Source organism: Protopterus annectens, chromosome 17.part0 (genome assembly GCF_019279795.1).
Source record: "Protopterus annectens isolate FY-2018-M chromosome 17.part0, PAN1.0, whole genome shotgun sequence".
NCBI classification, from domain to species: Eukaryota; Metazoa; Chordata; order Ceratodontiformes; family Protopteridae; genus Protopterus; species Protopterus annectens.
Window position 1 is genome coordinate 536592700 of NC_056751.1, and position 72089 is coordinate 536664788.

Consider the following 72089-nt stretch of genomic DNA (forward strand, 5'->3'; position numbering starts at 1 on the left):
TAATTGCATATATTTTGCGTCATCAGTTAGGGGCGGATCTCGCGATTTTTTAGTGCACTGATTTCCCATTGTAAAAAATGTTACGTAACCCTTTTTTTCACCACGTGGTATTTCAGTTCCTTACACAGTTTATCTAGAATAACTGCCTGCCTTATCCTGTTTCCCTGATCTCTGACAAAAATATACAGTAATTTCCTTATGTCCCTGATCTGTATAACAAATCTCTGACAATGACATTTACTGTAACCTAGTCCCTGATCTAAAACAGAAAAAAGGCAAATATTTCCTACCTGAGCCTCCTGGGTCGACCAGTTCGAGACCGCTCTTCGGCCGCAGATCAGAAAGTGGCCAGCCTCTCAAGACAACAATTCAGTCGGAGGTCTTTGTGTTTCAAGAAGAACCCTTTTGGTAACTTCTCCTGCGCAGTATTCAACCACCGATACACTCTGATCTGCAGCTTACCAAGGGAATTCCGGTTCAAGGAGGACCAAACTGTTAGATAAAAACAAATGATAACAACACAGGAGGCTCAGATGCAAAAGTTTACTAGTGTACACCAGGAGGCAAAAAACCATACAAGTACAGAGTTTTGTCTGACATGATGCAGGAAGTACACAATTTTATATAGTCTTACATTTGAGCTGTGCCCACCTTACTGACGTGATTAGTCACAGGGCACCTACATCACTATGGTCTACAATATTCTATTCATAAGAAAAAGCTGATGTTATACATTTTAAAAGTTTTCCCATGAGAATAATACAGCCTTGCAAAGCACCTGGTTCATTATAATGTCTTTCTGTAAATGTTGCTTCTTTCAAGGATTCAGGCAAGCTCGAATACAATGGTTGGTTCATTCTGGCAATACTCTTCTCTGTTCTTCTTGCAATTTTCCCTTGTAGCAGCTGTGTCTTATCTCTGATACATTCACAAGGTCAATTATCTCAGAGGAAGGAATAAGAATATTTAATGCTTTATACATTCAATTTTGCTGACCCAGCAGATAATCATTAGTGAGAAACATAAGCTTGCTGGGCTAGCTACTGCCAGGGTCAGAGTTCAAACACACTGCAGTTCCAAGCTTCAAGCAACTACATGTAAAATCATTCTTATTGCCATATTGTAAATAGAATAAAATGCATTATATACTACTTGCTTTTAAACTAGCACTTTATACATGTTTAAATACATATTTTTCTAACAGGACTCTTGTTCCTTTTCTGTCATGCTGTAATACCAATTTTGTAATCTGTACTTTATTTTAATTTCCTGGGCTAAATCTGTAAAATGGCTCAAAGAGACCAGTGTTCTACCTCAGTTAACAAACTTGAAATAAGTAAATAAATAAAATACAATACAATATGGGTAGATATCTTAATGTATAATATCATTTCCATTAGTGATACATACATACCACAAAACATTAAACATTCCAGACCAGAGCTGAGGACAGTCATCAACAGTCCCCCAAAGCACACAGACTACAGGAATCTGGCTGACCCTGCTAGTGTATTAAAAAAAGAAAATCAGCAGCCCCCCAAAACACATTGCCTCCCTAGTATCTGGTTAATCCTGCCAGGTTATAACCATGCAACTTGCAACCTATAAAAAGAAGAATTTATATGCTTGATATAAACTGCATTTTTAATAAATTTTGCAAGCCTTACTTTATCCATTTTTCCCTTTCAGACAAATGTCTAGTTAGGAACACTTCTGGAACATTGCCATTGGACCAAATGACTTGAAATGTTGAGGACAGCCAACTGTCTTACCTTCAGCTGTTATCTGGAATACCAAAGCTATAACAAGGAATGATATATTATTAAGTCTGGGGCAATGTTATGTTACTTGTAAGGCCCACTTGTACATATGCAAGATTAGAGCTTATACATTTGCTGCTATCTTAGTCACATTACAAGACGAAGCTGTGACAGACAAATCAGGAAATATACAAGTTACTCACTACATTATTTTGAGGAGAAGAACACAATATTAATGCATACATACAAATATTTCAAGCATGGGCATTAATCCCCTTCTAGCCTGCCAATATATCAAAACAGTTCTTTCTGTAACTGTTCAGGTTGTTCTTAAAAATATCTTCATTAATGATTGCTTTAATGTAAATTGGTGGTCTCTTCCATGTATCAGCTACTATCTCAGACAACCAAATAGTACACTTTTGATAATCTCAAAATTCCCACAGGTGGTTGCCTCTAAACGCCCTAAATATCTTAAATCTCTGTATGAGACACTGTACAAGTTCAAATATTTTAGTCTTTCATAAGTGAGAGTGTGAGAATCAAAACAGTTTGAAGCCATAGTCTAAACAATGTCTTAGGGTTACCCAGTTAGCACTGCAGACTACCACTTTAATCAGCTCTATGAGATTTCCACTAGCATCTCTTTAGCTGTGTATTACTCTGGTTCCTCATGGGAATTGCTTTTTGGACAGATTATTTTCATTAGAGAATAAATGCTTTCACAAAAATCATGCTGAGCCCAGCTCAGAGGTAAAAACAGTTGTACATGCGTCAGAGTTCATTTACTTAAAATTTATTGTTATTTCTGTTCTATGAACCATCCTGTAGACTAAAACGCAGACAGCCTCATCTGACTCCCCTCATCTCCACCCAAACATGGTAAGCTACATCAATACAGCTGTGCATTACACATGGCTGGATCAAGGGACTCTACACCGTAAAAAGGTGCTCTGTCCTGATAAGAAGGGGTTCAGAGTGCCGTACACCTTGCAAACCAGAGGTGCCGTGAATGTCATCTCTGCTAATGTTAGCTGGAAAGTTGCGTGTGGTGTTGTCAACATGCACCAAAATGCATCCTACGCAGCATGAATGGCACTTTCAGGTTCTGTCTTCCCCTTACTCATCAGTATTGACACTACCACCTTTAACATGACCCCTGCTCAGTGACAAACTCACTCTTCAATAAATGTAACACAATGGCCCTTAAACACACATAGTACTAGTATCTGGTTGACCCTGCCAGGAAAAAAATAAAGAAAGTACCTGGGTGGCCCTGCCAATCAACAGCCCCAAAAAACACACATACCACAGGAATCATCTGGTTCTGTTGAGCCTGCCAGTGTATTAAAAAAAGGAAATCAACAGTCCCCCCAAACACATTGCCACCTAGTATCTGGTTAAACCCCGCCAGGATTTACTTAATATATTTAAAAAAAAGTCAACACCACGGCTCTTAAAAGTTTCACACATAGCGTAGGTTGAGCCTTCCAGGCAAAAAATAAAGTATCTGGTTGGCCCTGCCTATCAACAGTCCCAAAAAACACACAGACAGACCACAGGAATCATCTGGACAGTGGTTCCATTGATGGTTCATTGACCCTGCCCTGTTGCCAGTCAGTGTTTTAAAAAAGGAAAGTCAACAGTCCCCCAAACACATTGCCTCCCTAATATCTGGTTAAACCCTGCCAGGTTATTCATAATAACATATTAAAAAAAAAGTCAACACCACGGCCCTTAAAAGTTTCACACTTAGAGTGGGTTGATCCTGCCAGGTGAAAAATAAAGTATCTGGTTGGCCCTGCCTATAAAGAGCCCCAAAAAACACACAGACAAAACCACAGGAATCATCTGGACAGTAGTTTCATTGACAGTTCATTGAACGTGCCCTGCTGCCTGTCAGCGTATTAAAAAAAGAAAATCAACAGTCCCACCCCCACCCCCACACCCCCCATACACACACACACACACACACACATACACTGCCTCCCTAGTATCTGATTAAACCCTGCCGGCTTATAACATATAAAAAAAGTCAAAGTCATGGCCCTTAATTTTCACAGAGTAGTATGCCAGGAAAAAATAAAGCTTCTGTTTGGCATTGGGCCTTGGCCCTCTCAACAGCTACAAAAAACACACAAATGTGATAACACACACACCATAGCCTGTTTCTCCTCTCTCTCTCTCTCTCTTTCTCCTCACAACTAAAGTGTGGGAAGAGAATGTGAGAGTAACATGACTAATCAGCAGCCCACGTCACAATTACATGACAGACCACTGATTGCGCAGTCCCATCAACCGCCGCAGCCCACAGTCCTATGACACACGTCATGATGTGACCTTTGGCTGAAAAGCTGGACATTCTTGTCTTTTTAGGCAATGCTTGCCAAACGTACCCCACACACACACACACACACACACACACACACACACACAGTGTCTCTCCTTATCTGGACGTATGTCGGGGGCAGCAAACTCTCCTGATAAGGCAGGTATGATGGTATCACACACTTAAATTTTGCACCCATTTATCAGGCAGGTTCAACGGTGAATGGAAGTTTAAATTCAGAGGGTAAGTGGACTCGCTGTATCCGGCACTTTTACAGCAGAGGTCACATTATGCTATACCGGCACGTACATTCTCAAAAAAAGCCCTGGGTTGGCCCCTTGTACATCCTACATGGTCCCACTAGCTGATAAGATGGTGTATTTACCAATCAAGAAATCATGACAGGAGCCTAACACATGTCAATCAGTCCCCAGGAAGATGGACAAGGTACTTCAACCTCACCAAGGATGAAGTCTTTTGAGTAAAGACATCCCCAGCTGACTCTATTATTATTGCGGCAGCCACCAAAACAGAGTTATCTGAAGACTTGTTTCCATCCTTCTGCCCATCAAGGAGTCCTGGGTTATGGATAGACTAAGGAAGTGGACATATAAGTTCTTTCATGATTTAAGATGTGAGCTACCACTCTAATTTTACCAGATTCCAGTGTGGTCTCACTCAGCAAGTGTTTTCCACTCTGAAGATTCTATTTACTCCAGAGTCACAGAAACAATTTCAGGCTATTCTGTCTACAATTTCAAACATTACCAGTCTGACCGTGTGCCTACTTCATAGTGAGGCAGATGGATCAGTGAGGGCAGACAGAGCTGACTTTTCCAGGAACCAAACAAGGGGCTCAAACTCTCTGGTTTCAGAGGTCTTGCTGTCTGTTTGATTCCTGCTCTGACAGAGGTGGCTGGGGAAGAGGCAGCCAGTTGAATGAATGCAGACCCAGAGGCTGAAGAGATATGAAAACCAGAGAATTAGAGGGTCCTTCTAGGACAGATCTCGTAAACCTTGAAGGATTGCCAGACTACTCCACTCTGGAGGCAGTCAGGGGACATATATCCCTCTAGCTTTACTCATGGTTTGCCATCAGATGAGACAGATGGATAAGAGGGATAGTATAAAGAGGCTATCAAACTTCATTTTTAGAGCACCCACCATCATCTCCCCATTTGCCTGATGTCCCACCCAAACAGAGAAAGGCAGTCATTCCAGAGGTTATCTCCTTCTTACCAAAAAGAGTTATCTATGACGCCCCACTAGACCAGCAATGGTCAGGATTGTATTTGTGCTAAAAAACAAAGGACCTCTGTCCCATTTTGGACCTATGTCTTCTTAAATGATTACATCAAAAATACCCGAGTACAGATAGTCACAGTGCAATTTATTCTTCTGTGTCTTCAGAAGAAAGAGTGTATGTGCTCAGTAGGTCTCCAGGACGTGTAACTTCACACTAAGAAAGAGAAGGAGGCCAGAAAATCCTTGCACTTCCATATGGAAGCCAGTCAATTTCAGTTCAGAGCCCTGCCATTTGGTCTCAGCACAGCCCCCAGAGTGTTCACCAAATGCGTGGCAGTCATAGCAGCTCATCTGTCTTTACAAGGATTCAAAATCTTCTCATACCTAAATAAATGACTCCTGGCCGCCATTTCTCAAGAGTCTCTCATTCAAGAACAAAATCCGTACTCAGTAGATAGTGTTTTGGGGCTATCTGTTGGACACAATGCTAACTCAAATCGTCCTTCCATAGAACAGAATTGCAGCATTGAAAATATCAGTTCAAGCTCTCTTGGATACAGATTGATATTTGGCGAGGCAGTACTGAGAGTCTTAGGATTAACAGCAGTGATGATTCTTATGGTACAGTTTGTGTACTACCACATGAGAATTTTACAGTAGTTAGTCCAATCACAGTGGTCTTAAAAACACAATCCTATGTTGTTTCTCATAAGAATAACTCAGTCCTTCAGGTGTCATCTAAATTGGTGGCTTTTTTCACCCTTGGTATCAACCAGAAGACCGTTTCAGATTCCTTCTAAAGCAACAGTGACTACAGATGCATCCCCGGGTTGGGGAGAGCATTACTAGGGCAGAATTGTCTAGGGTTCATAGTCAAACTCAAAAGCTTATCATTGAATAAACATCCTAGAATTGAGAGTGATCCACCTAGTGCCTCATGAACTACAAGACTGGCTGCCTGTAGGGGTGAACAATATCCAGACTGAAAACATGAAGGTAGTTTGGTACATAAACAAGCATGGGGAACTAGATCTTACCCACTCTGCCAAGGAGCCATGAGAGTTTGGCAATAGGAGATAGCCTCCCACCATTATCTGATTGTGCCACACATTCTCGGAAGGTAAAATGATCTTACAAACAGGTAAACCAAGAATCACCTACTTCCTTATGAGTGGTCCCTGAATCCAGTGATAGCAAAGAAAATATTTCATCACTGGGGCGTACCATACTGTAATCTGTTTGAAACCCCGCAGAACACCAAGTATATTCGATATGTCAACATTCTCCCTCACCAGAGACAGAACCCTAGGTATTCTTTTTCCAGTCTTTGGCCTCTTGGGTTACTTTACACCTGTTTGCCCACTCCACTTATCACCAAGTTCATACAGAAAACTATTTAGTACAAGTCAGTGATGATCCTTATTGCCCCACTGTGGCCTAGACAAATATGATTTCCCATGCTAAAACCTTACTTGAAGGAACCTCCCTGGCTCTTAGACCCAAGACCGGATCGTATTTCTCACCCATCTGAGAAGTTTGCCACAAATGTGTACAATCTGAAAATTAACCAGTTGGTTTCTCCAGTTCTAGTGATGACACAGGATCATTCCCTTTTCCCTAGCATTCTGTGCATTCTTTCAGCTTCTCAGAAATTGTCTATGTGGAAGATGTACTGTAGGAAATGGAGAGAGTCACCATATGGGCAGAATCTCATAACATAGACATATGTTCAGCGTCAGTGCCAGAGGTTTTACCTTTCTTGCCATCATTGTTTTCAGCTGGGTCCAGCTTCTCTTCTGTAAAAGTTCAACTGCCAGCCTTTTCATCCTTCCACATCTGGTTTCAAGACTCTTTCCAGGTTATGCATAAGTTATGTAAAACTTTCCTTAAAGGGGCATTCCATCTGAGACCTCCTGTTAAAGACCTCTCTCCTACTGGGGATCTAAATGTTGTTTTAGAAGCCTTGTCCAGACCTCTGTCTGAGCCTGGTGCAACTACAGATCTAATAGTCTTATCATGGAAAACTGCATTGTTAGTAGCTGTCACTTCAGCCAGGAATGTTTCTGAACTCCATGTCCTATCCTCCATTTGTCCTTTTACTATCCTGCACAAAAACAGCATTATCCTTAGGACCATCCATCATTTCTCCCAAAAGTGGCTAATGAGACAGATTACTCACAAACTTTGCTCTCCCAGTCTTTTTTCCCAAACTATCAGAACAAATGTGTATATTTCCTGCATATCCTAGATGGCCATAGACAGTTGCATTTCTCCCTTCACAGAACAGCACCTTCAGGATAGATAAGCATTTGTATTCCTATCCTTTGAGAATAATAACTGGGCAAAAACATCTCTAAGGTGTCTGTGTCTAGATGGTTATCAGACTATATCTTTATTTCCACTTCTCAAGTTACACCCTTACCAACAAACCAAAGTCTTACTCCACTAGAGTGGTTTCTACATCAGCAGCCTTTTTCAGGTCTTTATCGTTGGAGGAAATTTGTCAAGCAGCTACTCGGTCCTTAACCCATGCATTCATCAAACATTACAAGTTGGATCATATGCCCAGGGCCAGGGCTACCTTTGGGGCTTCTATCCTGAAGGGTTTCCTGTCTTAAGGCCCTCCAGGATTCTAGTAGCTGGGGATTCTGACCCATATGTCAGATAAGATGGCCTGAATGAAGAGGATAAAAAAGTTTTGTACTTACCATGATGACAAATCTTTTCATTTCATTGCAGTCCACCCGATACAACAAACTGCCCTCCTTCCATTGCCATTATGGTATCTAAGGATTTTCATCCTGAATCAAAGACAGTATAAATGCACATAACAAGAGGCATCAAACTCGATCTGAGTTTAGTCAGGGAGGAGTAATACGAGAAAAAGTTTTGGAAGGGTTTGAAGCTGGAGCACTAAATCAGCCACACTGTATCTAGACTGGGGCTTGATGACCCTTATGTCATACCGGACAGCCTGGAAAGAAAGGATCTCTCATTATGGTAAGTACATAGCTTTTGTTTATGTACTTACTATAACAATGTAGCCGGATGTGGAAATCTACCCTTGCTAAGAGCAGGACTAATGCCATCAGGGGTTATGCAACTCAGCATTTGGAACATTCTCATGTCACAAATACCTCACATTTTGTTCATGCAGCTCTGTGTGAAAACCTTCCTCTCCAGATCTTATCTATTCTATGAAAAGTGTAATACATAACAAAATTCATAATGTCAAGACCAACTCAATGGAATTGGGAAGAATGTGGGTGACTGTGTTGATGAGAGTAGGCCTGCTCATTCTGATCTTGCATTATATTATGGTAAATATATCATTTTTAAATCTGTTACACAGAAATCCATCTTTATCAACAACAGGACAAAATCTCAAGCTCATCTTCCTATAGTCTCTAGCACCTGATCACTGTGGCCACAGTCTTGCAACTGTATTTAATGAAGACGAGTATCTTTTTCAAACAATGTAAACCAAGACTACACTGTGAAAGAAGGCTGAAGAGATAATTTCTGTTTTAGTTGTGTGAGCCTCATTTTGGGTATGCAAGGTGTTATTTCTCATTTTTAAATTTTTATGCAGTCAGTCAACCAGCCAGGTATTAGAATTTTTTATTTTTTTTGTAATCGGACAAATGTGAACCCTTCTTATACAATATGGTTCTTTCCACATAAAATGCAAGCAGTCTATGGAGTGCATTATATATTTTTGTTGGAATAATTGAGAAAGCATACAGGCAGGTGAATTGACTGACTGAGGTTTGTTTCTGTGCCTTTCTTAATCATAAATGAAGGATTTGTATTCAACAAAAATCTAACATTCTGAAAAAACAGGTATAGCGAAAGTATAGGAAAGGCCTGAAATTGAGTCTTCTAGGAAAAGTAATGGCTGTAAGAAATACTTTTTTGAGACAGTTCTGCATATGAAGCAGGCTGTGAAGGATGTGATGCACATCATTATTAGGTACCAGGTATTGAGAGTGCCCTTGTCAGCATCAGTAGATAACAGTATCATTCAATAAATGTGCAAGTTATGTCCAAGCATGCACTACTCATGATTAGCACCCCGGAGGCAGCTATCATACCTGCATATGACATTCCTTCACCGTATACCATGCATTGCAAAGTTGTGAGATATTTAGTAGTCACTGTTTGGGTAGTGCAAACTGCACCTGAAGTGATGGCTCATTATACCACATATGCAGTAAGGCTTCCAGTACACCATGGCACTACCAACATCATGCATCATGTAGATGTCTGAACATGTAAATAAATGATGTGGTGTCTTTATAAACCAGACAGGTAACTACATTACAAACCCAGAGCAAGATGGGCAGCATATTTGTCACAGTTTGTACTTTCTGTGACCTAAATGGCCAAATAATAGAAACACCAGCATCACCAAAACTGCCTGCCTGTCAAAGGCTAAGTATATGAAGTGGCTACTCTACTATTCATAAACCCTGCCAACAACAGTGCCAGACATGCTCACAGCAAATGAGACATCATTATGTAACAAGGGTCTGCATGTAGTAGACAGAGATCTTAACCTTGCAGCATATAGGGCTGAATGATGTGGAGCTGTATGATGTGTGTATTAGATTATACAGTGGAATAAAATACAGCACAGAAGATCACAGATATGTACATTTGATGAGACTAGCTAGACCTTCATCATGTTACAAGCAAATGAATAAACACCAGGTTCAAAACTAACCACAACCAAATAAAAATGGCAGATGAAGCACCATGTGGTCCCCTTTCACAGAGTGTGACAGTACTCTATACAACATTTAATCTGTTGCTCACTGTACTTACTTCATCACCTTGAAGATAATCACAAGGTACACCCACTTATGAAAGAGAATATGCCACATTGTGAGCATACAGTGATTGCCAAGCAGGAGTAGCATTCCTAGATGCACGTGATAAGATACTTAACTTCAAATACAAATGTTTTTGAATGCCTTTGGGACCATGGCAGAGGTGTGTAACTGCTGAATGACATGTCACCACGTCAGGCCATGTTCATAGGTAAGTACTAGGCTAGCTACCCTTGTGGACCATTTGTAAGCCTAGCCAATTTCCCTTTTTGTGCTGGAAATAACCTGCCCCATGTAATTAAAAATTGGTCTTACCCATCCCATGCTTGATAATTATGTATTACCCCAATGTGAATAAATGGGATCAGACCATAAATATTTGAAGGGACCCATGCATGGGATAAAATATGCTGGAGCTGGCTCTGTTAGGAGCTGCTTCTGTCCATTACTGGTACAGGGAGCAGTCCTGAAATACTTTTTCTGCTTCCCATCCATAGATCGAAGTTAAACTTGACTATGTGGATGGGGATTCTCTTCCACAGCAGCGGTATCCTCTCCAAGATATAACTGACCCTCCAACCTGCAAAAGAGGTTTAGATCCCTAGACTAAGTATTTTTGATGTTATTTGACTTGATGATGTGCAGTAAATCCGTCGGTAGTGCGTCAGAGGATGCCTTGTATGTCAGACTTAGGTCACCTTCTAACAGTCTATAGGATACCGAGTATAGTGAAATAGCTTTGAGTCTGACCATGTAGGACATGTTGTTTAGGCCTTTTATCACTTTAGTAAGATATCTCTGTGGGCATTCCTGTTGTTGCACGTGTCTTGACAGACATATGCTAAACAGGGCATTATATTTAATGAGTGGCCTAATGAGAGCAGAGTAAATGGGTACAATGACACCCCCTAGATCTAGACACAATCCATTTGTTTATAAGCTGTGGAATGCATAATGCTTTCTTCTAACATAGACAATAACAATGTGATGCTGTTCTGTGGGTAGCACACTGTTGATTACAGAGCAAAGCTGTTGTATTGTGAACAGGGCTGCCTCCTTAATGAGCCATTTAGTGAACAGTATCACAGAGTGCACTCACCTCCAGGCAGAATTGTAAGATATTTGTGCTGTGCCTCCAAATTTTCTGGATAAGGACAGATTACATATACAATAGTGATGAGTCATTGCCCATCAAACACCATGTTGCAGCCTGTTCATTATGTAGCTAAAGCTCTGTGATGTCATAGTCAAATGGACTTGTGATGTTTTTTGGATTTTCAAGATTCCTGTGTTAGTCAGGGCATTTCCTGCAGCAGTGATTGCAGCAGCATCTGGTGTGGTAGCCACAGTGCCACAAGCCTGCTCTGATTAATCTGGTCCTGTACCTTACTGGAGCAGTGCAGGAAAAGTTTGTTAAACTCTCAACAATGAAAACAACAGCGACAGAATCAATAGAACAAGATCCCATCCCACTTATGTTACTGTGTGCCTTAACCTGTCCTGTAGTTTGCTTTCTGTGCTGCACATCCTGTTCACCATATGATGACATGCTCCACATGGCATAGGGGACTAAGGTTGTTCCCAGCATGTGACACAGCAGCAACAGTTAACATCTGATATTGCCCCCACAGACCCATTTTCCACACCATTGTTATCCATTGACCTCCCAGCTACTATGATATCATGCCATAAAGAAGTGAGAGACAGTGATTCTGTTATAGATTTAAAGTGATGTCATCAGCTCACTAAGCGGCAATTGTATGAAAACTACAGGTGTGGGCCTGTCTTACAGCCAGGAGTATCTCTCTCTGTAAGTGGAGTTACTAGGTATACAGAAGTCACTACTGTCTTAGGTATCCTAATATCTACAAGGAAGCAAAGATGCTGAGCTACAAGAGATTACCACAAGGCAGCAGACAGCATGCCATCTGTCTGTCATGATGATAACATGTTCCACCTACAAACCACCATCTGTGCTTCCTGAATGTGTCATCCCATTCGTAGTGGGTCTGTCCCATATGATGTTGACTGTCAAGGTGTGAAGGTGGCAGAGCAGGTGTTTGGAAATGATGTACGACAACCCAACACATGCAAAGACTGGCTTGTTGTATATATTCCTCACCTTTGTGAAGCATCAGCCTTAATTCTACCTAGAATGCCTTAGATTAGCTAACCTGCCAGTTAAAGAAGAGGAAGGATAGACAACTGGTGGAGTGATTACTATGGCATCCCAGAGAGATCAAAGAGGGAAGATTTTAGAGAAGAAAAGAGAATAGAATAAAGAAATAAGATACAAGGATGATAGGCAATAATTATAGGAATCTGAATTTACCAGACAAAGATTATGAAATTTTGAACTCCAGACTAGAGAGAGGGCAAGAGAAGACTGGGGTCTTGGATTGGTAACCCAGACAACTACTGCAGGACAAATTCCAGAAAAAAAAATAATTTTGAATGTGGATCTAAAATGGGCAAAGTGAGTAATGGATGACTAATTGAAGGTGCTCTCGCTCAAAAGTGATCATGCTGCCTTTGTGTTTTGTGCAAGGAAAGGAAAAGGGAAAGAATTCGGAGACAAATGCAGCATCATGGGACTTTTTCAAGGAGTGTCTTACGCTAATCTGAGGGAGGGACACTGGGAAGTCGGAGGAAACTTGATGGATTAAATGAGGGAGTAAACAATGGTAGCTGAAAGGATCGTGGATGGAATGCACAGGGTTCTAGACTAAAAGAGAAAGCCAATGTGGATGAAAAGGAATACAAATCAGAGCAAAAGACAGGGCATACAGGAAGTGGGAAAGAGGAATAGAGCGGTATAGTAAATAGAGTTCAAGGAGGCTAGATGTGCAAGTCAACTACAGCTTGTAGTCATCCAGATGTTGTAGTGGTTATTCTAGTGGAAGGAGGGTTAATGTGCAGTACTGGGGAAAATAAAACACCACTGGTTAGAGATTTATGTTTCTTTTAATTGATTATTTCATTTTCCCTGTTTAATTTATATTGGGAGGAACTGCACTTAGAGCATCAGTGCTGTAACATGCAAAGCACAGACACAGACACTTCCACTTTGTAACTTTACCTGATATAACCAAACTCACTCAAGCCCTATCAGTAAATAGGCTCCTGGTGCATACAAGTGCAGCAACTTGCTCATAGCTACATAACTTGCACAATCTGGCACATAATAGCATAAACATGGCTTGTAGCAACCCGTGAGGATGTTACTTTGAGCAAATTAGCCCACAGCAGGTATAAATAGCCCACGTATTGTTACAGTCAGATATAAACTCAAGTTTTGTGTTTACTTAAACGAACATACATTCATAACCACACTATAAACCCCTTGACAGATAAGTATTTCAGTAGACCATACATTTTTATTTTACTTAGGTTCTGCCACTCTGTAAATAAAATCAAGTTGTACTTCTCACTGGACAATATGGAATTTCAGTCTACTTGCTTCCCCTGTTTTGCCAGATACATAGCATTAGGCATCCTAAAGCAATATAGCAACTGATTTATGTTCACAGGTAATGAACTTTTGCTAAACACTATAAAGATTCAGTTCATGAGAGGTGTAAATATTTAAGAGATATGCAGGCCTCAGTCACAAAAAAAACACAGACTGTGATCTTTACTGTAACACACCACACACTGTGTACCCATCCCTGACACATAATGTGATATCATATGCTGACGTAAAGAAATACTTCTCTTAACTTCCTAGAGATGTAAGGATTAAACATTACCAAATTCAAACATTGTTTCACATATCTCACATTATCAGAGTCACACTGAAAGAGTTTTTACAGCAGACCACTCTACAAACAAAAATGTCTTGGGGATTGGTGACTACATAGTGAGACACGCGGACTCCTTACTCACAGGGCTGAACAAAGACAGGTTGACAGTGAGTTCTCTTTCAGGTATCAGGACCTCAGACATCTCAAGGGCCCTTAGGACATTTGCACTACACAAATATTGCTACAGCATTGTACTTGTGCATGTTGGGGTGAATCACTTAGGGAAAAAATCCCTCTTGGTAAAGTAGAAAGAGACATGTCTGCGCTCTCTGTATATGTCCCAAATATAGGCTAGACCCTGATACTGAGCAAAATCCTCCTTTCACCATGACTGAGGCCTAGATGCAGATAAAAGATGATTGGCTTCAACAATTGGCTAAATAATTGGGATGCTTCTTGGAGTATCCAGTATGTAGAAAAACTGACTAACACGGCTGATAAAAACATAAAAACATATGAACTTTATTGGGTTAGCACTTTCATGGACTTAGTCGCTTCATAAGACCATACAACAATAAAACAAAGCACAGCTATGATATACTCAAAACTCTTAAACATCAACCAATAAAAGTGTTAAAACAGTTAAACAATTAATCACCAAACCAACCTGCGAGCAGGTGTTAAAGGGTTACTCCCATAAAGACCTGGTATTGTATGTGCACGAATCACAATAATCCATTTTAATTCCATCTGTTCTAGTCGGTTCACTACATCACCACCTCAAATACCCTCAACAAATAACTGGAGAACCAAAAAGACAAAAGGCATGATCCTTATACAAACCTACATGTTATGCTAAAGCATTAGTTGGACAATGATTCCTTATGTCTCCTAAGTGCTCTAAAATCTGCTCCTTAAAAGAGCGGTTGGTTTTACCTACATAAAAACTCAAACACTGTTGACACTTTGCTAAATAAACCAGATTAGAGGATTTACAGTCAGCATAAAATCTAGGTGTGAAAACCTTTAGTCACATGATGTGCAAAAGTTTTATCCACAGAAATAAATTGACAAGCTTTACAAGATCAGCAGGGGTACATTACTAGCCTATCAGAACATGTATATTTACCCTGATTGCTGTTAAACATCCCATAGCAGAACAATCTTTTCAAAGACAGATTATTCTTAAATAAATAACTCGGTTTATCACCAAAAACTCGCTAATTTTACTATCAGTCATAAGTGCAGGCCAGTGTTTACTGATAACATCACATACTGTTTGAACATTACTAGAGAAAGTCAATGTAATCCTAGTGCACACCTTGAGAATTCTCAGATGTTTACATGACCTTCTATTCCTAGAAAAATAGGGTCGTGCAGCATCCTCTCTGTCAGTCATAGTAACTCTGTCCTGCACTTATGTTATATATGTCAATTTATTTCTGTGGACAAAACTTTTGTACATCCTGTGACTAACAGGGTTTTCACACCCAGATTTTATGCTGTCTGTAAATCCTCTAATCTGGTTTAGATTTGTAGGTCAGTTCCATCAAAACAGAGCCATTGAGAGGTCTGAAGTTCTAGCAGATGTGACCTTCCTGGGCTTCACCAAGTGGCTTGGCTCTGTCTCTTACAGATGACCAATGTGATATCCATGGTGTTGGGGACAGGCCCAATAATGATGGATGTCAACATAACTGAAGGATATTCTAGACAGGGTTGTTATGAAAGGGATGATATCAGGATAAGGAAAATGACTACTAGCGGACTGCAGAAAAGAACTATCCTTGATCCAGCACTCATCGTAATGCATCTGAGACATATCTGAAGACCAGGGAATAGAATTAACCTGTTTTCTATTGACATAAGAAAGGAATAGCAGTGGATGATGGGATAAGAGTCTAAGGAAGGATTTGGAAAGACTGACCATGTGGCTATGAAGATGGGTGATGTTGGGCTCAGACACCTGTACAGTGGAGGAGTGCAAGTGATGTCAAAAAGAACAAGAAACTGACCTAAGGATGCTGATCATACCCAGACTGGACAAACAGGAGCAGAATGAGAAGGCAGGGGCAGCCACAAACAGAATGATGGGGTGTATCCTCAGGAAAAAGACTCCAGGGGCAAAGTGGCAAATAATGCCATATTACTTTTCTGCTGTCAAACCGCACTTTGAGTTCTGTGTAAATTTCTGCAGGATATTTAATGGAAGGGATATCAGTGTGCTGGAGTGTATCTGGAGAAAAGTATCTAGACTTCGGTCACCTGAAACAGTTTGTGAAACAGACAACGGTCCAGATGGTCACAGTGCAGTCCATTCTACCTCTTCTATGGAAGGACAACTGGATATGCTTGATAGAGTTTCAGGACACCTACTGTCATACCAAGATAATGAGGCAGTCCAGGAAATTTCTCCATTTCTGTCTGGAAGCCAGTCTTTTGTATTTCAAAGCTCTGCCCTTTGGCCTCACCACATCCCCAGGGTATTCACCAAATGCATAGCATAGTGACGGCATATCTAAGGCTGCAATGGTTCTGGGTGTTCCCCTATTTAAATGACTGGGTCCTTACTGCACCCACCAAAGATCTGCTCATCCAGTGGAGGGACAATTTGCTCCAGCTAGCTTCCTACTTGGGCATCACAATAAATCTAAGCAAAACCCAGCTGATGCCAATGCAAACAAGAGAATTCATGAGGTGACACCTTGATACAACTTCCCAAGTTGTCTAGCTTCTGGAATCAAGAGCACTATCTCTCTGTCACCAAGCTTCTCAGGTCCTGTCTTCTTCAAACCCTCTGTTGAGACTAATTCACTGTCTTCTAGGTTCAGTGATTACTTCAATCACTCTGGTACCACTGGCATGGTTTTATATGAGAATTCAGCAGTGGGCCCTAACCATCCAGTGGTCAGTAATGCATCAGACCCTTCAATTTCCCATACCTCTCACATCAATATGCAAGAGTTACATTCATTGGTGGTTGACCTCTATGATTATCATTTGAGGCTGACTTTTCACCCTTCCATGTCCATTAGCCCCTGTGACCATGGATGGCTCCTTTCTGGGGTGGGAGGAATTTTGAAGGGAGCATGGTTCAAGACACATGGTCGACTATGGAAGCCAGACTTCACATCAACATTGTGGAGATGAGGGCAGTCCTCCTAGCATTATAGGCATTCCATGACTCCTCTCCCAGTGGTGAGATATCTATCCAGGCAGACAACATGGCAGTGATCTGGTATATTTGTATCTATTATGCAAGGAAGCCATGAAGCTGTGGCAGTAGGCAATAACATTTCAATGCTTTGTGGTGGTAGCACGCATCCCAAGGAGTTCCATTATCTTGGTGGACAAATGGAACAGGTCTATCTTTCAATCATTCAATGGCAACTATGGTTTTCAGTTACTGGGGCCAGCCATGCTGTGACCTTTTTGCCTCATACATGAGCACCAAGTGCAGCAGCAGTTACTTCACCCTGATCCATCCTGGAGAAGCAGTCAATGAGGGATGCTCTGGTCTACATTTGACCCCCCCCCCCCAGGTCTCCTGTACACATTTCCACCCATCCCTCTTATAACCAAATTTCTATAGGAAGCAAGGCAACAGTGTTTCTCACTGCACCCTTCTGGCCTTGGCAAGTCTGTTCTCCCTACCTCTGGCCTCATCTAAAACACCCTCCCTTGGTGGTGAACTCTCTTACAGACCTTCTTACCCATCCATCTGGACAGCCTCACTGAGATTTAAAACCCCTGAGATTAACTGGGTGGTTCCTCCAATTTCAATGATGGCCAGGGATGCCAGGCTTTCTTCATCAGTTCAGATTGTATCATCTTCACAGAAACCAAATATGAGGAAGGTATACAAAAACAAATGGAAAAAATGTATTATATGGGCTTCCTCCAAAGGCTTAGATCCCTTTTCAGCACCGTTCCGATATCTAGCTTAGATTTTTAGAAGGGTTATTTTAGAAAGGTGCTAGTTTGTCATCAATTAAGTACAGCTAGCAGTTATATTTCATTTTCACTTGGAAGAAACCAAACCTCTGTTGCATCTTCGAAAATTTCTAAGGCCCTTTTGAAAGCAGCCTTTCTTCTAAGACCTCATATCAGGGACCCAGTCCTTCCTTGGGACATTGCTGCAATGCTTCAGGCTCTAGATAGACCCTTCTTTGAACCAGCAGCCTTAGCAGAACTATATTTTCTGTCTTGGAAAACCATTTTCTTAGTGGCTGTCACTTCAGCTAGGATTTCTGAGTTACAAACTTGGTCTTGCAAACTTCCTACTTGATTTTTCATAAGGATAGGGTATCACTTCAGACCAATCTGAACTTTCTTCCTAAAGTAGAATTGGAAGCAAATCTGAACCAGACAATTAGCCTACCAGTTTTCTTCCCAATTTCTGAACAAAGTGGAATATTATTTACATTTGGTAGGTGTTTACCATCAGCTGAGGTTGTATCTGTATTGTATAAAGACATTAGAAAAACAGTCCAGCATTTTCTTTCCTAGTCAAGGAACAAATTGGGACAGAGAGTTTCTAAAGTTACTTTATCGAGGTGGTTCTCTAACTGTATTGCTTTTAACTATGAAGAAATGGGAATTCGTATTACCACACAAACGTAACACTCATTCGACTCGGAAGATGGCTATATCCAGTGTTTACTTTTCTAAAGTGCCAATAGATGAGATTTGTGCTTTAGTAACTTCATCTATTGTTCACACCTTTGTCTCACTTTATAAGCTAGATGTACAATCTAGATCCCAGGCATCCTTTGGCTCTGCCATCCTTTGGAATAACCTTCTATGAGACCACCACAGGTTAGTAGTAGCTGGAGATTCTGTCCAATCTGTTGTGTCAGATAGAAAAGACAACATTGGATATGAAAGTCATGTACATAACCATAAGACTAAATCCCTGTTATCTTCTTCCATCTGCCTCAACATTCCCTCCCTCCAACCCCCTTACCTAAATTGCCACATAGTGGCAAAGGGACATGACCAGGGCCTTGTTATGTGTCCAGCATCAAGTTGATTCCTCTATTTTTCTCTCATATAGCATGTTATCCAAAATCTTCTGGTATCTATTAAAAAGTGGTGGGTATATGTGGACAAACTTGATCTGATGTACTATAAGTACAGCTCAATCTGAGGTACTTTAAGGACAGGAGAGGACTATAGGTAGGGGAGGACCCTAAGCCCTGGATCCACGATCTTAAAGTACTGAAGTCAGATCCAGTCAGATCTGACAAGCCATCTGATGAGCCAGATGGAAGAAGAGGCGAATTCAAACCAAGAAATGAAAGGTTAATATTGGCAGCCCAAGATAGTGGGCTACATGCACGCTGGTTTACAAAGTCCATTGAACATGTGGGAGAAACAGACAAATGTAGGCTTTGTAAAACTAAATTGGAAACAGTCACACACCTTGTTGCTGGTTACAACACTCTAATGGCAGAAGGACTGTATATGAAAGGCATAATAATGTGGCAAGACTGTTGCACTGGGAATTGTGCAAACATTATAGTATCGAAGTGGCTGAAAAACACTGGAAACATAAGCTACAAAGTATCATAGAAAATGATGACGTTTATATCACATGGGATCACACATTACCAACAGTTCAAAAGACAGATGCTAGAAAACTTGATATAGTGGTCCAAGAAAAGAAGACAAAAGTAGCATTGATCATTGAAATCACCATACCTAGTGACTACAACGTCTTACAGAGACACAAACTCATAAAATACCAGGATTTGCAGGCAGAAACGAAAGCCATGTGGAAGAAAGATACCCAGACAGTTCCTATAGTAGTAAGAGTAACAGGTCATAAAAAATAATTTACAATCCTATTTAGATATGTTACCAATCCATGTAACCCCATACGAATTGCAGAAGGAGTCATTACTGGCACATTGCGGGTGCTGCGAAGAGCAATTTTGGCTGACATCAAAGAGTGAAACAATACTAATTTCATGAACTTTAATCGTACTTTCACTTAGGAATGGGGTCCATTCCCGTCATGGTATTAGAAACACAAAAGACTTGGAGAAATTAAAAAGAAGACAACATGGATCTAGCTTTATGGTAAATACATAACTTTATACCCACCTCAACAAGACAATTCCTGGAAAGGTCAAGTCTCATTCCATTAAAAACTTGGCTTTTTGTGTGTTTTTTGGAAAGGGTTGGATTCTAGAAGCTTTGTAGAAGCAGCAACTTATACCTTTGTACATACTTTTTCATAACACTATAAACTAGATTCCTTCTCTGGTTCTAGGACTGGCTTTGGTAGGACCATTCTTCAGTGACTCTTGGACCTTCATTCTTCCTCCTCCAGTCAGTATGAGTTATGGTAATCTACCCATATAGCTGAGGCTACTGCAGCAGTGATCATTTGAAAATCTAGTGGTTTGGCAAGTTTACTGAATTTGTGTACAGGAGGATGACCTGAGGATGACAGAGGTGTTTATGAGAAGTTGTCTGTAAGAGTTATTGCAGTGCTGTCGGTTCAGGAATACATAAATAAAAACATCAGTAAAGTAATAAGATGACTTATTCCCACATTAACAGACTGAGGGAGAAATGTACTCCTAGTATTGTTACCCCTGTAAACATACTTCTGTATACTACAAGTTTTACTGTTTCTAATTGTACTTCTTGTTTATCATATATAGTGTAAATGCAAATGTCATTTATTGGAGCTTTTGTCCCCATGCCTCCACTGAAAATGAGCCTTTCTCAGTTGGACTTTCCTAGTAAAAAAAAAATAAATATGTGGTTTCTTATGATAAACAGTATTAACTGTAGACTTTATTTAGTTTCTCTAAATATGACATTAAAAAGTATTTTCTTTTGAAACCTAATTATGTTTTATATTTTCTTTTCCATTTAGCAACGACTACAACTACGACCACAACTACAAGTAAGTATGAAGTTTTAGAAATTTCTGAAAAAAATTAAATTTTTTTATGGACTGTCTTGGGCACGTTGTGATCTTTAAAAGACATCTGTCAAGCATAGAAAAGATTGAGATGTCACGTTCTGAAAAACAGAATTTCAAAACTGGCCCAAGTCAGGTTTAAGTTAAGTCATGGCAAAACTACATTTTGTTCATACTTTTCCTTCATAATGATCTATATTTAAGAGAAAACATTACGTTTTTACAGCCTAGAAAAACTAAATCTGTATACACTTTGTACCACTGTTATTTCTATGGTAAATTAATTTTACCTTATAGAATTTGTTCTTTGAAAATGTAAGGTTGGCTATAAAACTGGAGGTTTAGATTAGTAATAAAAGTCATAGGCATTATAACAAACTGCTTTGTATTAACCGTGTCAAAACCAGGTTAAGGAGCAATTATCTTTCTCACTATATCCCATTATGTGGAACAGGATCCCATTATACATAAGAAATTTTGACATCTGTTTTCTCCCTTAAAGATAATGTGGACAGTTAGACTGGCTCTGGTATTTATAACCCAGTTCTTTAGTAGACTCTGAAATCACACAGAAGACCCCAAATCTGGAGAGATCCATGATTTTGTGAGAGAGAGGGTATCCTGGTCCATTGACTTCCATTTCCCCTGAAGAAGAAAATTTTCAGAAGTTTTTTCCTTCTATCCCATCTACATCTTGTGTGATCACTCCCACCAGTTGCATAATCAAAGTGGCTGTAGACAGGGCTTGGTGAGAGAGGGATGTGACAGGGGCTATGCCTAGGAAACCAGACAAGATTCCCCCAGCCCCACAAGTTTAAATAAGCTGGGAGTAAGGCTCCTGTTGCAGATTCCATTGTGGTGGTGGCACCTGCTACCAAGAGAGTCCACTTAGAAGAGAGCACTTTGTTCCATCTTCCAGATAAGGATTCTCAGACCCTAGATGACATGGGGTAGTACATAAATGCATCAGGTACTTTTGCCTTTAGGGCTCTGAACTACCCGATGCACATAAGCTTTGACCTATTTTCAGTGTCACCTTGCATTGAAGTTGTTGGACACAATGAAAATGCAGCCACATATTGCTCTGTGCTGTAAACTATACCTGCAGGTGGCACCAGAGTCAAAGATTACATCACTCACAATGAGAGTGAAGTTTGATGCAACAGTGAGGACAACTGGGAGAGGCATTACAATTATAAAGCAAGTCTGCCTTAGATTATCTGGATTTGAGAAGACCTTCAACAATGCCCCATTTGATGGGTCCTCCTTTTTGGGACTTTGTGTGAAGGAGAAATTGCTCAAGAGTGAGCAGGAAGGTTTTGTAAAGGGGAGGCAAATATTTGACAGCATTACTAGAGTAATGATGATCCACAAGAAAGCAGAATGTAAGAAAATATCACTGATGTTGCTGGGTCCTGATGCAGAGACACCAATCAAGAGAGTAAGCTAAGAGTTTATGAGTAGGACAATGAAATGATTTGCATTCCTTGATGCAATAATAGTGTTAATTAGGAGGATATATAAAGGTTTATAGGTGAAAAATCAAAATGGGGGTATTCCTCCTTGATAAGTTGTGTTTGAACACTGGTACCTCTTTCCTGTTTGCTACTTACTTTATATTTAGAGCCACTGCCTAATGAAATAAGGGACTCAGAAATTCAAGGATATAGTTTTTTTATGGCAATCACAAAAACTCCCAAGAAAGTGGAGTAGAACAAATAAACTAGAAACTCCAAAACAAATAAAGAATGATAGCACTTAATCTTTCTGACAGGTTACAAGTCTCCTTAGTGGGGTGCGATAGAACTGTTTTGGAGTTGTATGGTAGACAAAAAAAGTTGGCTTCATTTGCAGATGATATTTTTTACCTGATAAATCCAGAAAAGGACATCTCAGTGTAGCTGAACATTCTGAGATTATTTCAGGTCTTTTCAGGATATAAAATTAATGAAGATAATACAAAGGCTACAACCATAAATTATGTATTATGGATTAAAAAGGCTTCTGTTATGGCATTTAATGCTATATAGGAAGAGACTATGCAAAAGATAATACAAAAACTGATAAACTGGAAGATCTTGGTTATGGATAAGGATAGTAAGATAGAAGCAAGTGAAAATGTTTTAGTCCCTTTTATTTTTATCAACCAAAGGAAAAGTTGTGGAAAAATCATAGAGTTGAAGGAACTTATCTAAGAGGCAAAAAGGGCAAGAGTTAAGTGGGGTAAACTGATTCTCCCAATAGAACAAAGTGGTTTAGGATTATCTGATTGAAAAGATATTTTAGAACTACACAGCTAAGGCTCATATGCATACACAAGCAGAGGTTTAGAACTCAAAGTGGAAAGAGATGATGAAGCAGAGATGAGAGAACTTCAAAAAATAAGGAGAGAGTGGGGTTTTCAATGCAGATCCTTAAGGAAGAATACTAACCACCACACGGAATATAATATTTGTAAGGGTGCAGAGAGTATTCTGAGAACTAAGCCAACACATGAATGAAGAAAGGAGATTTTGCCAATATAGATGACTGTAATTAGGGGTTAGAAAATAGGCAACAGGGAGCTCTGATTTACTGGAGAAAACTGGCAAAGGAAACAAGGTTTTGCAAGCAAATAACCAGAAAGGGAAATATAATAAAGTGAATGAGGCCACAAAGAAGTTTGGACTGAGATTAGAGACTGCCTTCCCTATAGGAGATTTATGTCAGAGTACAGGTAAAGAGAAAGGAATAAGGGATTCCTAAGTGAAACACCTTGTAGAGTTTTTAGTTTAATTTTGAACAGAAGTTGCTGTTAAAAAGGGATTAATTAGTATGCCATATAAAGTATTGCATCATAACTATAAGACACAATCAGAGGAGGTTAGAAAAGATTCAGAAGAGAGAGACTGTCGAAGCAATTCACAAGGGGACAATGGGTCGGTATATGTATGGCTCCCAAGTAAAGTCCAGAAGGTTTAGGATTTTTGCTTGGAAGTGCTTACATACATATTTTTATACCCCAACCAGACTTCAAAGAAATTTTCCTCAGGTAGCTAACAAATATTGGAAATGTGATAGTGAAGAAAGAGATATGTCAAACCCAGAGCTGTTGGACATGCTACACTTAAAGAAATCCCAATCCCTTAGAGCCACACTCTCCAGGGGTCTAAACCTGGTCATCACAATGAACAAAACATGCTGGAGGGATAGGTTCCTGTCCCAGAGACTCACCATATTCTGGAATAGACTGCCCATACATGTCAAGCAGAGCACCTCTTTGGCCCTCTTCAAAAGGAACCTTGATTGGATGGGAGATAGGAAATTCATCCCGGGGATCACATCAGTCACCCTGCTAGACAGGAGACAAGGGAAGTAAATATTCTGGGAATAAATAGTTGGGGAATTGTTATGGCTAGGCTTGTATAGGCCATAGGGCCGATAGCCTAGTACCTATGAGACAACTGAAAACATGTTTTTTTGTGAGTGTAATGAGTTGGAAGATTTAAAAAAATTTCCTACATCATACATCTATCAGAAATATTGAGGTAGCAAATGGGTGTAACTAAGGAAATTATTCTTTTGAGCTGGCACACTAGATCTAAATTGATAAAAGATAGTATTGTCTTATTAAGCTTAATTTTGTTGGCTTTCGAAGAAAAGCAATTGCTAGAAAATGAAAACCAAAATCTAAACCAACTGTTTTTGAAGTATTGAATAATGTAAAAGGGATAAAAGAACTGAAAGAGGGATCTTTAGGAAAGGGAAGGAGCAAATCAGTTCAAAATAAATGGAATTTATGGAAACAATACATGCAGACTAATGTTCAGGTGGAGGAGTGAGGTTTAAGGGAAGGCAGGAACTGAGTGACTTATGTAATGTTGGATTGTAATGAAGAAAGAAAGAAAGAAAGAAAGAAAAGCATGTAATATATAATGCATGTAAATATAAAAAATATGTTAATATGTTTTGTTTTCTTTTTTGTTAATATATGTGTGCCCATGTCTTAAGTGATATTTTAGTAAAGATGTTTAGGGAAAAAAGTATGTCTAGAAGGAGGAAGATGTTTGTGATTGTTGGGTTAAAGATATCCAGTTCTCAAGGGACCTTTATTAGGAACCATAAGAATGCTGAGAAGTATGGTTTCACAAATCCCAGCAACCACCATTTGAGCAACATTCAGTAAGGATCTCCGAGCATTAAGCGGGTTTCCCAAATGTTCGGCCCTCCAGGCAGACATGGACTGCAAAACCAAGGATTCTAAAGCCCTTCCCTTGGGAGTCAGCCACAGCAGCCCTAAGGACCTGATCATCTGTCCACCTTGGGAAGTAGATGGAGGTTGGATATTACTCCATCTAATAGAGTGTCTGGGCATCACACAAGATAGATGCATCAGGGAAGTAATTTCTCGAGGCTGCACAATCCCATTCAAACTATTACATTACCAGCATCCTTTTTACTTTTAGATACCCTACACCTACCCCATCACAAGAATGCAGTCAAAATGAACATTACCAACTTCCTCACAGAATGAAACATCTGAGCGGTCCCACCAGACAAGAAAGGGTCTATAGTTTATTCCATGTTCTTTTTTGCCCATAATGAAAACCAGTTCCAGATGGTCACATTGTAATAAATCCTCCATGCTTTCTAGAGGGAGAATGAAAGTGTTTTTTAATCTACAAAACATCTGTCTGCATAGAAAGATAGCCAAGGCATTGACACAGTGTTGATACTTCAGGGTTGGTTATGGTCATTACCAGTTCTGAACTCTTTCACTTGGTTGCACCACAGCCACGGGTGTTCATGAAATGCATGGTAATGGTGTCAGCTCTCCTGAGACTGCATGAAATTAGAGTGAGTGCTTATCTGAATGGCTGGCTGCTAATTGCCACCACAAAGATGTCTCTAACTTCTACAAGAGATTACTTACTTCATCTTCTTCTGTCTTTGTGAATATCAGTGAATACCACAATGTCCCCGTTAACAATGTCACAAAAACAAGTATATAGTGAATGCCTTATGAGCACAATTCAGAACTTGCCTCCCACTGTACAGAATCCAGTCCAGTCCAGTCAGACACTGGTAATTCTCCTGCTCGCATACCACACCATCATCAGTCTTAGCCTTGAACATCTTAGCCTTATGACATCGATGCTTTAGGGTTGGGAAAGTGCCTTAATGGCTAAGATGTTTGCCTAACAAACACAAGGTGCAGGGTTTGAGTCTCACATGGGATAATTGGCTAGGCTTAAAATGGCTCGCAAGGGCAGTTAGCTTAGTACCAAACTATGAGCCTATGAACCTATACACTTGGTGCTTTTTGTGAGGTTCCACATGAAGGTTTTTCAGTGGACCCAGAGGGTACAAACATCTCAGTCATTAATTTCCAAGCATTGAGTTATCCAGTAGAAGTTATATTACAAGCATCTCTACTAGTGGCTCCATCTTCATGACCTAAAACAAAGGATGCACCTTCACTCCTCCACTCCCCAGAGTCACAATCACCAGATACATCTGCCCTGGAGGGCAAGTAATGTTTGGAACAGGTTGTCTAAAGGATGTAGACTTAACAAGAGGCATTCTTAAATATAAGCATTCTGGAGAGGAGGGTGGTCCTCCTGGCATTACAGGAATTTCAGGACCAGCTTCCACAAGGTGCAGTGCTATCCACACTGACAATATGTCTGTAATGTGGTATATCAGCAAACAAGGGGAACAAGGGGAACTAGGTACTGTCACCTGTGCTGGAAGGCCATGGTAATGAACAGTGAGTTCTCAGCACTTTCTGATATCAAGGCACATCCCTGGTCAAGCTACCTCAAGTGCGGACATGCTAAACAGATGCCTTCTAGTGCCACATGAGTAATCCCTGTGTCTGATTACACAGCTAATGGTCTTCTGTCACTGTGCAAAGTCTTGCTGTGATCAGTCTGCATCCCCAGCCAGCACCAAATGCAGCAACTTTGTTTTTGTCATCCTTCCCCTTCATGCTCTTGTTCACCAGCAGCTTCAAAGTTTATTGCTTTCCTTTCCCCTTTCCCTTTTTCCCTCTAGTAACAAAAATTTCTACAGAAAGCCAAAATGTGTTAAGCCAAGGTCATTCTCATACTCCTTTTTTGGCACTGATAAGTTCCCAAGAAGCTCTATAAAATTCTTGCTGCCCCCAAGGACTGACTGCATTGAAGTTAAGGTCCAGGTGTGGATGCAATTGTGGTGGTGGTCCTCAGTCCCTCCCCCAAACAGAGAATCATGTGCTTTGGACGATTTAGCGAAGTGCCAGTATGCTTCAGCCACATTCACTTTGAGAGCACTTAATTATTTATCTCACTGGACTAGACTCCATCACAATCTGGTGACCAAAGTGTCAAGAAATTTTAAGATGCAGCTGCCTCCATAGATTCAAAAGATGCTGGAGACTCAGTTGTCTACACTGCTGTCAATTACCAATGTTTCCATGTGGCTTCTTTCCAATGCAGCAGATGAGGCACCCCGAGTGGCTGGCTGTGGCATTGCCATGCATTTCCACGCTTGAATCCAGTTATGTAACTTTGCGGATTGCTTCAAGGCATCCTTTATTAGCTCCCCATTTGATGGCTCTACCTTGTTTGATCTGAAAATCAAAGATATTCTAACTAGGAGTCAGCAAGAAGGGAAAATACCATACCATTTTACTACCCCTCAGTGAACCTTTTCATGGAATTAAAATGAGGCAAACTGCTCTTATTTAGAAAGTTGTAGCAGTCTTTTCAGGAAGCTCCTTGAGAGGGTTCCTCCTGAGGCCAGGGGAGCAAAATGTATCTCACCTGTGGGGTAGGGGCAGTCAACAGAATTAGGGTTTCAATGGAGCCTTCTCTTGAGGGCTCTTTCAGCAGCCCTGAAGGGTTGCCCAACTGTCTTGCTATAGAGGCAGTCAGTAGTCAACTAGCTTCTCCCCCAGAAGCTTGGGAGGCTATCATTTTAGACATGTGAGTGTTAAGAGTTATATCTACAGACTGCACTGTCACCCTTTTAGAAATTACACAATTCCATTACAAACATCTCCCAGATGTTCCATCCCATCAGAGATTTCCAGCAGAGTTACAGATTCACAAACTTTTGGCAAACTGAACCATCCAAGGGGTCCCACCAGACCAGTGAGGATCTGAGGTCTACACAAGTTTTGTTTTGGTACCAAAGAAGAAAAATGGCCTCAAGCCTATTCTACATTTAAGCAAAATGAATCCCTTCATGAACCAGATCAAGTTCCAGATGGTCACAATGCAGTGCATTGTGCATCTGCTAAGGAAGGACAATTGGATGTGACTGACAGACCTCAAGGACACCTACCATCATATAAAGATAGAGAAGCACTCCGGGAGGTTTCTGCACTTCCAACTGGTGGCCGATCACTGCTAATACAGGGCACTGCCATTCGGTCTCACCACAGCACCCTGGGTGTTCACCAAATGCATGGCAGTGGTCGCAGCCTGACTCTGGCTGCAGGGTTTCTGTCTTCCCTTAACTGGATGATTGGCTCCTTACCACCCCCACAAGAGCATTACTGGTTATGGCCAGGGACACCTTGTTACAGTTATGTGACCTCTTATGCATAATGATCCATTATCCAAAGTTGTGTCTACAACCTGTTCAGAGATTAGAATTCATAGGTTGCCACTTGGATGCTGTCAGTCAAATTGCCAAGCTCCCAAGCTCCTGAGTGGTCAGCCTTCAATATCAAGCACTGTTGGTTCTTACACTTTTGAAGCCTCCAGCTCATGCAGTCTTGAAACTCCTAGTTCACATGGCAGCTTCTATACAGTTGGTCTCTCTAGCCAGGCATCATATGAGGGTTCTGCAATGGACCCTGGTGTTAGTGTTCATTCTTGACTCATCTAATTGACTTTCTGGTAAGATTGACAACAGTATGTCACAATCAGATTCGATGGTGGTTGCAGTCTTCTTTAGTGATCAGTGAAATACTGCTTGTCCTTCTCCTTCCCCTGGCCAGAGTCACCATGGATGCCTCCTTTTTGGGTGAGGGGACATTTCCAGGGGAGGATGGTTGAAGGTTCCTGATCTTCTGCTGAGGTCAACATCCACGTCAGTGCTCTGGAGATGAAGGCTGTCCTCCTCAAGGTGCAGTGTTTTCAGGTTGAGAACTTCCCAGAGGCGTAATTTCAATACAGACAGAAAACATGTCCATTGTCTGGTATTTCAACAAGCAGGGGAGAGCACATTTTCATCCTCTTTGTCAAGAGCCTATGAGAGTTTTTCAGTGAGCGATTTCATCTTACTGGTTTCTGGTTGCAAAGCACATCCTGGGGAAGTCCAACATTCTGGCCAACAGCCTCAACAGGAACATTCTGGTTCCTCATGAGTGTCTCTAAATCCAAGAGTTTTGGCTTGGATTTTCCAGCACAGGAACACTCCATGTTGTGATCTCTTGCCTCCCCATCCAACAGTAAGTGTAGCAGCTGTTATGCCTTAATCTTCCCCTCCAAGGCAATCACCCAGAGATGCGCTGCTATTTGTTTACTGCCTGGGATTCCTCTAGAAAGCCCACTGCAGAGGGACAGTGATCCTCATAGTACCTTTCTGACCTCATCAGGTGAGGTTCACCTTCATATGGCTTCATCTTTGGCACCCCCCATAGGTTCTGCATCCCATTTCAGGTCTCATTTTTCATCCAGTGGGTCTGGACCTTCCCAGTCTTAAATCCCTCAAGGTAACCATGTGGTTTCTCCAATTCCCTTGATGGCCATGAATCTCAAGCTTTCCCATGCTGTAGTACATATCTTGTCTTCATCTCAAAAGTGTTCTACTAGGAAACTGTACTCCAATAAGTGAAGATATTTTGAGTTGTGGTCAGAATCTCAAGGGCTTGACCCTTTTTCTGCCCCTTTAGAATATGTTCTAGATTTTTCTTGCTGAGTTGTTTTATTCAGGCTGCAGTTTTTCTATGATAAAGGTGCAGTTGGCAACTATTTCTAATTTTCATGTTGGCAGGGATAGTGTTTCCCTGGCTGATTTCAAGATTTTCATGGCTGTTCTCAAAGGTACCTTTTTACTGCATCCCCCAGTTTGGGATCCAGTCCCTTCCTGAAATTTACCATTTGTTTTGCAAGTCCTTGCAGGCCCTGCTTTTGAACCTTTAGCTGTTAGACTTGAAGTTATTGTCTTGGAAGACCTTATTTTTGGTGGTTGTTACTTTGGCAAGGAGTGTTTCAGAATTACAAGATCTTGACTCTTGTCCTCCTTATTTGATTTTCCACAAAGATAGGGTTTTTCCCCATACAAATCCCTCTTTTGCCTAATGTGGATTCAGAGAATAATGTCAATAATTCCATTCACCTTCATGTGTTTTTCCCAGTTTTACTCAAATCTAGGTTTAGCATACCTGTGTCTAAAGTACCATTATCCAACTGGCTATCAGACTATATCTCTTTTACATATACCTTGTAAGAAAAGACCCTGCCAAGTAAACCTAAGGGTCATTTTACCAGAGCTATGGCTACTACTATGGCTTTCTTTTTCAGACTCTCCCTGGATGAAATTTGCCCAGTGGCTATTTGGGCCACCAAACCTTTGCTTCCCATTACAAGCTGGATACTCAGTCAAGATCCAGGGCTTCTTTTGACTCCTCCATGTTGCAGAATATTCTTCCATAGTTCCTCCAAAGGATTTTTTCATGGCTGGGGACTCTGTCCCACAGGTTGAAACCAGATGGAGAAGACAACATTGAATATGAAAGTCATGTACTTGCCGTAACCTTAGATCCATATGATCTGTCTCAGTCTGGTTCAAACTCCCACCCCCTGCCCCCACCTTGACTATGTATGGAAAACTTCTTTATCTGAGATGACTAGGCAATGGAGGTTATCCTTTTTTTATTTCTGGAGTCCTTCATCCTTCCTTTGTTTGGGAAGCTTTGTAGCTTAGAGATTGCCTTAGATGGGACATATCATGTAGCACAGCAGTTCTTCATAAGATAATAAAATAAAATATAGAAGAATGATTATAATTTCCCAAATTTCTGATGAATTAAGCTAATTATTTTGTTCTTTCTTCCATTTAGCTACATCAACTCCAACCACAACAACAACTACAAGTAAGTATTGCTTTTTCTTAACCTTCTAAGACATCACTCTTAGAATTACAAATTTGTGAGACACACAAACATAAAAATCACAACTAATAATATACATGTGACATTGTTGTTCTGTGAGGACTTTCCCTATATCCAAATGCAGGCACAGTGCTCTCTTCTACACCTACTAAGTACATTCCAATGCAAGATTATTCAACCGCAGAAGAAAGGTGAAATCATTCTTTACAGTTTTGAAAATAAAACACTTTTGTGTCAAAAATAATCTCAAGTGATCAACCAGCTCACCATCTTTACCTGCTCTCAGTAACTAAAAATTAAGTATATGAAACTAAATTTAATATTGCCAATCATTTCCACCTCTGTAACTGAGACATTTTCCCATCATTTGAAATTCTGTGGCTTACAGAATCATAATGTACAGAAATAAAGAGGAAGCAAGTTCCAGATATGCTAAACTGTAAGACATGAAAATACTATTTTATAATGTGAGAAATAAAGGGGTTATTATAGCACCAAAGGCTCAACACTGTCCATACAAACAACACGTTTTGAAAAAGAAATAAAAAGATTAATAACAAAAAAAACCTAGAAAATAAAGATAACAGAAAAGACAACAAGCATCACATTGTGATTAAACTCAATTCTTTTAAAGGAAGGACTCTGTAAAACGTCCAAAAAATTTACAGTCACTAAGTTATGACAAATACATTAATTAAGAAAGCTCATATCCAATAAAAGCTTTTCAGTCTAACATCTGTATACAGAACAATACACCAGTATTACGCCAACATCTTTGAAAATGTGGAATTTGCCCATATGGTCATGAAAAAATACATTATTCAAATGTACCATGAAAAATCATATCTCCCTTTGTCAAGGCACAAAACATCACAACTATAATATCAGATATTTAGTTTATCAAAATCATAAACATAAGAAATATAAGTACAAGCAGCAAAAATATTTTTTGTGGGTGACACTCACACCAGCATCTCTTTCTATTCTATTTCTGAGGTTACACATTTGAAAAAAAAGACAGTTGTAAGACTGCCTATCTCTTTCCACTTCTTCAGACTACACATTCTCAGAACACAGTAGAGGACCTGTGGTACAAAAAAATCCATTTCGCTAAGATGTTAAGCAACATAATGCAAAATCGTTTTAACAGAAGTTATACACTGAGAGCCAACTATGGAGCACATAGTAAAGAATAATTATTCCAAAATATTCAGCCTGTGACTGCTGTTGTTTAAACCCTATGTCCTGAAGGCTTGGAGAAGAGTTTTATATGTTTTTTCAATAAATTTGCTAACTTAATCATTTAGACACATAAAAAGGACCTCCCCTGTAAACAGAACCATGCAAGTGCCAGATAATACTAGCTTAATAAAATAAAACATGGCAAAAAAGATAGAAACAAAGTAAAGAAAGTTTAGTGAGTGAGCATTCTACACTCTATAGAACTTGCAAATAATTAAAAGCAAAGTAATTGCATTTATTTGTTCATCTTTACTTCAATTCGTTAACTGGGTAGGCAGCCTGATCCAAATACTCTTTTCAGCCATGATCTGGGGAAGTTTCAGTAATTAGTGGTTTTCAGCGAAACATAGATTGCAGTACAGTATTAGAAGCTGTGGTTATATACAAATAAGTAAATGTGTAATGTACAACAGCTGAGCTATTAATAAATGAAAACTGTCAGTGACTAGCACATTAAAATATTGAAAACATATTTACATATATAATGTGCACTTTAGTGTTTTGAGATTTAGTAAGAACATAAGTGGAACATGGTTGCATGTTCATTTAAGGTTAAAATTAGAAGACTTAGATAAATTGTATACATGATATGCATTCAAAGAGTATTAGCAATAAACAAGATATTCAGCTGAGGTAGAAAGGTAAGTTTGGCTAGCCATTATCTCTGTTCATTTTCAACTGGCTTCATGATGACCATAGAAGGTCTTTTTGAACTCAACAAGAGATCTTGCACCCCTAATTTCAAGTGGAATTTTTTTCCATAAAGCTGAGCCTAGCATGATGAAACTCCATTTGTCAACCTAATACCCAGAATATCCTAAGAACACAGATAGTCATAGCTTCAAACAACTCCTAAAGGAATACCTTACTCAACAATGTCTATGCTCCTGTAATACTCCTGGCTAGATTATCATTGTCTTGCTTTTACCAAATTAAAATACCACAGCAATTTATTTTAGTTATGTTATGTACCTAACTGAGTTCATATTACTGTCTATAGTAAGGCTTAAGAATATAATGTTTTCTGTTTTACAGTCTCTTTTTTATAAATTGCGATTGTAGACAACTGTTAAACTTTTTTGTATATTCTTTGTAAATCTTTGTAATATTTTGTAATTTCTTATTGTACTATTGATGCAGTATCCTGAAGGCAAAAGCATATAAGATACCATGTTAAGTTGTCAATCTCGCCTTCATTCTTGCTGGATGGGTTCGGAGCCGATCCTTGGCTCCGACTCGGCACTTGCTAAGCTCGAGAGCTTATTTTTACCAGCTCGAGGCAACCCTATATCCCATGATGCAAGGCGGAGATTACTCAGATCTCGTTTGCCGCTTCGCTAACGAGGTGCCTTTTTACCAGCTCTAGGTAAGTGACTTTAATAGATTTCTCAACCCCTGTTTTAACTTCTTTTTTTTCACTAAATTTTTAATTTATAGTTAGTATCGAGTCACCTTAGCCCTATTCCCGTCTGTGTTCCCTCCTTGAGTGAGTTGTTCCTATACCCTTGTAGGCCCTAGGCCTTCCCCTCCCTAAATTTCCTGTCAGGATTTTTTGTGTGAGTGATTGTGTATCCTTGTGTGTGTTTGTTACATTAATTTAATTTAAATTAATTTAATTTGGACTGAGTGTTTGTGTGTTGGTGCTTGTTAAGTGTTTTCATCGACACAGTAATATGTCGAAGGACACTAAGGTCTCAGGTTTCAAGAAGTGTGATTCGTGCTGTCAGAAGATGTCTCTGACAGACGGTCACACTTCTTGTATTTATTGCCTGGGACCTTCTCACCTGCAGGACTCTTGTGCTATCTGTCATGCCTTCATCCCAAGAGTCCTGCAGGAGAGGAAAAATAAGCTCATTTTAAGGGGCTTATTGAAACCCGAGAGCTCCCTGACTAAGTCGGCGCCGAGGAAGCCCTCGAAACCTGCCAAGCCTTTGGCTCAGGCTTCCAAGCCCTCGGCTGCAGGTATATCTCCATCTGGGTCGAGATCGGCTCCGGCCGGAGCCGATCCTTCTGTACCAGGATCAGTATCGGCTCCACTCAGCGCCGATACTATTCAGTCCACACATTCAGAGTCGGCTCCGGCTGGGGCCGACGTCTTCGGCTCCGATGGCTCCATTGATCTCAAAAAAGAGGTCTCGATCCCCTTCAGTGGAATCAATCCATTCGGCTCCGAGATCACCCTTGCTCTCGGAGCGGAGCCATCGGAGCCGATCTTCTCGATCTTCTCGGTCATCCAGGCTATCGGATCACGACCTCGAGAGAGTGGTGAGTAGACTTTAAAGTCTCAGGCATTGGCACAAATTCTCCATAGCCCATCTCAACAGGCGGTAGCTATATCACACCCACTCAAAATTCCTCCTTCGACTCTCTTACAGAGCTCGGGCCGGAGCTCCTCGGAACCGGTACCGTTGTGACCTCGGAGCCGATACAACCCCTCTCGGCTCCGTCGTCCTCTGCTCCGATTTCCTCCTTGAGACCTTCATTGGAGGGATCCGGGCGTCTGCTCTCTCTCGTCAGCTCCGAGGGGCATCGGACCCTTGTCCGACCCGTTCTCCCTCTCGAGCTTGGCGTTGGTGAGCTCGGCCCCGACATCTGCCTCGGAGCCTTCCCTATCGGTGAGGCCTGGGGTTCCTATCTCTTCGGAGCGGGAGCCTTCTGGTCTCTCTGATGGGGGAGCCTTCGAGGTGATGAGGAGTGTACTAGCCCCTGGGCTTAGTCAACGGACTGTTCCATCAGCTCCTCCCACTACAGTGCCTGCAGACGTCTCTTCTCACTCTCTTGCTCCCGGACCCAGAGATCCAATGCCTCAGGTTTCCCCATTGGGAATATCTTCCTCTTCCAAGGCTTCTCCTGATCTGTCAGGAGAACCCCCTCGTAAGAGGACATGTAAGAGGAAACATGTAGACTCCCCTGAGTCTACCACATCAGATACTGACTTGGATGAGTCGGAGGGGTCCCCAAGGTCCTCCTCTGAGGATGTCTCATTTTCAGACATCCTTGAAATCCTTAAACAGAGGGGGAACTGGCCCTCCCTTAATCCCTCCGAGGACGAGTCAGTATACCTAGAGGCGTTCGGATCTCGACCCTCCACCTCCTGGGTGTCTCCGCCTTTCGACCCTCTCATGGAAGTAGTGGCTCGGAAGGCGTGGATGGCTCTGGATTCGGTGGAACCTATCCCTAGGAGACCTTCGAAATTTATTACAGCTCCTCAGGATAGGCAGTACTTAACGAAAGGTGTCCAAGTTGATGCCATGGTGGTGGCTGCTGCCACCAAGAAGGAATTAGCTGATCCTTCAGTACCTGTTCATCCTCCTAATAAGGATTCTAGGACTATGGACAGGTACGGTAAGCGGATTTTTTCTTCAGCGACTTTTGCAATGAGATCGCTGAACTATCTATGCCACTTCACCCGCCTCCAAAGAGATGTTCTTAAGGAGTTGGGGGAAGTTTTACAGGATCCGTCAGCTGCTGGGTCTCAGGACAAGATTACCTCACAGCTAGGAATCCTTAACTCTATTGCCAACTCCTCCATGCGGCTCATCTCTTATGCAGCCGATGGAGCGAGTAGAGCCGCAGGCACAGGAGTGGCTTTAAGGCGTCAGTCCTGGATGCGGCTTTGTAATTTTGCAGACCCTTCAAGGCGTCTTTCACAAACTCCTTTTGATGGCTCGACATTGTTCGGTCCTCAAGTGAAAGACACTTTGACTAGATGCGAACAAGATGGCAAGACTCTTTCTGCCGTAGGAGTCCGTTTCTCCGCCCCTTCTAGACCTTACCCCAAAGGACAGAAGGGAGGGAAAATATGGTTCCAAATCTCAAGGAGTCACGCCTGACGACGAGTCAGTTTACCCCCAGAGGCAGAGGGGTAATAACAATAGGCAGCCCTAGAGGCAGAGGGGGTCCGCAGAATCAGGTTAACAGAGAGCCTCTTTCTGAAAAACCCTTTCAGCATCCCTGAGATGTTGCCCGATTGTCCGCCTTCGGAGGCAGTCGGGGGAAGATTATCACTGTACCCAATAGCCTGGCTTTCCCTTTCTCAAGACAAATGGGTACAGTCAATTATATCCGAGGGTTACAAGATCCCCTTTATTCAAACCCCAATTCAACAAAAGGGAACCCTTCCAGATGTTCCACCCGGTCTAAGGGAACTAGCAGTACTAGAAATATCAAAACTGCTAGTAAAAAGAGCCATCCAGCCAGTCCCGGCAGACCAATTAGGATCCGGAATTTACTCAAGGTTCTTTTTAGTTCCAAAAAAGACAGGGGACTGGAGGCCAATATTAGATCTGAGCAAACTCAACAAGTTTGTGAAGAAATCAAAATTCCGGATGGTCACGCTACAGTCCATTCTACCCTTTCTGGTCAAGGACAATTGGATGTGCTCTATAGATCTTCAGGATGCGTACTATCACATAAAATTCACAGGCTCCAGAAGATTTCTCCGCTTCGGCTGGGGACCAGTCACTTCCAATTCAGGGCCCTGCCCTTTGGACTCACTACAGCCCCCAGAGTGTTTACCAAATGCATGGCAGTGGTTACGGCTCATCTGAGACGTCAAGGATTCCAGGTGTTTCCATATCTAGACGACTGGCTCCTCACTGCCACCACCAGGCATCAGCTTCTCCAAGCCAGAAATCACACCATTCACACCTGCAGAGGGTTAGGAATTTCTATAAACGTCGAAAAATCTGTCTTGTCGCCTTGTCAATATATTACCTTTATAGGCGCAAATTTGGACACCGTGCAGCTTTCGGCAAGGTTGACAGACCAGAGGATCCTGGACATTCAAAAGCACGTACAAGTGATCCTATTCAGCAAAAAAATTCAGGCCAGGTTTGCTCTAAAAGTGCTGGGTCTTATGGCTGCCGCCATAACACTTCTTCCTCTAGCTCGCTTTTACATGCGGCTACTTCAATGGATGTTATTCACTCAATGGTCCTTTCAACAACTTCCCATGCGCCACCGGATCATAGTGACCCCAATTTGCAAGAAACATCTGACTTGGTGGATATCGTCCCCTCAGATCCATCAAGGCAGACCGTTTGTTCCTCTTGCCCCAGTTGCCACGATTACATCGGACGCCTCCCTGATCGGGTGGGGGGGGCATTATCAGGGCAGAATGGTCCATGGCACTTGGCAACCTTACGAGTACCATCTGCACATAAATGTTCTGGAGATGAGAGCAGTGCTTTTAACGTTGCAAGCCCTCAACGACTCTCTTCCTCAGGGAACAATTGCAGTTCAAACGGACAATATGTCAGTAGTATGGTACATAAACAAACAGGGCGGAACCAAGTCCTATCCACTATGTCGAGAGGCTCTCAGACTTTGGCAATGGGCGATCTCCTCTCATCGGTTTCTGATAGCAACGCACATCCCCGGGAAATCCAACATCATAGCGGACAGATTGAGCAGAGCTATCCTCATGCCTCACGAGTGGTCTCTCAAACAGTCAGTGACGGAAGAGATTTTTCAGAACTGGGGAATTCCTTGCTGCGACCTTTTTGCTACACCCCAAAACAGCAAATGCCCAGACTTCTTCTCTCTCTTCCCCCTCCCAGGCCATCCCCCCAGAGACGCTCTAACCCAAGATTGGCCCCGGGGACTTCTTTATGCTTTTCCTCCCTTTCCGCTGATTCCTCAGCTAATTCAGAAAGCAACCGCCTTGAGAGCCAAATTGATTCTCATTGCCCCTTATTGGCCTCGACAGATATGGTTTCCGTTCCTACATCATTACCTATTGGTACAGCCATGGCATCTGGACCCGGTTCCAGATCTTCTGACCCACCAGTTGGGTCACCTGCACCAATCCATACCCTCTCTCAACCTCACTGCTTGGTTGCTCCACTTCCATCCTTAGCCAGGCTCCCTATGATTTCTAATCCCGTACGGGATATCATAGTAGCTTCCCTAAAATCTTCCACCAGAAAGATCTACACTAGTAAATGGCGACGTTTCTCTTTCTGGGCAAAAGCTAGGAACATAGATCCCTATACTGCTCCAATTCATTCGATATTGGACTTCCTAGCTGGCATTTTTCATTCAGGATCTTCTTCTTCCACAGTGAAAGTTCAACTGGCAGCTATTTCAAATTTTCACATAGGCTTTTTGGACCACAATATCATGTCACATAAACTTTGCAAGGCATTCCTTGAGGTATCTTTTATTGAAACCTCCAATCAGAGACCCCCCACCACAGTGGGATCTAAATTTAGTTTTAACATCTTTGATTCTTCCCCCGTTCGAACCTGCAGCTGCCTGTTCCTTGAAATTGCTTTCTTGGAAGACACTGTTTCTAGTTGCCATTACATCTGCCAGAAGAGTATCTGAGCTTCATGCTCTCTGTGTTCGTCCTCCCTATCTGATTTTTCACAAAGATAGGGTATCCCTAAGAACTAATCCATCTTTCTTACCGAAAGTGGCATCTCAGACTAACTTAAACCAGTCCATTGATCTTCCAGTATTTTTCCCAAATTATTCTGATAGAGCTGAACAAAAGCTACATTATCTCGATGTTCACCGCCAGCTGAGATATTATCTGGATAAGACAAAAATTTCTAGAAAGTCTGATCAACTTTTTCTATCCTATGCAGAGAACAGGAAAGGCCTTCCAGTTTCTAAGGTTACTTTATCTAGGTGGCTGTCTTCATTGATCACTTACATTTATCAGCTCAGGGGCAAAGAGTTGGTTTCTATCCCAAAAGCCCATTCTACCAGAGCTCTAGCTACATCTACAGCTTTTCAAGCTAGACTTCCAATAGACACTATTTGTGCAGCAGCCACATGGGCCTCTCCTCATACCTTTGTCTCACATTACAAACTAGATTTGGTCTCCAGAGACAGAGCAAATTTTGGTTCCACCGTTCTCAAGAGTCTGTTTCAATGAGCCGCCCAGGATAGAGGTGCTAGGGACGCGGTCCCATCCAGCAAGAATGAAGGCGAGATTGACAACTTAACATTTAGAAGTTATGTACCTACCATAACGTTCCATGTTAGTTGTCTTCTCTCGCCTTCTTTCTTGCGTCCCTCCCTCCTTCCCCCTAGCCTGGTCAGACCGAGAAGATTATTAATCCTCTATTAAGAGGTTTTTACCCTTCCATCTACTTGACTCCAAGTTTGCATGTTAGGTAGATATTTTCTACAGTTTTATGATGTCATTTAGTTTTTATTTCTTCCTCCTATGTTGGAAGGAAATTCTGCTATTTCTTTAGCTACCAAACGAGATCTGAGTAATCTCCGCCTTGCATCATGGGATATAGGGTTGCCTCGAGCTGGTAAAAATAAGCTCTCGAGCTTAGCAAGTGCCGAGTCGGAGCCGAGGATCGGCTCCGAACCCATCCAGCAAGAAAGAAGGCGAGAGAAGACAACTAACATGGAACGTTATGGTAGGTACATAACTTCTAATTACATGTCACCAGTCTGTCTGTGAAAGGGCTAGCCATTATCTCTGTAACATTTTCATCTGGCTTCATGATGACCATAGAAGGTCTTTTTGAACTCAACAAGAGATCTTACCCCTAATTTCAAGTGGAGTTTTATTCCATAAAGCTGGGCCTAGCATGATGAAATTCCATTCATCAATATCTGTTTTAAAAGTATTAGCATTATCTCGTGACTTTCTTAATGAGTAGACATGCTTTCCTATGGGGAGAATTATTCACATTGGTGGATAGTAGCCTTCATTTAGTATTTTGTAAGAAGAGTTCCAAAGAGATAAGGTGATTTTTGTGTAACTGGGAGCCATTTTAGGCTGTGAAGAAGGTTGCATTGATGAGTCTGAGGATTTGATAGAAGTACAAGTTTACAAATTTTATTTTCAATTCTTTGTATTCTTTGAGTTCTGGAACTGGAATGGAAGGTAAGTACCGGTAAACTGTATTCCAGTTTAGGAAGGAGGCTATTTTTCATAATTGCTATTCTATTGCTGTTCTTGAAATGACATAATTTGTAGCTTATATTGATAAATTTGGTGCTACCCAGTATCAGCTTATATAAAAGAAAAATATATTATTATTTACTGAAATTTCTTTTTACACTTGCAGTATCAAGCACATCTCTGCATCTTTTCTGTGATTAAAACATGTATTGAGAGGATCTTTGTCCTTCAGTGAGTTCTCTTTAGTTGTTTGTGCTTGATAACAGCATAAAACATTAATATTCTGTGCAAGATAATGCATTACCCGAATTATCAGTACTTGTCTCCACAATTATTTAATTATCGGCCCATTGCCATTCTCTCACCCCTAGCTAGAATCTGAGAGAAATGTATCCATAAGCAGCTCCTAGACCACCTCAACAGAAATAACTTCTTATCTAATTCACAGCATGGCTTCCGTCCAAAACAGAGTACCTCCACAGCCTTCACAAGTTTTACTAACTACATCAACTTCCACAAAAGCAATTGACAACTATTTTTACTATATTCCTTGATATGTCCAAATCATTTGATACAGTATCCCACCAACTACTTCTCAACACTCTAGCCTCCATCAACCTCAACTCTACAGCTCTCAACTAGTTATTTAGCTACCTTACTAATCGACAACATGCAAATAAATGGAATAATAAACTCTCCACACTCCTCCCAGTTTATGTTGGGGTTGCTCAGGGTTCCATTCTTGGCCCTCTCCTTTTTATTATATTCACAGTCTAAACACTGCCACTAACTCTGCTTCTATCTTTCAATATGCCGACAATACTACCCTTATTTGCTCTGCTCCCACACCCGAGGAACTCCAGGATAAACTGCAAAAATCATTTCTAGATATTGAAAATTACCTTAATGAACTTCAACTCATCCTAAACCCAAACAAATCAAAGTTAATGATCTTCTCCAACAGGAAATCCAAAGCCAGACCACCTCCTGTCTCCATCTACTCCACTAATGGCACTATAATTGAAACAGTTAACCAAACAAAACTACTTGGTGCCATAATAGACAACAACCTAACATTTGATAAACACATCACTCACAATTAAAAAAGTTCACATCAAACTTGGTGCACTATGTAGGGCCAAACCTTACCTTACTCAAAATGCCAGACTAGCCACGGACAGATCCCACCTCCTGTCTGCTGTCCTCTACTGTTCTCATATTTTCACTAACCTGCACTTCTGATTTACATCTACTTCATTCCTCCTATTAAATAGCAACATTTGCTGCTAATATACCCAAACAGGACCCATCATTGTCTTGCTTTTCAAAAACTACACTGACTTGAATTTCCCAATCTGTTATCACTCAATCAGCTCACCATTACTGACTCCAATAACCACATACCTGGAAACTCCCCTGCACTCTCTAACCAAGTGCAACTATATACCAACCCCAAGACCCTTAGATTATCTGATAAACTTATACTCAAGGTAACAAAGTCCCATAATTACTTTGGTGACTCCCTCTTCTCCTATAAAGTAGTCAAACAGTGGAACCTAATACCCCAGAATATCCTAAAAACACAGATAGTCATACAACTCCTAAAGGAATACCTTACTCAATGGCTATGCTCCTGTAATACTCCTGGCTAAATTATCCTTGTCTTGCTTTTACCAAATGTAAATACCACAGCATTTTTTTTTATTTATGATATGTACCTAATTGAGTTCATATTACTGTCTATAGTAAGGCTTAAGAAATATAATGTTTTCTGTTTTACATTCTCTTTTTTATAAATTGTGATTGTAGACAACTGTTAAACTTTTTGTAAATTCTTTGTAAATCTTTGTAATATTTTGTAATCTTTTATTGTACTATTGCTGCAGTATCCTGAAGGCAGAAGCATATAAGATACTTTATATGTCACCAGTCCAGTCGGTCTGTGAAAGGTCCCCATAGCAAATATAATGAGGGCTATATGCACCTTCATAGCTACAGGAACAGTAAGGCCACGCATTCCCCCAGTTCTAGTTAGTGGTCCATACAAGTTCACTGAAGGCATTATGATTTTCCTGTCCATTCTAAATCTACCAAGCAACTGTGCAGAAATTGAAGTGAGATATTGTCTGTCTTATCCTAGTGGGACAAGGACAAGTCCAGGAATTTAGTAAGTAGGTCCTTTAGAAGTTTTTTGAAGTTAAGGAAGTTGCTGTTTGTTCTTAGAGAAAGAGGAACCTTGTTCCAGGCACTGGCGACTGAGAGGCTGTATAAAAGTTTGTCAATATTTGTATTGGTTTTGTAGATGTCTAAGAGGTGTAGGTCTGTGTCGTGTAGGTTACGACTGGAGAGTAAGGAGTGATGAGGTCCGTGAAGGCAGAACAGTGGGAGGATTGATTTAAGATAGTGTGTGAGATGGAGTTGGGGAAGAAGGAGTTGGTTAAGTAACTCAAGCCATTTTAGGTTTTTTAAAGCTATGCAGTGATAAGAGCGATAGGGAAGGTTGGCAGTGAATCTGGCTATTTTGTTGTAGGTGATTTCAAGTTTAGCCAATAGATTGAACTGAATATTGGTCAGAATAGCGGCTGCATAAAGTAAGGTTGGGAGAAGGAAAGTCTGTGCTAGAGAACATTTGGCGCTAATAGAGAGGTATTTTTTATGTCTGTATAAGACATCAAGCTTTTGGTGGGTCTTTTTCATGGCTTGCTGAATATGTATGTCAACCTTTAGTTGATCATCTATGATTACACTCAGAAGTTTAGTATGTGGTTCAAAAGAGATAAGTGCATTATTAAGAGAAGATACTGTGAAAGTATTTTTGTGTTACTGTAGTGATTTTAGGAGGAAGAGTAGAAGTTTTCTTTTTTTAGGATTGAGAAGTAGTTGATTATTGGTCAGCCATTTTTCAACTGAAAGGAGGGAATCTTGAGTAAGAACAAGGAGGTGGGGAAGGTTATCAGAGCACGAGATAATAGTGGAGTCGTCTGTGTATTGTATTAGTGAGGAGTTTGGACAGGAAGTGTATAGGTTATTTGTAAAGATGTTAAAAAGTAGAGGTCTAAGGAATGACCCTTGGGGAACACCTATATGGACTGAGAGGAAGCAGGAGGAGGCAGAAAGCCATTTGATGGATTGGAATCTGTTAGAGAGGTAACTGGAGGACCATAGTATAGTAGAAAAGGAGACTGTTAAGGGAAGAAAGTTTTGAGAGCAGTAGGGCATGGGAAACAGTGTTGAATGCTTTAGATAGGTCAAAGAAGAGGCATGAGACTAGTTTGTTGTTGTCCTGTGTTTTGGCAATATTCTGTGTAAATGAAATGAGAGCTGTAGAGGTGCTGTGATGAGGATGGAAACTGTGTTGGGTGGGAGTTAGCAGGTTGTCTTGTATGATATGGTTGAGAAGCTGGTTATGAATACATTTATCTAGAATTTTGGATAAGGGGGATAGTATGGCGATAGGTCTGTAGTTGTTGGGTTCAGTTGAATTGCCACCTTTATGGAGGGGTATATCATAGGAATTTTTCCAGATGTCAGAGACTGTGTTCTTTTGAATACTATTCCAAATTTTTTTTGTGTTGGAGCTGGGGTTATCTAGTGTTTTTTGATAGCATTGTTTTTTTGTCCAGATTAATTTGTTTCTTGCTTAGGTTCCTACATTCTCTATAGGTTTGGAGATGGCAATGGCAGTTTGTTTTTTCCAGGTTTTCCCTGTGCTGTCTCATTTAAGCATTAGTTTACACGTGGATTGGGCTAACCATGGAGCAAAATCTGTTTCTGTTCTTATTTTTCTAGTGGGGGCTAAGGAGTTTAGGATATTCAGGAAGGTTAGTTAAATTTGGAGAAAGGACCAGTTAGTAGAGGAGAGACGATTATTGAAGGTATCTGGGCAGAAATTAAAGAGATTGTGGCTGTCTTTGTAATGGTGAGGATTTAGTAGATGAGGTGAGTGTCATAACACGTGGGTAGGGAGATGGTCACTGAGGGAGTCAGGTAGAGTGGTGGCATTGTGATACAGATTTGGGTTAGAGGTGAGCATCTAGTCAAGGGTAGTGATGTTATTTGTGTGTTTATTGATATGGGTGGGAGAGGTGATGAGTTGAGAGAATCCAAAGAGATTGATGCTAGTATTTGGGAGTAGGAATTAAGTGAGTTCCAGTCAAAATTGACATCACCTTAGGATGATAGTCTCATAAGAGATGTTTTGAGATACCCAGGAGAGAAAGTGTTCAAGGACAGGGATGTTGTTGCCAGGTGGGATATAAATTGCTACTATAGCTAGGTTTTTGTGATTATTTAATTTACAGGTAGCAATAATAATTTCAGCTGAATGGAAATTGGGAAGAGATGTAGGTAGAGGATAGAGAGAAAGTTTGTCGGAGTATATGAAAGCTTCACCACCACCTCATTTCTTGTGTCGATTGAGGCAGAGGATGTTGTAACCAAGGGAGAGGAACTCAGAGTCTGTAGTATGGGGTTGCAACCATGTTTCTGAAAGGGAGAGAACATCAGGGTTGTAGAGAGAGATAAGGGCATGAAAAGAAGTAACTTTGTTAGCAATGCTTTGAATATTGAGGGAGTATTTTCAAGGTTTTGGGGTGTGAAGTTGAGGTGTTTGGATAGGGGTATAGGGTGCATGGAGGGAGAATGGCCAGGTGATTATGTGGAGGTTTTAGAGGGGTGAGTATGGGTGCCTGTGGTGGGGTTGGAGGGTAATCCAGGGTTGGGGTGAGTATCCAGTATTAAAGTGAGGAGCCAGCAGACTATGGCAAACCATTTATTACCTAAGATTTCATGTCAAACATGAAAAATGGAAACAAAAACAGACCGGCTGGCTATAAAGTTAACATAGCCTTCATCAGTGTTGTACAAAACATGACTTCAATAACTCCATTTTATAGTACAAATGTTAATAATCTGAAAAATCATTGGTCATTTACAAATGCTCATTAAGTCCTGGTGGAAATAATCCACCCAATTTGATGATTCATTTCTTTTCCTTAGAATTCAATATAGAATGCCGTCCAACTTTATTCATCCTGTTACCCATAATTTTATCAATCACAATGAATCTGAAAGAACCATTCATGTGTATCATAGTATGTTTATAGAGAGCATTGCTGGTCTTTTTAGTTCTCATGTCACTAAGATGTTCTGATATGTGTAGCCTTAAAGGTCTAGATGTTTGGCCTATGTAAAAAGCAGAACAGGTACATGTTGCAAGGTAGATGACCCAGTCCTTGCCACAATTTGTAAAGAACCCAATATTATATACATTCCCAGTATCATTGCTGCTGAATTCTTTGGATTTGGTCACACTTCTGTAATGGGTACAATGGTCACAGGGTCGTACCCCACAAGTAAGTCACCAGTCAAGGTTTTTTGAGTGGAATCCAATTTGGTCCTACCACAATGTTTATAATAACATTGCAAGAGTAGAAAACATGGAGGACTGCTGAAATTGATAATTCAAAAATAATTACTAACAAAAATGTGTTGAATATTTCTACAGTACCTCTGTCAAACATCCAAATAAAAATATTGAATAAAGGTTTGAACTTTATACTGGCTTCTTTGTCTCTGAAGATAATCTTGCACAGGATATTACATCCTTTTGTAGATTGCTTAACTTAAGGTTATTTTTTTCAAACATCCGATAACCCTGAACATGAGGGGGGGTTTCAAATATCACAAATCCAATTTTACACCCCCTATGCATCCTAATGTACAAATGTTTCAAACTTCCATTCTAAAGGATTTACATTTTCATTCCAGGGAATTCCAATGTAAAGCTAATAATCTGTCAAACATCGAAACTGAAGCTTTACAAGAATTGGTTAACAACAAGGAATTGGTTATTTTACCTGCAGATAAGGGTGGGGCTGTGGTTGTGAGGAATTGGACACAATACAATTCGGAAGCAATCAGACAGCTCAGTGATGGGCGATATTATTCCTGTATGCCATTAGATCCTACTTTCAGGTTTAAGAAACAGATTGGTCAGTTCTTGTGGTCAGCCAAAGAGTAGGGCATTATTTCAAACACTACTTTACATCATTTGACCGTTTCAGATCCTATGAGTCAATATATTTACTTCCTTCCAAAAATACATACGGAGCTGAACATTCCACCTGGCAGGCCCATTGTTTCAGGCAGGGGCTCAATTACAGAACCCCTTTCACAATTTCTCACGTAATACCTACAACCCCTACACAGATGAGTACGTTCAAGGATTCAAGACACCACAGAATTTCTCCAAATTTTTTCAGACATGCAACTAGAACTGGAATGGCTATTATGTACTCTGGATGTCTCGGCACTGTATACCAATATTCCACACAGGGCAGGATAAGAGGCACTAGAATACTGGCTCAGTAAATCAGAACTCTATTCTCCAGGCCTTAACATTTTCCTAATTTGCCTTGCAGAACATGTGCTGACCAAGAATGCTTTCTTTTATCAGGACAAATGCTATTGGCAAGTCCAGAGTACAGCAATGGGAACATCTTTTGCACCCATTTATGCTGACTTATTTATGGCATATTTTGAGGAGTTCTTTATATATGATAATGCACATAAAATCTACCTAGATGAGACTGACATTTGGAGAAGTTTCTTTGACGATTGCTGGATGATATGGAGATCTGATGAGGAATATCTAATGGAGTTTGTGGGATACCTTAATGACAACAAATGGGGCATCCAATTTACAGTTAATCATAGCTCTCAACATATCACCTATTTAAATGTTCTTATCACAAGGAATGTTGACCATACTTTAGAAACAGAGGTCTATGAAAAATACCCATAATATAATTCTCTTCTCCATGCCTCCAGCTTTCACCAACCACATATCAGCAGGAATATTCCAAAATCCCAACTCCTAAGGATGAAATGTATATGTTCACATCCGGATACCTATGAATACTTTAAGGATGATTTAACCACTAGATTCAGGGATAGGGGTTACAAAATGGGTAATATTCTCAGTGCTAGCAATTGGGTATCTACACTCAACAGGAAGGACCTCTTACAGTATAAAAAGGGGAAATCAGGTAATCGATCATTGATGTGACTAGTAACTAATGATGGGAGAAACACTGATCTTTTACTGAACAGTTTACAGAGGCAGTGGAACATACTACTTGCGGATGCCAACCTTTCAACCTTTTTACAAAATAGATGTTTCTTTTCATTTCTGAGGGGCAGGAATCTAGGCTCTCAGCTTAGTCATTATAAACACAGTGGTTGGACCAAATTGGATTCCACTCAAAAAACCTTGACTGCAGACTCACTTGTGGGGTGCGTCCCCTGTGGCCATTGCACCCATTGCAGAAGTGTGATCAAATCCAAAGAATTCTGCAGCAATACAGCAATAATGCTGGGAATGTATATAATATTGGGTTCTTTGCAAATTGTGGCACTGACTGGGTCATCTGCCTTGCAACATATACCTGTTCTGCTTTTTACATAGACCAAACGTCTAGACCTTTAAGGCTACACATATCAGAACATCTTAGTGACATGAAAACTAAAAAGACCAGCAATGCTCTCTATAAACATACTATGATACACAAGAATGGTTCTTTCAGATTCATTGTGATTGATAAAATGATGGATAACAGGATGAATAAAGCCAGATGGTATACTATATTGGATTTTAAGGAAAAGAAATGGATCATCAAATTGGGTGGGTTATTTCTACCAGGACTTAATGAGCATTTGTGAATGACCAATGATTGTTCAGATTATTAACATGTCTACTATAAAATGGAGTTATTGAAGTCATGTTTTGTATAACACTGATCTGTTTTTGTCTCTATTTTTCATTTTTGACATGAAATCTTAGGTAACAAACAGTTTGCCATAGTCTGCTGGCTCATCACTTTAATACTGGATTGCTACTTTTGGGGCCGTGCAGTTGCCATACATGCAGGGACTCTCTTGCTGTTCTTGGGATGAATATCACCAGCCGGTAGAAAGCTTGGAAACGAGGATTTGTATGCTGTGGTAAGGGGGCTATAGAACAGAAGTTTGAGTTTAAGTTTTGTGGGGGGAGAGGGAGAGAGAAGTATTTTAAATTTATTTAAGAGAGTATGAAAGTGATTAAACAGTGCGGAACTATTGAGAAGTTTATAGAGGTTAGTGGATTGTAGTGATTGAGGGGAATAGTAGGAGAAGATTGGGAGTGGTGGTAGTGGGTGCGATAGGAGGAGTAGGAAAGAATGAGTAGAAGGAGGGAGTTAAGTAGGATGAGTAATAGTGTATGTTGAGTGAAAGAAGTGAGAGTAGTTGAGTTAGAGTAATAGGGTGGAACAGGTAGTTTTGAGAGATTGGATAGCTAGGACTGGGAGAAAGGAAGAAATTGAGTAGTTGTGGGGGTGTGATTAATTAAAGTAAATGTATAAGGTTGAGGAACTGGGGGTGGGTGGGAATGGAGGTAGGGTATGGGGAATGTAGTGAGCCCAAGTGAAGTGGGTCAAACCAGAACTTGGAAAAAGCTGAGAGATGAGAAAAACAATCAACCTGGCCCAGGTCAGTACCTAAATGTGCTTGTTTAGCTATGTGAAATCGAAAGCAGATTTAGTAGGGCATCATGGAGGTAGAATGCGGTGGCGGTGCTGCGGTAGCGTTGTCGCCTCACAGTAAGACACTGTCCGGTTCGATTCTCAGCTAGAGCGTCTTCTGTGTGGAGACATGCGTGAATGGGCGTACCTTCATTGAAGGTTGTGCATCAGGGCTGGTAACTCGGCATGTAAAAATCAACTACCATTCATTAGTGGATCGGAGTTCCGCTGTGGAAACCCCTAACCGGGAAAAGCCGAAAGACACAACAACAACAACAACAACAACATCATGGAGGTAGAATATACAATAAATGCAAAGCTTTGGAAAAGTGTATATATTTGTTACAGTAAACAGGAGAATAAAATATAAGAACATAAAATAAATGCAATATATAAGATAAATGAAATATAAGACTATAAAATAAATGCAAAGCTTTGGACAAATGTTTATATTTGTTACAATAAATGGGAGGAAAAAGGGAGGTAAGGGATCCAGTAGTGTGCACAGCAAAAGAACTGATAGTTGTATCATAGAGAGGATTATATTAGACCTACATTGCTCACAGTCTGCTGATAAAAGTAGGACTTGCAGTAGCTTTTACTGATTTGTACAGGGTTCCACTATTCGCATTCTTGTATGCAGGCAGTTGCTTCGTTTTTTTTTTTTGTTTTGTTTTTGAATGTGGTTAAGGGACTGTTAGGAAAGAGAGAAAGAGAGATGTTAGTATGAAGCCAGAAAAGCAGGTATGTGAAGTAAAAAAGTGAGAATAAGAGACAGACAAGACAATACCACAATTTAAGTAGTTTAGCTAAGCAGTACTTAATCAAATAATTTAGTTAAGCAACAAGCAGTGATAATTAATAAGAAAGTCACCCTGTTCAGTAATATGAAATTTAGTCTTTCACCACCTTAATTTCACAGAATATAGAGTAATTCATTGCCAGTATTTTTTTCCAGCTATTAGTTGCAATATAGTAATGCATGTCAACAAAACTGAGCAACATGGTGGCAGTACATAAAATTACAGTAAAGTCAGTTTCCCTACAATGCAGTAAAGAATAGGTGTTCAAATAAGCTAAGAAGTAAAATCTAACTAATGCAGGTTGAAACAGCACACCGATGGATTGAACAACATGGTGGCTGAACACAGATGAGAGCACTCAGTTCCAATTTAAAAGCAGTAACAACAGTGTTTTCTAGTAAGCTATTTAACCAGACTAAGTCAAGCTGAAACAGTGCGTTTCCAAATTGTAAACAGTAAAATGCAACAGGTTTAACAGAAAAAGGTCATTACTTCCTTAAAGTAATTAAACCTACAACTGCACACTAAATAGGAAATGACCGAGACAGCATAGAAGTTGCACAGGTGGGGTTAAACACAGCAAGTTGCATAACAGAAGTACTAACTCACCAGTACAGAGCCTCTTAAAATAAGTTAAACAGAATCACATGCCATTGAATCTTCTACATCAGAAATGGTACTTACAGTTGTGCACTACTGAGGTACTCCCGTAGGACATAGAGAAACAGAGTGTAGTCAGGCACAGGTTTTTAGTATTTAAAAATGGTGCTGAAGCTCAGGGGAGGAATAAGTAATCTCTCAAGAGGAAGAGGGAGGGAATAAACAGGATTGACAGGGCTGGGAAGCTTACAATAAGATTATGTTAGGAGACCAAGAGAAGGGGGGAGGCTAAGAACCAGGACTTGGAGAAAGCTGAGAGATGAGAAAAACAATCAACCAGCTGTCCAAGGTCAGTACCTAAAGGTGTCTGTTTATCTATGTGAACACAAAAGCAGATTTAGTAGAGCACCATGGAGGTAGAATATACAATAAATACAAAGCTTTGGAAAAGTGTATATATTTGTTACAATAAACAGGAGAATAAAATATAAGAATATAAAATAAATGCGATATATAAGATACATAAAATATAAGAATATAAAATAAATGCAAAACTTTGGAAAAGTGTATATATTTGTTATAATAAATGGGAAGAAAAAGGGGGGTAAGGGGTCCAGTAGTGTGCACAGCAGAAGAACTGATAGTTGTATCATAGAGAGAAGATTATATTAGACCTACACTGTTCACAGTCTGCTGATAAAAGTAGGACTTGCAGTAGCTTTTATTGATTTGTACACGGTTGCACTATCAGTGTTCTTGTATGCAGGTAGTTGCTTCAGTTTTTTTTTTTATAGGGATCATTTTTTCAGGCTTCTGTACTACTAAATATGACCACACCCAACTAATGTTCCCCCTTGGGTTTTTTGGACCCCAAGAAAACATCCTTCTATTTTTCTGCATTAAACTACAATAGCAGTTTTTCAGTTTGATCTGCTAGTCTCTTTATACTTTTTTGTGGTGTAATCTCCAACCTCCACTGTGACACATATCTTTTTTCTTATCTGTAAAAATGCTGGTCATATTTCAGTGCCTGTTATGATACTGACATGAAGAAACTGAGTAACATTGAGCGAAGGACCAAAAATCTATGGGATCCTCTTTCATCACCTCATTCTGTTTTCAGATACCATCCAGCTACTGATCTTTGTTGACTGGCATTGGTTCATGATTTTACACATTTTATTAGCCTCCCCAATGTAATCCCCTTCAACTCTTTTACACGTCTGCTGCATATGACTGAGTCAGACATGTTTCTAATGTCTAGACTGTTGTATCTACCTGGTTCCATTTGACAATCTCCATCATAACCCTGTTTTACAAATAGATTAGGAGAAACTGACATGACCTCTTGGCACATCCCAGGCTGGTTGTTGTAGTTGTGTTTCAAAGGCTTTTATGATTTTGAAATATTCTGTATCCACCTGCATTCCTTCATTAAGTACAACACAGCCCATTCATACAATTGGATTATGAATGTCTAACACAATTTCTTGCCCCAAACCTTGACTGGTCCTTTTGGTTTCTTTTATTACCTTTGGAAAACAGCCATCTATATGCTCTATCACTTCCCCTGCTACTGAGGTGAGGAACATAGATTGCAGTTCTGTAGGTCAGTTCTTGTGCTTTCTTAATATAACATAAATATAACATAAAGCTATTTTAATCAACTGGTCCGATGAAACCTTACTAGTGCTGAACAGCCAGATAAATGGTCCTACCATGGAATCCACAGCCATACCTGCAAATATTTCATAGTTCTAGGAAGACCACCTTAGGAAGTCCACCATCAGTGCCCTGTGCTTTTCCTACCTGAAGTTCCTTAAGAACAATATTTATAGCTTCTTTATTTACTTGTTTGTTTATGTTTCTATGTATTATTTACTTATTTGTTTATATTTCTATGTATTCATTTGTTTTTTTTTTGTCCAGGTAAGTGAACTGGCCCATGCACAATTGTCAGCCATGAAGTGAGCCTTTTGGCAAAAAGGCAGTGTTACACTATGCAGATGTACATTAATATTACAATCTCCAGAACTAAAATTTATATTTTTAATAGAGATAGTGTTACCCACTGAATAGCACAGTGCAGTAATTGTATACACATACTTTCTTCCATCCTGAAAATGACTACTGTGTATAAAAATATCTTTCCATGTTCATAGGTTCATAGGTAAGTACTAGACAGCCAGTCTGCAAACCATTTCAAGTCATGCTAAAAACCCTATTCAAAATTTCCCTCTAGCCTCAAGGAGGGCAAAACAAAGTAGACCAGGGAGAATTTGAGCCTGCCCATCCAATTATCACAGTTTACCTTGCAGGTGGCATGGGTGCTACTCTGCTTGACATATAGAGAAGATGAGATATATAAAAATCAAAAAACTGGACAGAGATATGATACAATATAAAGAAGGTAGAGCATATCCTCCACCACCTATATCACAAACAAGATCGGAGATGTTGCCAAATCAGACCAGATTTAATAATCAGGAGATAAACACTAGACACAATGTGGCAATGGTTGGTAACCAAGATGAATTTTCTGACTCTTGTCAGCAACAAATAAATAATGATGAAATGATCAGCGACCAAGTAAGACGAAGTGAAAGATTAAAAGAACGAAATAATTCAGAAATAGCGCTTTCAAGTAATTTGGTCAATTCGAACAATAATCAGGGTTTTCAGAGATCCAAACAGAAGAAACAATGGAACAAGAAGAAGAATCGGAACAACAGGAGATGACCAATGGGTCAAAGGACATGACCAATGGGACAAATGAGTATATGGTCCCCATAATGGTAAAAAATCGTAAAGGAGATTTTACCATATATAATTATTCTTCTTTCCAGGTCTCAAAGCATATGGCAGATACCCTGTCTAAGGGCTTAACTTTTGTTCCTACATCTAAAATGGACTTAGCTGAAACTATCTGTGATTTGAAAATATTTGTCAGAAAATTGAATTTGAAAATGATATTAGGTAACCAGGCACCACATAATTCTGTGTTCAGAGTATCTAGTACTTATAATCCTCCTTTACAAAACGCTCTATATACTTTCGAAAGGGTTTGCGAATTAGATCTAAGGCAGTTAAGTAAGAACAAACCCAATTGTCACAATAATTTAGTCCAGGAAGAAAGGGAAGATCTCGAATGTCTGGCGTCCGCCAATATCAGGATTATGAATCCTGATAAGGGTGGAGGTTTGGTATTCATGGATCTACCGGACTATGAAAATCGTATCATTAATATATTGGAAGGTGATGCTTATGTTAAAGCATCACTAAATGAATATAATAAAGCTAACCAGTTCATAAAGAGTTTTCTCAACGAATTATTTATAGAAGCAAGAATAGACCTAAATACTTATAATTATTTAACAATTTTAGCTCCTAGAATACCATACATGTTCGGGGTACCTAAAATACATAAGAGCTTAAATAACCCACCATTCAGACCTATAGTGGATGGTAGAAATTCATCCACTTATGCATGCGCAAAATTTGTGGATTCAATTTTGAAGAAATATGTAATGCAAGAACCATGGATCTTAAAGGATTCTTGGGCATTTTTAGCAAATTTAAACAAATTCTCTTTTTCCCAACAGAATAATTTTATAACAATGGATATAAAGGATTTGTACACATGCATTCCTCAACAAACAGGGATTGAATGGGTAGTAGCTAGAATGGGTAAATTAAATGCACCCCAAGCTGAGATAACTTTGGTTCAAGAGATGTTGGACATCATATTATCTTACAACTTTATATCATTCAAGAAACAATTTTATAGACAAAAAGAAGGGGTGGCAATGGGTTCACCATGTGGTTCGAGTTATGCCAACATGGTATTGGCGCATTGGGAAACCACATACATTTTTAAAAATGGATTGTTTAAAGATGTTGTAAAATTTTATGGCAGATTTATTGACGACATCTTTATGATCATAGAAGGGACATCAAGTGAAGTTGTAAATTTGGTTGACATGATGAATAATACAACTCAATTTTTAAAATTGTCCCATGTGTTCCACGACATTTCTATGGTTTTTCTGGATGTTGAGGTAGTAAAAAATAATGTAGAAAGACGCTATGAAGCTGTCTTATACAGAAAACCTACTTACTCAAATAAATTTCTACATTTCTCCAGTGCGCACCCCTTACATCAGAAACGTTCAGTCCTAAAAGGTCAATTAGTAAGGGCTGCAAGAATGATATCAGTTGATGAGAAATTTCAAAAAGAATGTATGGTTTTAAAAGAAATGTTTTTAAGTAGAGCATATCCTATACAAATGATAGAAGATTTAATCCAAGAAGTCACACTGAAAAGAATGGATGGTATTTATAAACCAATACTAAATATTAATGTAAATACCAGTAGTAATGAGCTCAACATAAGTGATTTGAATTCAGATCAGCTTGTTTTCACACAAACTCAAAATGAATTTGAGTCAGCGTGTATTATGAATTATTCATCTAACCATGAGGGCATAAAAGAAATTATTTTAAAAAATTGGTCATTATTAAAAGATGAAATGGAAGTTAAAACTGTCTTTAACTTTATGCCCAAAATGATTTGGAGGAAAGGTATCAGTTATAAAGAAATTTTTCAAAGGAAAAGAAAATGTAACAATAGAAGTATAGGTATGAAACAATGTGGGAGTTGTCCCTATTGTTACATAATAGAAGAAGGTACTAACATAGTAATAAACTCTTTCCCTGTTTGGTTAAAGGGCAGTTTTAACTGTAATAGCAGAGGTGTGGTTTATGTTGCAAAATGCCAAGCATGTCCATCCTTCTATATAGGTAAAACAGATAGAAGATTGAGAGATAAAATATCTGAACACCTAAGAAGTATATCAAAGAAAAGAGAGGACAATGCTCTGGCAATGCACATTATAATGCACCCACAACATAAATTTAAATTCAAAATAATACAGCAGACCTCACAAGATGATAGAGGAGGGCCATTGACTTTAATATTAGAGAAAATGGAGCTGATCTGGCAATTAAGATTAAATGCCTTCGTTTATCCAGGCTTAAATGACAAATGCTCAATAATGTGTTTGTTGAAGTTAAAAAGTCTGGAAAGATAAATTTTTCATATGAATTATGTTTTCTGAAAGTTCCTTCAGAGAGAGAATTTTTTAGATGATTTAGATTTGTTAAGGCAATTCATTCTTGAGGTTTTTTTCGAAGATATCAATTCATAATGATCATATTTTAAATACATATATATATATACATTTATAAAATAAATATAAAATATAATAAAAATATATATATAAAAATGTTTTATAAACACATATTTTAAAGATTTTATAAAATTGCAATTTTTAGCAAATTAATACATGGTAGCTTTTAGTTGTATATGTGGTTATTGCTTATTTCATTTTTTTGGGATACACATTATGTTGTGGTATACATTCAAGTAATTTCTACATATGTATACATACATACGTATAACAGCAAATTATAGGGACTTATAAAGTTCAATAGTGGTTTACAAATCACAAAACACAAGTTATTACAGTATATAATATATATAAGATATAGAAAATAATAATAAATAATATATAATAATAATAAATAATAATAAAAAATGAGTATGTGTATATATAATAAATCTGTATATATATATACGTAGGTTTCATTGGGGTTCCCTTTCGGGTTTCTTTCCTGTATGTTTGTTTTGCGTATATTCATTTAATTATTTTAGTGCATTTTAACTGTTCATATTCATAAATGTATTTATTATATTTTTAGATAGTAGGGATATGAAAAGCTGGTTAATATGTAAATTTTGCTGGCTTATACCCTCTTATTTAATCAACTATTTGTTTATATTATAGTGATGTGTGATGCTGCCCATGCGAAAACGATTGCTTCTGAGTTTTCTCATTGCACGATGCATATATCTTTAAAAGTAAAGTATTTTGGTGATTTGGCGCGCTTTTTTCAAATTGTATATAAATGTCAGACTTAGAATTTTTTAGATTGATGAGTTTCTGAAGAAGTCCTGTATTGAAACAGGACGAAAAGCGTATTTTTATTGCACAAGCGTTTAAAGTAGTAATAAAGTATTCATTTACGGTGTTTCTGCAGTCCGGCCGTGAACATTTATTTCATACAATAAGATTATGTTAGGAGACCAAGAGAAGGGGGGAGGCTAAGAACCAGGACTTGGAGAAAGCTGAGAGATGAGAAAAACAATCAACCAGCTGTCCAAGGTCAGTACCTAAAGGTGTCTGTTTATCTATGTGAACACAAAAGCAGATTTAGTAGAGCACCATGGAGGTAGAATATACAATAAATACAAAGCTTTGGAAAAGTGTATATATTTGTTACAATAAACAGGAGAATAAAATATAAGAATATAAAATAAATGCGATATATAAGATACATAAAATATAAGAATATAAAATAAATGCAAAACTTTGGAAAAGTGTATATATTTGTTATAATAAATGGGAAGAAAAAGGGGGGTAAGGGGTCCAGTAGTGTGCACAGCAGAAGAACTGATAGTTGTATCATAGAGAGAAGATTATATTAGACCTACACTGTTCACAGTCTGCTGATAAAAGTAGGACTTGCAGTAGCTTTTATTGATTTGTACACGGTTGCACTATCAGTGTTCTTGTATGCAGGTAGTTGCTTCAGTTTTTTTTTTTATAGGGATCATTTTTTCAGGCTTCTGTACTACTAAATATGACCACACCCAACTAATGTTCCCCCTTGGGTTTTTTGGACCCCAAGAAAACATCCTTCTATTTTTCTGCATTAAACTACAATAGCAGTTTTTCAGTTTGATCTGCTAGTCTCTTTATACTTTTTTGTGGTGTAATCTCCAACCTCCACTGTGACACATATCTTTTTTCTTATCTGTAAAAATGCTGGTCATATTTCAGTGCCTGTTATGATACTGACATGAAGAAACTGAGTAACATTGAGCGAAGGACCAAAAATCTATGGGATCCTCTTTCATCACCTCATTCTGTTTTCAGATACCATCCAGCTACTGATCTTTGTTGACTGGCATTGGTTCATGATTTTACACATTTTATTAGCCTCCCCAATGTAATCCCCTTCAACTCTTTTACACGTCTGCTGCATATGACTGAGTCAGACATGTTTCTAATGTCTAGACTGTTGTATCTATCTGGTTCCATTTGACAATCTCCATCATAACCCTGTTTTACAAATAGATTAGGAGAAACTGACATGACCTCTTGGCACATCCCAGGCTGGTTGTTGTAGTTGTGTTTCAAAGGCTTTTATGATTTTGAAATATTCTGTATCCACCTGCATTCCTTCATTAAGTACAACACAGCCCATTCATACAATTGGATTATGAATGTCTAACACAATTTCTTGCCCCAAACCTTGACTGGTCCTTTTGGTTTTCTTTTATTACCTTTGGAAAACAGCCATCTATATGCTCTATCACTTCCCCTGCTACTGAGGTGAGGAACATAGATTGCAGTTCTGTAGGTCAGTTCTTGTGCTTTCTTAATATAACATAAATATAACATAAAGCTATTTTAATCAACTGGTCCGATGAAACCTTACTAGTGCTGAACAGCCAGATAAATGGTCCTACCATGGAATCCACAGCCATACCTGCAAATATTTCATAGTTCTAGGAAGACCACCTTAGGAAGTCCACCATCAGTGCCCTGTGCTTTTCCTACCTGAAGTTCCTTAAGAACAATATTTATAGCTTCTTTATTTACTTGTTTGTTTATGTTTCTATGTATTATTTACTTATTTGTTTATATTTCTATGTATTCATTTGTTTTTTTGTCCAGGTAAGTGAACTGGCCCATGCACAATTGTCAGCCATGAAGTGAGCCTTTTGGCAAAAAGGCAGTGTTACACTATGCAGATGTACATTAATATTACAATCTCCAGAACTAAAATTTATATTTTTAATAGAGATAGTGTTACCCACTGAATAGCACAGTGCAGTAATTGTATACACATACTTTCTTCCATCCTGAAAATGACTACTGTGTATAAAAATATCTTTCCATGTTCATAGGTTCATAGGTAAGTACTAGACAGCCAGTCTGCAAACCATTTCAAGTCATGCTAAAAACCCTATTCAAAATTTCCCTCTAGCCTCAAGGAGGGCAAAACAAAGTAGACCAGGGAGAATTTGAGCCTGCCCATCCAATTATCACAGTTTACCTTGCAGGTGGCATGGGTGCTACTCTGCTTGACATGTAGTGAAAGTTTGTTCCAAAGGTGAGGGGATATGTTTGGATATGAATTTTCCAGGCCAACATGTCTTATTTATCTGTTGATGAAGGTTTAGTTCATTTAACCAAGTATTTGAGGTAGACTTAGTTCTGCAAATAAATAAGACGTCAAATAGGGTTAGATTTTTCAGGGCATGAAAGGCTAGACATAGATCTCTGTGGAAGAGTCTGTAAGTGACTGAGTACAGAGAAAGAGCTGCCAGTCACTCCTGATAACTTGATTTTGAGGCCATTGATCTTCTTAATTATGAATCATTGTGGTATATGAAGTTGTGTGCTATGCTTTGATAAATACATGCCAAAGGAGCATAATATTCAATAATGAGTCAGATAAATATGAGTAAAGGGGAATTAAGACTTCTTTGGATCTAGTGGAGACGCCTTTGGAGATTAAATGGGTCAGATAAAAGGGTTTCTAAACTACTGTGGAGGCAAGATGATAAGATTATAAGACATTATCAACAAGAGTGCCTAGATCCCTTATGACAGTGTCTGACTGGAGGGCTGCATTATCTATATAGTAAGTGAAGCTGTTTTATTTACCAAATTAATTTTGCTACATTTTGTTACATTTGATTTGAGGCAATTGTTCTTGCACCAATTATTAACATGGTCTAACCCATGTTGGAGCAATTACGAATCAATTGTTAGAGTCAGAAAGGGGTGGGAGGTTGGTGTAATGGTTAAGGTGCTTACCTTAGAAACACAAGGTGCAGAGTTTGATTTTTGCATGTAGTAATTGGCTAGGCTTAAAATGGCCCCTTGAGGATAGTTAGCCTAGTACTAATCTATGAATCTGCAAACTTAGTTAACCATAGGTCAGGAGTGCTGGCCTGAAGGTTTAAGAAATATATGCCAAATAGGAGAGGGCCCAAAACTGAGCCCTGTGGTACACCACTGGTAATTTTTGCTTATATAAGTGACACATGATACACTAACACATGGGTTCTGTCAGACAACCAGTTAGATACCTAGTTTCTACTTATCAATAATTAATTGATGATGTAGTACAGCTGTCATTCATCTTTCCCCAAGCAATTAACCATCTCTGAACAAATTTTAAGTAATTAGTTTATTATTCATTTTCACAGAAAAATAATTCTAATTCCTATATACATGTAGCTTTAATTTTATTGACCTAGTCAAAAGATGCTGTGTATCATCTGGTACATTTACTTTATTAATTTGAATCTCACAGCAGTTTGAATGTCTGTCCTGCAAGGAGGTTACTACGCACATCCAGTGTCTCTATCTTGTTTCTCTACCATTCATATGTAACAGGTTACTCAGAACAGGAGAAATATTTACAGGACAAGAAGAAATGTATCTGCAGTATGGAATAATATATTCACTTTCACCAGTGTCTGGTTTTGAAAAAGCATAAGTATAGTTCATTGCGAAAATGGGGCTCATCTACAAACCCCTGTATAGTTCAAGTTTGGGTTTATTTAAGTGTCTGAGCCCAGGCCCTGTATATATCAACAGTAAATATAAATCAAAAGCATTAACCAAAAACATGCATAATCATAAACAAGCAACATCAGACAAATATGTTTGAAGAGCACTCTTAAGGTCTGAGTATTATTATATGTTGGTATTACCCAAAGCCGCCAGGAAGATGGTTCCACCAGACAGGGCCTTGATAGGTGAGTGAACAACAACCAGAGGAGTCCAAATTATATGTTGCTATAATGAGAAGATTTTGCAAACTGAAATTAATTAAATTAGAAGGATAGTAAGTGGGTAAAAGCTCTTTCAGGTAAGGCTGACCACAATTATGGAATGAAAGGTCTACTACAATAAGGATCTTGTACATGGTATTCTACAAGGGAGCCAGTGTAGACCATGGAACACTGAAATAATATAATAATGTTTTGGGACACCAGAGAGTAAACATCCAGCAGAATTTTGAACAGTTTGTAAACATGCAGTGCAGAAAACATGCAGTGGAAGGCCAACAAGTATAGAATTACAGTAGCTCAAGAGAGAAGATACCGGAACATGGACCAGAGTAAGAAAGTCATTCGAAGAAATAAGACGACTGATCAAAGAGATATTCTGAAGACTGGAATAGGATAACTTGACTGTAGCTGAAATATGGTCACTAAGAGTCAGCCAACTGTCAAAAATCATACCAAGAGTATGCACCCTGAGCACAAAATTCAGTTTGTTGCAATGATACTGAATATCAGGAGTCAGAACCAAAAGGAAGAGTTTCTCAAAATAGCATGAATCATCATTGTTACAGTTTTAAAGGTGTTGAGTATAAGCCTGTTGCTTATAATTCAATCATGGCTAAAATCCGAGCTGTAAGAAAAAACTACAAGAAAAATCTAGCCTAGCTTGAGTTTACACTGTGTGATTCCTTAAAGCCTCCTGTATTAGAGGTACATGGGATATATGCAAATGACCCTTAAGAACATCAGGTGTTTCAGCTATATGGCAGTTCCGAATGCTCATGACTTTTTTTTCTTTTTTAAGTCTGTAATGGACAAATGCAGGCCAATAAAGTGAAACCATAGGCATTAGATGTGGACATGCATGTTTCAGCCTTCGTATGGCCACGTCAGCACAGCATACGTGAACTGTTACACTTGGAGAAATTTCACCACACTTGTAAACAGTAACCTGGATCTATTTCTCTTATGTGAAAGCTTTACAGTGAGTCAAAAGACTCCTATAGTATTATGGGTAAAAGAGTAAGGTCTTTTAGTCTTGGAAGGTTTCATATGCTGAGCTGCCTAATGCCTGATGGAGTGATTCCTGGTGTTGATAATGATGGAGCTTGTCATACCAGATCTGAAATTTTACAGCAGCTGGAGAGAATGAAAAATCTAAAGTATCATTACAATGAAAACTAGGGCTAGCAGAACAGGACAACTGTGTAGTTACTGTGGTCAATAAAGACATAGTTATAACCAACTCAAAAACTCTAGCTAGGACGCTAAGAATGACAGCCAGAATGTGGTGTTACAATAGAATCAAACTGCTCCACTGCTTAAACATGTACTTTATTCAAAAACACAAAATAAAATAAAACTGAACACTTTTGTACATTACAAATGGGACTTCATCAGAGTTTGAAACAATGTAGCTCCAAGTTCCTTTTAAAACCTCATTAACCAATCAGATTTTATCTAGTAAAAAATAACACCACCTACTTGATAAAGCCCAAACAAGGAATGGATACAATTTAAAATTAAGAACCTTAAAGTCATAGTAATGAAAGCCACTGAAAAACACTTCAGACCTAAAAATAGATACAAAAAATATTTTTAAAATCAACTAAAATCAGATGATATATAATAATGCATCAAAAAACGTATGGATTCTTAATTAAAACAGAACAAATAAATATAAGCGACTGACATCATAGAAAATTTTTTTTGGAAAAACTCCAAGCTAATAAAACTGGCCACTATTTAGTATAAATCAACTTAACATATTCACCCTGTCCTTTAAAATACTAACAATTGATATTAAATCATTAAGCCCTGCGGCAGTGACATGCATTTAATCACAGTTGCCAATTCACTTCCCTCATTACTAACATATTGTCATCGTCACCCCCTCTTATGAATCTGAAAACATAATCTGCAACAAAAACATCTAAATTTTCTATAATTCGAACACCCAATGGAATGCTTATACAAGGCATCTGCAGGATTCTGTTTTTTAATATCATAGAGATGTTCCATCATATGATCCTTCAGCTTACAATTCGTCTTTCCTAAATAAAATGCCGAACACTTGTCATAGGTGGCAACATAAACCACCTGAGTAGAATTACAGTCACATTTACCTGGACAGGGTAAAGTGCGAGGATAGTTCTCCACTACCATATATGGGCCCTCATATACAAACCTACAAAACTTATATCTTCCACATTTAGCTATATACTGCACCCGATTAATATTCACTTTGTCAAGACGTCTTTCTAAAACATTTATAATGTTGGAGCTCCTGCTATAAACAACCATAGGCTGTCCAGCCATCAAATCCGCCATATTATTTGGATATACTTCATTCCAAAGTTGCCTAAACACACATGCATATTTTGCTATTTCTTGCCTGAAAGGTATAACAAATGGTACCATACTGCTAGTTTTTTGAAAAACTCCAGTTTTAATACCAACGTTATCAGATGTAGAATCAAGAATTGAGTCACACAATAAGGGGCAAACCTGGTTGTTTTACCCTTAACCACTTCTTCCTTTACAGTGGTTAGTACATTGACTGGATAACCACTATCCCTCAACATATTCCATAAGTGTTGAATCTCTTTCTTATAATTTTCATCATCACTTATTAACCTCGACAAGTACATAATTTGTCCTTTAACAATTCGCTTCTCTTGATGAAAAGGATGCCAGCTGTCAAAGTGTAAATAGGAGTTCAAAAATGTCTTTTTGTATAAATATTGGATGTGAATCTATTAAAACATCTATGTTTTGCCAGAGTCACATCCAAATAATTTCATCACAGTCATAATGGAATGTAAATCTTAAAAAAAAAAAAAAAGGCGGTCGCCTCTTAATATTCAACAAATATTTTTAGTTATTCAGTAGTGCCTTTCTGTCCTTTGATACATACATACTTTTGACTCTTCACCCAAGAGTCAAAAGTATGTATGTATGAAAGGACAGAACTAGGAAATAAAAACATAACATTTTTCCCACTGTGCCAGAAATCTAGTAAGGACTATTTCCAGCAAAGTTTCAATAATTGTTGCTTGATAAATTATTTTGCTGAGTCTAAAAGTGTATAAACATGTACTGACGTTCAAAGTGAGGGAATGCAGAGAATAAAATAACTACATCAATGTTAACAAATAACAGGGACTCTACATGCTCAACAGCCGTCATGTTTTCTAAAAGGTGCCAAGAATCCCTTAAAATATAACAATGGTTTTCAAAGCATTTCTTACATAAGCTGTCTGTATATTTCCCTAAAGGCGCAGTCTTTGATCCCCTCCCATTGACTACAGGTCTAAACAGGGGATCAAATTGATTCTTGTGTATTTTGGGTATCCTGAACAAAGTAGGAACCCAGGGTTTGGGTACCATTAAATAATCTATTGTATCACCATCAATGGCCCATGAACCATTATGTCACTTAACATATCTATCTTACTGTAATTTTATTAATATTGGAAGATTAATCTAATTTCTGGTTACCCTCCTGAAGGTAGATTCATATGAAAGCAAATCGAACATCTTTAGGGAATAATCAAAACTGTTCATAACAACTACTCTACCACCCCTGTCTTGTTTCATTATTCTTAGAGATGACTGTCTAATTTATTAATAAAGTCTAAACATTTTCTTTCATCCCTAGCAACTTATCAATAAACTTCTCCCTGGCTTTGATCAAATACCTGAATTTGTTTTCACATATTCTTTCAAAAGCCAAGACAAGGGTGTTAGCAGGGGTTACAAATGTACTTTTCCTTTTCAGTCTATAATTTTGAGTGATATCCTCTATATTAGAAAAAATAACCTTAAATTTAACTGTCTAGTATATAATTTCATTTGAATTAAAATCTTTGCTATGTCTACTCTAAAATTATGAATGAATTGAAAACCTGTTTTAAGTACAGAAATAGCACATTTATTTAAGGAAGATAACCACTATCCCTCAACATATTCCATAAGTGTTGAATCTCTTTCTCATAATTTTCATCATCACTTATTAACCTCGACAAGTACATCATTTATCCTTTAACAATTCCCTTCTCTTGATGAAAAGGATGGCAGCTGTCAAAGTGTAAATAGGAGTTCAAAAATGTCTTTTTCTATAAATATTGGATGTGAATCTATTAAAACATCTATGTTTTGCCAGAGTCACATCCAAATAATTTCATCACGGTCATAATGGAATGTAAATCTTAAAAAAAAAAAAAAAAAAAAAAAAAAAAAAAAAAAAAAGCGGTCGTCTCTTAATATTCAACAAATAATTTTAGTTATTCAGTAGTGCCTTTCTGTCTTTTGATACATACGTACTTTTGACTCTTCACCCAAGAGTCAAAAGTATGTATGTATGAAAGGACAGAACTAGGAAATAAAAACATAACATTTTTCCCACTGTGCCAGAAATCTAGTAAGGACTATTTCCAGCAAAGTTTCAATAATTGTTGCTTGATAAATTATTTTGCTGAGTCTAAAAGTGTATAAACAAGTACTGATGTTCAAAGTGAGGGAATGCAGAGAATCACCGTCAATGGCCCATGAACCATTATGTCACTTAACATATCTATCTTACTGTAATTTTATTAATATTGGAAGATTAATCTAATTTCTGGTTACCCTCCTGAAGGTAGATTCATATGAAAGCAAATCGAACATCTTTAGGGAATAATCAAAACTGTTCATAACAACTACTCTACCACCCCTGTCTTGTTTCATTATTCTTAGAGACGACTGTCTAATTTATTAATAAAGTCTAAACATTTTCTTTCATCCCTAGCAACCTGTCAATAAACTTCTCCCTGGCTTTGATCAAATACCTGAATTTGTTTTCACATATTCTTTCAAAAGCCAAGACAAGGGGGTTAGCAGCGGGTACAAATGTACTTTTCCTTTTCAGTCTATAATTTTGAGTGTTATCCTCTATATTAGAAAAAATAACCTTAAATTTAACTGTCTAGTATATAATTTCATTTGAATTAAAATCTTTGCTATGTCTACTCTAAAATTATGAATGAATTGAAAACCTGTTTTAAGAACAGAAATAGCACATGTATTTAAGGAAAGACAAACAAATGGAGTATTTTATTTTATTTTTATTTATTTATTTTACATTTGTTGACCGGGATAGTTCCACTGGATGCATGTCCATTTTCAACGGAGGCCCGGGGAGAAAAGCTCCACAGTTAAATTTTAAGCAAAATATAAGGTGTATACAGAAGCATTCAGATTTACATAGATAGTACCAAACTTAACATTGACTAGTAACACAGCATTGAACCTTAAGATTTAACATATTTACATAGACTGAACACATCTTTTTTAGTTTTAAATTGAGGCATTACATAATGATGAACATTCAGAAAAAATACAAGATAGGACCACCACGATAATTCAATAAGACTTTAATCCAGTGGAAAAAATGTGGATAAGCGCTTTCACGTACAAACTAAGTACGCTTCTTCAGATCTCTAAACATATCAAAAAGCTCTCACCTTAAATAGTATTTGCTAAAATTAATCATGAGATAACTAATTAAACAATTTAACAATAAAACAATTAAAACAACATAATTAATTCAATCATTCAAAAATAGCTCTCATTTCTGTTAAAAGACTTCATTTAACAAACGACATACCCCTATAAGAACATCTAGCTTATAGTGTTCAAAGAGAACATATATACTATATGAACAACATAATTACGTGTAGAATGCCTATGTATCAGTTCTTAAATAATCATTGCAATAAATATTTATATATTAAATAAATACATCAATTTATATTCAATGTTAAATGAAAATTAACTTATTATAAATATATAAAGATATATAAATATATGTACACACAATATTAATCTCATTACCACTATATGAATCAACTAAAATAAATATAAACGCCATAACTCTATTTTATGGGGCGTGAATCAAGTATTGGTTTAATACTCATGTATTGATTCAAACCTGGATGCTGGTGGGCTTGCATTCTGAGGATCCATTGGAGCTCTACAGTTTCCAGTCTATTTACAGGATTCCCTCCTCTTTCAATAGCCTTAACTAATTGTAGCACCCTGAATATAAATGTATGTCCCTTATGTACAGAAATATGCTTTGCTAGTGCGTTCAATTGATTGTTCTTTTTTATATCATAAATATGATTATAAATCCTGTCTCTAAGTCTTCGAGATGTCAAGCCTACATAAAAGGCTTGACATTGTTCGCAAGTTGCCAAATAAATCAGATTTGAACTATTGCACGAAGCAAAAAATCTAGGTGTGAAATAGGTGGTATAATGATGAACAAAGATTAGACATAGTAGGGAGTATAGTAGCAGGAGAAGAGACAGAGATGGGAAACTGTATAACAGGCTAAGTAAGAAAAGCAGGAGGAGTAAGCAGCTTAAGTATAGAATAAGAGTAGAGGTGTAAAGGGAAAACTGTAGTGGATAGATAACAGAGTCTCCTAGCCGTGAAATATGGGTATTGACTAAGGTGTTAGAATTAGAGGTAGAACTGGAAGGAAGCTAAATTGTCCATCAAGATCATCCAAATGGTGGACAGCAGAACTCACTTAGTCACTATGAACAGCATCTAAGGTCTCCTGACCTTCCCTAGGTTATGTGGGCGATGTCTGGGTGTATTGCTCTTTCTCAAATTCGAGAATGAACCCCCCATTTTGGCAATCCTGTCCCATCTTAGTCACTACGAACAGCATCTAAGGTCTCCTACCTTTTCCTAGGCCATATGGGTGATGACTGGGGATATTGCTCTTTCTCAAATTCAAGAATGAACTCCCCCCCCCCCTTTGGCAATCCTGTCCAATCTTCATAGTTGCCCTTCTTAAAAAAAAAACGCCATCAGTGGAATAGCCCTCAGGTCGACTAGAAATATGGTTAAGTTCCTCCAGATTGTCCAACATATTAAGTTCAGTGCCCCTGTCCATTGTTATCCATTGTTAGTATTTTAAAGGGGTTCATATTATATGATCAAAAGTTAAAAATAGCGAACAATCTATTATCAAACCCAAATGCACGAAACCAGAAAATTTTGAAGGAATGGATCAGCAAATTTTTTCCCAGGGAAAAAATCCACTGATACAAAAAAAAAGAATGTACAGGCAACATAAAGTGGGGGGCTTCACCCCCACACCCCCTGATGTGCCCCCACCTTAAATATACCAACTCTGAGATCACACCACAGTGAAGAAAACAGCAAAGTCCAGAGAACTGTCCTTCGATATTTTGTGGTTTTGTGTATTTGGGTTCAACAAATGAGCGTTCACTATTTCTAGCATTTGCTCATGTAATAGGAACCCTTTTAAAGGACAGGGTGAATGTGTTAAGTTGATTAATATCAAATAGTGGCTAGTTTTATTAGCTTGCATTTTTTACAAACCTTTCTTACAAATGTTTCTATGATGGCACTGGCTTCTATATAGTTTTTCTGTTTTGATTAAGAATCCCTACATTTTTATTGGTAGATTACTATATATCATCTTGATGGTAAAATGATTTTAGTTGATTTTAAAAATATTTTTTGTATCTTTGTTAGGTCTGAACTGTTTTTCAGTGGATTTTTTATTAATTTGACTTGCATTTTACAGTGGTTCAGTTCGTTGTTTGGGCTTTATCCAGTAAGTGGTGTTATTTTTTACCAGATGAAATCTGATTGTTTAACAAGGTTTTAAAAGGAACTTGGAGCTACATTGTTTCAAACTCTGATAAAATCTCATGTGTAATGGACAAAATCACTCAGTTTTATTTTATTATTTTGTGATTTTGAATAAAGTACATATTTTTAACAGAGGAGCCATTTGATTCTATTGTAACACTGCAAAGTGGCTGTTGTTCTGAGCATCCTAACTGGAGTTTTTGAGTTGGTTACCAGTTTACAGCTGTTGTGTTGTTGTGGTTTGCTGTGTGGCAGTTTTCCAACAATATGGCCGCTTTTAATGGTTCTGCCAGCCAGTGATCTTACAGTACTACTTCAACAAATAATGAAGTTTGTACCAGCCTCCCATGGGGCAATATTTACTTCTTCTCAAAGCAATTATGAACAGGCTGGCTTGCCTGGATTTCCATCAAGCCTTGCTGAGATTTCCTTACATCCTGATGCCAGTAATAGTTTGTCAAGTGTAAGTACCCAGATATCTAGAGACAATAAATGTAACTGTGGTAGTTGGCTGTTGACTCTGCATTTTTCGTTTAATTTGGCTCCTAATGTTACTTATAAAAAGTTAAAAAATGCAGCTTACAGATTTTGAACGCAAATTAAATAAATTGATGAACCTCCAGCAAGACAATTCTTATTTTGTGGAATGTTTACATATAAAGAGGGTTCCTAAAGGTCTTTGATTTTGAAATTTCCTGTTGGTTTAATTGGGAATTATACTTTACATAAAGAGTTGCTTGAATTGTTTGATGCCACCGGGTTAAAAATTGTTGAGCTTTAAAAGAAAGACAATGAAAGGGAAACTAATGTGTTGAATGTAGAACTTCAAGAACTTAATAATATGATTTGTTCAGACCTTGCTTTTAATACTGTTAAGGCCAAATATAATAGTATATTTCGAAAGGTGGATAATATAATTAAAAAGGCTAACGAATGGAAGTGAAAAAACTGTGTAGGGATAAGTGTGAATATGAAAACATTAAAGACTACCCCTAGTCTATCATCATGTCTGACAGGGGCATTGAACCTAATATGTTGGACAATCTGGAGGAACTTTACACTGGTTCTAATCGAGCTGAGGGCTATTCCATGGATGGTGTTTTCTTTTAGAAGAACCACAACTGAGAAGATCAGACAGGAATGCCAGGAAGTAGGATTCATCCTCAAATTTGAACAAGAACTATACCCCCAGTCGTCACCTACATGGCCAAGGGAAGGGAAGTAGACCTTAGATGTTATTCATAGTGACTCAGTGAGTTTTGTTGCCCACTGTTTGGATGGTCTTCATGGACAATTTAATAATTTAGCAAGCAATGACTTTAAAATATTAAATTTGTCTGACTTTACCTTAACTGGAGATGCTATTTCTTTTCTTAAAAGAGGTTTTCAATTAATTCCTAATTTTGGAGTGGACATAGCAAAGATTTTAATGCTATTGAAAATATATACCAGACAGGTAATTTAAGGTTATTTTTTTCTAACATGGGGATGTCACTCAAAATTATAGAGTGAAAATGAAAAGTACAATTTTACCCCCTGTCAACCCCTTTGTCTCATTTTTTGAAAAAAAATATATGAAAAATTCAGGCATTTGAACAAAATCATTTTTTTTGATAATTTGTCAGAGGATGAAAGACAATTCTTAGACTTTATTAAATTAGACAGAAGTTTAAGAATAATGAAACCAGACAAGGATGGTAGAATGTTTTTTATGAATAGTTTTGATTATTCCCTATATATGTCAGATTTGATTTCAGACAAATCTACCCACAGGAGGGTATCCAAAAATGAGATTAAAATTGCTTACAATAAGATAGATATGTTATTAAGTGACTTAATGGTTCAAGGGGCCATTGATGATGAAGCTTTAGATTATTTAATGGTACCCAAACACTAGGTTCCTACGTTATTTGGGATACCCAAAATACACAAGAATCAATTTGATCCCACATTTAGACCTATAGTTGATGGAAAGGGATCAAAGACTGAGCTTTTAGGGAAATATATAGGCAGTTTTTGTAGAAAATGTTTTGAAAACCATTGTTATATTTTAAAGGATTCGTGGCACCTGTTAGAAAACATGAGGGCTTTTGATTATGTTAAGTCCCTGCTATTTGTTACTATCAATTTATTCACTGCAATCCCTCACTCTGAAAGACAGTACTTGTTTATACACTTTTTGACTCAGCAAAATAGTTCAACAAGCAACAAGATTTTTGTTATTGAAACTGCTGGAAATAGTCCTTACTAATAATTATTTATATTTTAAAGGAGAATACTTCCATCAAACATCAGGTGTGGCAATGGGGGAAGCGTGTGCCCCCATTTATGCCAATGGAGTTCTGGCACAATCGGAAAAATGTTATGTTTTTATTTCCGAGTTCTGTCCATTGATACATACATACTTTAGATTCATGGATGGTGACCTTATTCTTTGGAAAGGCACTGTCGAAGAATTAAAATTATTTGTTGAATATTTAGAGAAGACCACTAGCTTTTTAAGATTTATGTTCTGTTATGACTGTGATGAAATTAATTATTTGGATGTCACTCTGGCAAAATATAGAAATTTTAATAGATTCACATCCAATATTTATAGGAAAAAAGACATTTTTGAACTCCTATTTACACTTTGACAGCTGTCATCCTTTCCATCAAAAGAAGGGAATTGTCAAAGGACATATGGTATGCTTAGGTTCATAGGTTCATAGGTTCATACTAGGCTATCTGCCCTAGGGCATTTATAAGCCTAGCCAGAATGTGTTTGGCTTTCACCACCCATTTTAAATTTATTTTGCTATGCCCTTTTTCGAGGTTAGTATACTGTGCCTATGTCTAACAGTGACACAGAAGTGATACCCGGGGTAAACCTACGATCTCCCATCCACTCATCAAGATTCCTCTTGAAGAGAGTCAATGAGGGACTCTGCCTAACCTGGACTGGGATTTTATTCCAGAGTGAAGGGAGCCTCTGGGTTATGAATCTGTCCCTCCAGCATGTCCTATTTATTTCAGTGCTGAGGTTCAAGTCTCTCGAGCGCGTGGCTCGATGAGATTTGGATTTTCTGAGGTGCAGCATGTCCATTAATTCCGGGTTGGACATGGCTTTATACGTCAGGCATAGATCGCCTCTGAACAGGCGGTATGTCACTGAGTAGAGCTGGAGTTTCTTTAACCGGGCAGCATATGGCATCTGTTTGAGCCCTTTGATCCTCTTGGTGAGGTACTTTTGGGGTCTTTCCAGTTGCTGCAGGTGTCTGGTAAGGTACATCCCAAAAGGGCATTGTACTCAATTATGGGCCTGATGAGGGATGAGTAAAGAGGCACGATGACCTCCCTGATCTAGATGTGAATCCTTCATGATTAGGTGGGCTATATAAAATGTTTTTCTAACCACTATGGCCACGTGGTTGTCAAATGAGAGATTGCTATCAACTTGGGTCCCCAGGTCCCTAATTACTTCTTCTGTACTTAATGGATTACCCCCTATGTGGTAATTTGTGGGCACTTTGTTTTTGCCAAAGGGGATGACTATACACTTTTTGGCATTTAGCTTGAGGCCATGGCTCTGGCACCAGTTGTCGGTTTCTATGAGGCCCTTTTGGAGGATGCTTGTGTCGGCTGGAGAGTCGAATATGGCGCCCAATTTGCAGTCATCTGCGAACTTGGTCAGCCACAGTCCTTCCATGTTGGCCTGTACCTCCGAGAAATATATACCAAACGAGAGGTCCCAGGACTGAGCCTTGTGGGATGCCACTTGTAACTGGTTTGGAGTCTGACATGGCTCCAGCAATTCTAACCATGTGGGTTCTGTCCTTGAGCCAGTTTGCAATCCATCTAGTGACATAGGGGATAATATTTAAGCTGGTGAGCTTATCTATAATGCCCGAGTGGGGTATTGTATCGAAGGCTTTTGTGAGGTCCAGGTAGGCTGTGTGGACCACCTTCCCCTCGTCAATGGCCTTGGTGACTGTTTCAAAGAAATCAACCAGGTTTAAGAGGCAGGATCTGCCCTTAACAAAGCCGAAATGGGTAGGATCCAGTGTCTGTAGGTCCCCAATATCTTTATTTATGAGGTCCATGATGATCCTTTCCATAGCTTTGCAGACCAAGCTAGTCAGGCTTATGGGGCGATAGTTTCCAGGATCCGTTGAGGCACCACCTTTATGGAGAGGGACCACTGTTGCCGTACGCCACTCTTTGGGCACATATCCTGTAGTAAGGCTGAGATTGAACAGTAGTTTTATGTTTGGGTTTAGCTCTTCTTGGAGTTCATGTAGGACGCAGCCCAGGACACCATCTGGTCCCATTGATGCTGTGTTTTTTGCTTTGGAGAGGGCGGCTCTTACCTGAGCATCTGAGATGTCAGGGGGGCAGCACTCTGCTGGGATAGATATTTGCCCTTTGGTGGGGAGAAGTTTGCGCTGAACCTGTCAGTTAGGATGTTGGCAATGTCTGTGGGT